The sequence below is a fragment of the Aegilops tauschii genome, chromosome 5 (assembly GCF_002575655.3).
Source record: "Aegilops tauschii subsp. strangulata cultivar AL8/78 chromosome 5, Aet v6.0, whole genome shotgun sequence".
NCBI classification, from domain to species: domain Eukaryota; kingdom Viridiplantae; phylum Streptophyta; class Magnoliopsida; order Poales; family Poaceae; genus Aegilops; species Aegilops tauschii.
The window spans coordinates 513,442,129-513,503,076 of record NC_053039.3 but is presented as its reverse complement, the minus strand read 5'-3'; the positions used below and the strand labels follow the sequence as shown (position 1 = coordinate 513,503,076).

Sequence of the window (60,948 nt, the reverse complement as noted above, 5' to 3'; positions counted from 1 at the left end):
CCGCGAGCGAGACTAGAGGGGGGACGCGGGATGCGGTACCTGTGCGCGCTTGTTGGAGATTCACGACGTTGTCGCGCCCGCTGTCCGACGAGATCGCCGGCGACGAGATAGCCGCCGCTGGAGATCTACTACGTGACTTATGGAGCTGCGTCAATGCTCGCGAGATTGATGGAGCTGCGTGAATGATTGGATTCGGCAGGTCTTACGTGGACGTGGGGTCGTGTGATGTTTTTTTTCGGACCAGGGTACTATACGTATATGGTCTGGGTTATACAGGGCTAGACAAGGCTTGGATCTGGGCTACGGCGGGCCAGGAAAAAAATAAACTCACGGGACAAAAATACCCCTCCGAAATTAGGTTAGGGGGAGCACCGGAGCAGGTCTCGATGAACACACCGTCGCCGCTGTCGCAGACGACGCGGGCGCAACCGATGGCCGTCGAGTCGCGCCACACCACCCGCGTGTAGTGCCCGCACGACTCACCCTCTGGCGCCGAGCAGGTGTTGCTGTCATGGTCGTAGTACTGCTTCTCCGACACCCACGAATTCACGGCGTCCGTCGCCGTCCACTCGGTCCCGCCGCCGCCGCCTCCGTAGAGGTTCTCCCCGTACGGCCGGCCATCAGGAGTATGGATCAGCTGGCAGTCGCCGTGGCGCTGATCCGCGTAGTCCTGCGCGAAGGCTGCCACCGTAGCGTCCCATGTCACCTCCCCAAGGCCCACGTCGGCGCGCGCCGCGTTGTGGGCGTCCATGAAGTCCTGCTCCGAGTTCTGGGCCGTGACCGCCATGGCAGACGCGAGAGCTACGAGCAGCACCACTGCACCACTAGCTTCGTCGAGTACTCCATCGCTGATTAAGCCTTATACAAAACTAATCAAGGAAGATGTATCTGTAACGATGAGATAGACTGCCACCATGCGTACGTTGTGTATTTATACTGCCTGCACAAGATCGATTGCTTCTCTGAGGTATAACAAGTGTAAGAGATGAAAAAAAATGAAAGGAACAAACTTTCATTAGTGGTTTCTATATGTGCTGATTTTTTCCATAGCAAGGCCACAAATACCATAATCAACATAATAGTAGAACTATATATTCATTCATAAACACTGCTTGTACTATAACACAACTTACTTGAATCATAGCAATACATATCCATTGCCGGTCTAAACTATACTAGCCGTGCGAAGCCGCGGCGGCCTGCCGCGCTTGTGAAATTGCCCATCGTCGGTTTAGCTGTGATTTGTCCGGCTGTTGTTTTGATGTGAGAGATCAAATCAATGTAGCATAGAAGTTTTCTTCTATTATAGAATATCAAAAGGAAGAGTATATTTGTTGCTGCAGTTCATTGAAAGTATATCTCTCAATTTTCTGTCAAGGGCCTCAAAATGGTGACGGTGTACCATTGGAGCACCACCCCAAAGTAGCGGACATGTTTCTTCAAGCGAAAATGCATGAACAAAGCCCCTAGTATCCTAAAATCCCATGCTACAATCTAGTCCCACGAGTGCCTTGCACTATTTGCTGTAAATTATATATATAAATTGGTTACTTTCATTATTTTGGAGAGAAGTGGTTACCTAACTCCCAGGCATCTATCTATCTATTATATTATTAAAACGATAGAAAACAAACGATGAAGATTTCAAATAATAAAGTGATGATAAATCAACGGCAGAGATTAGTTAACCTCTTCTCGCAAAAAGAAAAAAAAGATTAGTTGACCTCAACATGGCAACGCCAAGCGATAGGCAAACAAAGTACACACATACGTCTTTAGAGGCACATAAGCAAGAGGACTCCAGAGTCCATACGCTGCCCAACCTTCACCAGCGATAGGCAAACAGAGTCCACACGTACGTCTACGTAGGCAAGGCCGGCGTCTAAGCAAAAGGAATCCATATGTTTTTTGCGATGAAGCAAAACGAGTCCATATATGCGAGGAGTCCATAGCTCAACCTATTCCATGCAAGCACACGCGGATTCCAGTTGAAGTCCAATTAGTAGTTCCTTTTGTAGTACTTGATGATGATGATGTGTGTGTGTTTTTTTTTTTTTGCGATAGAGTACTTGAGGACGTGTTATTGTATGACCACAGCACTACAAAAATGCTTGGGTGTGGATTGGAACAAGAAACTCGGGCGGACTACATCGATGTAATAAGGAAGTTAAGAAAAGCTACAAAACTTCTTACAAATGTCATGATTGATACCCGCTCAAGGAAGTGTGGAAATATATTATATCATAAAAGCAAAACTAATCCATGTCAACCATTTTTTAAGGGGCGCGTCAACCATTTTTAAGCGTAAGATTTAGTTACATACGTTAGATAACTGAATGAACATCTTTTTAAAATGCAATACACAAGCATCGACATCTATAACAAGTGTAGACAGAGACTAGGGGTTATCCTTCTTTAAAAGAAAAATACTACAACAACTGTAGAGGGCCGAACGGGTTCAATGGACCAACATTATATACGTTAGATAACTGAATGGACCTCTTTTTAAAATGCAATACAGAAGCATCGACATCTACAACAAGTGTAGCCTGATACAGTGGCCGGGGGTTATCCTTCTTTAAAAAAACTACAACAAGTGTAGAGGGCTGAACGGGTTCAGTAGACCAAAAATTAAATGGATGTAAGAACCTCGTAGGTTCTACCAGGTTGATCCTTGTTGCACATTATTTGGCTCTACTGTTGATCGTCGCGATTATGATGAGCAATTGTGTATATGAATCAGATTTTTCTTAAATTATTATATATATCAAATTTGTTATTAGGTAGACATAAAATAAAATAATTTAAATATGAAATTTGATATCAGGATCTGCAAGGAAATTATCACTTTAATGTTTTATTAGGTGGACAAGTATTAGGCTATTTTATATATAAGAAATTCAAAATAAAAATAGAAGGAAGCTACATTGGCAAAAATTCTATACATTATTTTATCGGGATTGCTAAATCATAGTGGACTAAAACTTAACGAAGTCTCAGTCGATGCTATATTGCTTAGATATTACATGAATATCCGTGTAAAAAATAAATATTTTTCTTTCTTCCTTTTGTATGTTCTCCTACTTGATTGAGACTTCGTTAAATCTCAATCGACTGAGATCTAGCCATACCCTTATTTTAATGAAATGAAAAATAGGTAAGATTTAACGATAGAAAGGAATGGTTTGAATTAAAGAAACTGGAGATCTTCACGTTGCAGTTTAAACTTTCTGGCCAATCAAGTTGAAGAGCCTTGATAAGATTAGGAAGATAATGTTACCTAACAGCCGGATGTGACCAGGAACATGGCAAAACCGGTTGACCAGTCCAAAACCAAGACAAGGGTTGTGTTTTGAACCATGTGGTAAGTTTAGGGTACAATTCGGATGGTTTTGGAGTTGAGGGTTGTAAATCAAACCAATGGTTAATTGAAGGTTGAAATGTGGACTTTTTTCTTATTCATGCAATATATTGGCTGCTACATACATTGTAACGTCCGGATAATTAGGCTACAGTAAAACTTTCCTGATGATGCCATGTCATCGCTGTTACTGTTGCTAATCAAGTGTTAGTTCAAAACATCTCAAATTCAAAAAAAAAATGAATTAGTGACAAACACCCAAAGTTTTCAAAAGTCAAAACAAAAATGTTCAATGGGTGCCAAATATTGCACTGGTAATTATTGTGAAGAAAATATTTTTTTTAGAAAGTGCCTAAGTATTTTAAAGTGAAATAAAACAGAAAAGAAAAATAAAGAAACGAAATTAAAAAGGAAAGGCAGAGGGGAGAGAGAGAAAAGAGCCCCTCGCCTCCCATTTGGGCCTCGGCCCACTCCATCTGCCAGCCCACTCCCCCTCCCCGGTCGGTTCTCTGTGCCACCGACCCCGTCGCTACATGAGGCTGGTCGCCGCCGCACCACCTCGCCGGCGCCGTCCCGAGGGGATAAGGCCGCCAGCGCCCCGACGCCTCGGTCCTCTCCCCTACGCCCCACTCACTCCCCCCCGCTCTCCTCGGTCGCCCCACTCCCCTCTGGGCTCTCCCCAGATCCCCTTTCCTCCACCTGCACGACGCGCTCGTCACCGGCCACTTCGCCCCGCCATGGCCACCGCTGCCCCCGCACCTCGTCGACACGTCTACGAGGTCCACCGTCGCCTTATCCATCGACTGGTGCCGCCAGTTGGAGCTCCTCACCTCTGCATCGACCGCGGCGACCGCTTCTTCCTCCTCGGTCGCCGGGGATCGCCGTCGCCGTGCCATCTGCTACAGGCCTACCCCGAGCCTCCCTCGAGCCCGCTGCCACCCCCCTACGGTTTCACTGTGAGCCACCGCGCCTGAGGCACCCTTCCTCTCTCCCTCTAGTAGTTCCTAACACCAGTCCCGCCGAGCTCCCGCTCCGGCCGCCGTCTGACCTCGACGCACCGCTCGACTCTGGTCACCCCCGCACGCGTTGCTGCCGCCACTGGACGCGGCTCTCTGCCCGCGTCCGAATGCCGTTGCCCGCTTGCTTTCCCACGCCGCGCACCCCCAACTCCGTCTCCGTCTGGTGCCGGCCGCCGTCCGCGAGCTCGCCGCCGTCGCCACAATGCACCCCGACGGCCGTCACCAGCACCACTCGAAGTGGCTCGACGCCCGCAGCCCAACGCACACGTGCACGCGTCTTCCTGTGCCCCCTAAGGACCTAGCTCGACAAGCGCCCGAGAACGCCGCCACCTCGCTCGTCGCCAGCGCCGATTCTGGCCGATTCCGGCGAAACCACCACCACCACTGGACGCGGCACTCGCTGCTTGTTCGAACGCGCCCAAGCGCGCGCGAAACCACCCATCGTAGATGAGATCCGGTGCGTTCCGGCGACCCGCCGCCGCGTTTTGAGTCACCGGAGCAACTCCGGCGCCGGCCGCCAACGTGGCTAGACGGGCCCCACCCCTGGGTCACTGCCAGTGGGCCATGGGGGCCCTGTTGACTGGGTTGACCCAGTCAACGTGCTGACTGGGCTGCCCAGTGAGACCAACGTGCGGGTCCCACCTCCTAATCCTCTAATTAAAACATTTTAATAATTAAAACTAATTAGTTTAGTTAATTAGACACTGACAGGTGGGACCAGTAGTTTTACTAACTAAAATAGATTAGTTTGAACTCTGTTTTACCCACTGTCTATGACAGGTGGGTCCCCCGTGTCAGTTTTGACCTATCAACCGCACTATTGACTGCTGACATCACACATACATCATGCTGACGTCACCCCATACTGTTCTGGATAATGTTGGATTTAAATAAATAATTAAAATCAGAAAATGATTAAATCTTTAGAAAATCATATAAAATAATACGTAACTCGGATGAAAATACTTTCTACATGAAAGTTGCTCAGAACGACGAGACGAATCCGGATACGCAGCCCGTTCGTTCACCACACGTCCCTAGCATAGTGAACCTGTAACATTTCACCTCCGGTCCATCTGTCCGAAAACGCGAAACATCGGGAATACTTTCCCGGATGTCCCCCCCATTCGCCGGTATCACCTACTACCGCGTTAGGGCACACCTACCATCACGCTTTGTCATGTCATGCATCGTCATGCATCTGTTTGCATTATATTCATTGTTTCTTCCCGCTCTTCTCTCGGTAGACTACGAGACCGACGCCGCTGCTGGTGCCCCGACCGACTACGCTGTTGACGACCCCTCCTTCTTGCCAGAGCAATCAGGCAAGCCCCCCCCCCCTTGATCACCGGATATCGCCTATTCTTCTCTATACTGCTTGCATTAGAGTAGTGTAGCATGTTACTGCTTTCCGTTAATCCTATCCTGATGCATAGCCTATCCTTGCTACTACTGTTGTTACCTTTACCTGCAATCCTACATGCTTAGTATAGGATGCTAGTTTTCCATCAGTGGCCCTACATTCTTGTCCGTCTGCTGTGCTATACTATCGGGCCGTGATCACTTGGCAGTGATCACGGGTATATACTTATATACTCTATACATGACACCTGTGGTGACTAAAGTCGGGTCGGCTCGTAGGAGTACCCGCGAGTGGATCTTGTGGCGGAGCGACAGGGCAGGTTGAGACCACCTAGGCGAGAGGTGGGCCTGGCCCTGGACGGCGTCCGCGGTTACTTCAAAATAACACGCTTAACGAGTTCTTGGTATTTGATCTAAGTCTGGCCATTTGGTCTATACGCACTAACCAACTACGCGGGAACAGTTATGGGCAATCGACGTCGTGGTATCAGCCGAAGCCTTCATGACGTCAGCGACTGAGTGGCGCGCGCCGGATTGGACTGGAACGCCTACTTGCCTTTGAAGCGGCTTAAGAAGGCCTCGCGGCCCGGTGCACCATTGATGTCCTGGAGTAGGTCCGAGCGGTGTAGCTGTAGGCACGCGCTAATACCCGATGGCTCCTTGTGCATCTATTCCTTTGGGATTAAACCTCCGTCCATCCCTCCTCCTCGCCCGAAGAGGAAATGATGAGGGCGGAGGGCATGGCCATGATGGATTTTAGGCACTACTGCTCAATCCAGGGTGATGCGCCTAGATCCAAAGTATCACAGGCATGCGTGGCATGGGATGACTCTCCCTGCGGCAGGAATCGCGCCGTCGAGGCCAGATCTACTGCAGACACGAGCGGGGACGCAAGCGAGTCTGAAACCTGCGACGGACCGCTGGGCGAGAGTGAGCTTGCACGAGACCATGGACCGCGGCTGGAGCTGGATCTAGAGCGAAACCTAGGAGGGGATGGGCGAGCCATAATGCCAGAGTGGGTGGCCGTCGCGGTCGGAGTGGCCTATGGCGCGGAGGAGGGAGCGAGAGTCTTAGGAACGAGACCTAGCGTGCCCTCTCAAGATCTACTCCGTTTGTCTGTATGAGTTGGGATCCGGAAAAGAAAATACACAACATAGAGAATAAGTGTGAGATGACAAAATGGAAGAAAGACACTTTGATTAGTGGTTTCTATGTTTGCTGGGTTTTTTTCACAGCGAGGTACAAATACCATACTCGTATAATAGTAGAACCATATATTAATCCATAAACACTGCTTGTATAATAACACAACTTATTACCTGAATCATAATAGTATATATACAGCCGGTCTAAACAATATATGGCGTCAAATCCGGCCGGCTGTTTAATTATATATCACATCTGATCACACACACTTTGGTCATCCCAGCTTAATCATTTTATTTATGCAATACGCCGTACGTACATGCACGCCCGCATGCATGCGTGCATGCATGATGCATATAGCCTAGTACGGGCTCACCCCGGGGAAGTTGCCTGGCGGGTTGTAGCTGCAGATGATGAACACACCGTCGCCGCTGTCGCAGACGACGCGGGCGCAACCGATGGCCGTCGAGTCGCGCCACACCACCTGCGTGTAGTGCCCGCACGACTCGCCCTCTGGCGCCGAGCAGGTGTTGCTGTCGTGGTCGTAGTACTGCTTCTCCGACACCCACGAATTCACGGCGTCCGTCGCCGTCCACTCGGTCCCGCCGCCGCCGCCTCCGTAGAGGTTCTCCCCGTACGGCCGGCCATCAGGAGTATGGATCAGCTGGCAGTCGCCGCGGCGCTGATCCGCGTAGTCCTGCGCGAAGGCTGCCACCGTAGCGTCCCATGTCACCTCCCCAAGGCCCACGTCGGCGCGCGCCGCGTTGTGGGCGTCCACGAAGTCCTGCTCCGAGTTCTGGGCCGTGACCGCCATGGCGGACGCGAGAGCTACGAGCAGCACCACTAGCTTCGTCGAGTACTCCATCGCTGATTAAGCCTTATACAAAACTAATCAAGGAAGATGTATCTGTAACGATGAGATAGACTGCCACCATGCGTACGTTGTGTATTTATACTGCCTGCACAAGATCGATTGCTTCTCTGAGGTATAACTAAGCTTGGAAAGTTTCATAGAAAAAATATATCTCGACGAATTACACTGGTCAAATTCGAAGCACATGTGCGCGCGTTGAGGTAGTCATATATCATCGTGGGCGGCCTGTTATTTCTTCTGATCGAGATTACCTCTGCCGATGTGGAGGAACTTCGTCATTTGATCTCGTGGCACGAACCTACCTAATAACTCTACCATTTTCATTGGCCGAGAAGAGGTCAGGTCGTACTAGTTGGGACACACGTACCTAGTAGCTAGCCAACTAGGTGCTAGTGGTACCTAAACGTGTAAAATGATTAAGTTGAAGAATATTTCTTACGGGTTCAAGTTGTACAACTTGTTAAGTCAATTGGTACTCGCACATAAGAACCTTTTTTTGCTTGTAATTGAGTCGTTCTAATACTGTGTGCCGGTTGGTACATAGGATTTATTTTTCCGTTGGCGATAATATACGAGCAGCTAACATATCTTTTTTATTTTGCTTTGTCATGCCTCTGTCATTTTCATGTGGATTGCAACTTTGGTAACATCCCCCCTACCCCCCTCCCATGTACCATTTTTTATTATGTATTGTGGCTAGAAGCCAATTTGTGCTTCTCCCGGGAACAAGACAAAAGTCAATTAATTTTTTAAATTGGAATGTTGTTTGTGGTCCTTGTTGTTAGCCAAATGAGTGCTAATTTTCTTGTTCAACTTCACGCGAGATTGATTTAACCTTGGCCTTGGTCGCGGAAATCTTGTTTTGAACGTGTCACAACTTGCTTTATATATAAAGTGGGGCGCGAGCTTTTTCGATAACGTGGCACAACTCAATCAGCGGAAAGTTGTTCTTGGCTCTTCTTTTGTCTTTCTAGCTATACTGCAACATTATGATCATATTGATGTCCTAGTGCATGGTATTTGGAGATAAGAAAAACTCGGCAACTATACAATGTGTGCAAGTAGGAGTGATGCAAAGTGATATGCCTCGGCAAAGTGGTCGATCGATGATGCAACCGTGGTTGAGCAGAAAGAGGCACGAGACAAGTAAAGAGAGTGTCGAAGACGACATGAAACATGACTGAGATTGGCTGGAGTGGTGGAAGTTGTGCGCATGAACATATAGCTATAGAAGTGGGACCCAGGGCAATGATTTGCCGAAGTAGTGGGATACAGAGTGTGTGTGCATTATGACAGAGTGGTGCATCGTGTGATGTTGTCAGTAGAGCGAGAGAAAGAGCTGACCGGCAAGAAGAGGAAGGAAGGTCGGTAATATTATGCTGAGTGTTTCCAGTTTTCGCTCGGCAAATTGGGTTTTATGCTGAGCACCCCATGTAATAACACTCGACATACAACCGACCACTCAGCGTATGCAGTTTTCCTTGTGGTGAATGGCAACATGAATTTTGTCTGTACGAGTTGTATCCGAATAAAGAGAATGCACAACATAGAGAACAAGTGTTAGAGATGAAAAAAATGAAAGAAATAAACTTTCATTAGTGGTTTCTATATGTGCTGATTTTTTTCCATAGCAAGGCCACAAATCCCATAATCAACATAAGAGTAGAACTATATATACATCCATAAACACTGCTTGTACAATAACACAACTTACTTGAATCATAGCAATACATATCCATCGCCGGTCTAAACTATACTAGCCGTGCGAAGCCGCGGCGGCCTGCCGTGCTTGTGAAATTGCCCATCGTCGGTTTAGCTGTGATTTGTCCGACTGTTGTTTTGGTGTGAGAGATCAAATCAATGTAGCATAGAAGTTTTCTTCTATTGTAGAATATCAAAAGGGAGAGTATATTTGTTGCTGCCGTTCATTGAAAGTATATCTCTCAATTTTCTGTCAAGGGCCTCAAAATGGTGGCCGTGTACTATTGGAGCACCATCACAAACTTTCACTATTTTGGACAGAAGTGGTCACCTAACTCCCAGGCATCTATCTGTCTATCTATTATATTGTTATAACGATAGAAAACGAACGGTGAAGATTTTAAATAATAGAGTGATGACAAATCAACGGCAGAGATTAGTTAAGCTCTTCTCGCAAAAAGAAAAAAAAGATTAGTTGACCTCAACGTGGCAACGCCAAGCGATATGCAAACAGAGTACACACATACGTCTTTGGAGGCACATAAGCAAAAGGAGTCCAGAGTCCATACGCTGCCCAACCTTCGCCAGCGATAGGCAAACAGAGTCCACATATACGTCTATGTAGGCAAGGCCAGCGTCTAAGCAAAAGGAATCCATATGTTTTTTGCGATGAAGCAAAACGAGTCCATATATGCAAGGAGTCCATAGCTCAACCTATTCCATGAAAGCACATGCGGATTTCAGTTGAAGTCCAATTAGTAGTTCTTTTTTTAATACATGATGATGATGATGTGTGTGTGTGTGTGTGTGTGTGTGTGTGTGTGTGTGTGTGTGTGTGTGTGTGTTTGCGATAGAGTACTTGAGGACGTGTTATTGTATGACCACGACACTACAAAAATGCATGGGTGAACAAGAAACACGGCCGGACTACATCGATGTAATAAGAAAGTCAAGCAAAGCTAGAAAACCTCTTACAAATGTCATGATTGATACCCGCTCAAGGAAGTGTGGAAATATATTATATACTAAAAGCAAAACTAATCCATGTCAACCAATTTTTTTAAGGGGAGCGTCAACCATTTTTAAGCGTAAGATTTAGTTATATACGTTAGATAACTGAATGAACATCTTTTTAAAATGCAATACACAAGCATCGACATCTACAACAAGTGTAGACAGAGACCGGGAGTTATCCTTCTTTAAAAGAAAAAAACTACAACAAGTGTAGAGGGTCGAACGGGTTCAATGGACCAAAACTACATACGTTAGATAACTAAATGAACATCTTTTTAAAGTGCAATACACAAGCATCAACATCTACAACAAGTGTAGCCTGATACAGAGGCCGGGGGTTATCCTTCTTTAAAAAAAACTACAACAAGTGTAGAGGGATGAACGGGTTCAGTTTACCAAAAATTAAATGGATGTAAGAACCTCGGAGGTTCTACCAGGTTGATCCATGTTGGCAAATTATTTGGCTCTGCGGTTGATTGTCGCGATTATAATGTACAATTATGTATATGCATCGGATTTTTCTTAAATTATTATATATAGCAAATTTGTTATTAGGTAGACACACAATAAAATATTTTAAATATGAAATTTGATATCAGGATCTGCAAGGAAATTATCACTTTAATGTTTTATTAGGTGGACAAGTATTAGGCTATTTTATATATAAGAAATTCAAAATAAAAAGAGAAGGAAGCTACATGAAAAAATTCTATACATTATTTTATCGGGGTTGCTTAATCTACATCAACTAAAACGTAACAAAGTCTCAGTCGATGCTATATTGCTTAGATATTACTTGAATATCCGTGTAAAAAAATAAATATTTTTCTTTCTTCCTTTTGTATGTTCTCTCACTTGATTGAGACTTTGTTAAATCTCAATCGACTGAGATCTAGCCACACCCTTATTTTATTAAAATGGAAAATAGGTAAGATTTAACGATAGAAAAGAATGGTTTGAATTAAAAGAAAACCTGGAAATCTTCACGTTGTAGTTTAAAACTTTCTGGCCAATAGAGTTGAAGAGCCTTGATTAGATTAGGAAGATACTGTTACCTAACAGCCGGATGAGACAAGAAACATGGCAACATCCCTGGAAAAAAAACACAGCAACAAAGGGCAGCCTCGCGAGCATGTGCATCCCTCCACGTGTTGTTGGCAGCCTAGCGCGCCCTTGGCACGGGTAAAATCCAGCATAGTACCGCCAACAGGAGAGAGATTCAGCACGCCGCCACAACATGTGCCACAGCTAGAAGCCCCGCAAAAAGAAAAGCCCCATAGCTATTGTGCGAGCAAAAGAAACTAAAATCTGAAGAGGTGAGAACTCCATACTTCTATAGGTTGTGGCCTATTTGATTAGTGTGTACACCTCTACCCCACATAAGCCATTGCCAAGTTCGCACATGACAAATCAATCGGCTCTCAAAGAAAGAGTAAAGAAGGTGAGCGAGTTACCGGCACGAGCAATATAAGCTATCTAAAAACCTATCAAAAAGGCATGGTTAGCCGGTTGATAAAACCATCCTTGTGAAATAAATAATACTCTATGTTGTCCGTCCTTTTATAATTCATACCACACAACATCATTATATAAATAGGTTGGATATGGATGACAAAGAAAGGAAGAATTAACAGCGAGAAGACGTACATTTTACACACACTATCCCTTTTTTAGAGAGGAATTATATTCCTACTTTCAAAAGGGTTGTACGCATGCCAGTATTAAAATAGAAAAAACACCCGAATATTTTAAACAAAGCACTACCGCCTAGGTGTATTATTAAGTTGTTTTTCGAGGGAAGGTGTATTATTTAGTTCCTAGGTCAAATGGAACTATACGACCATAATTTCATGGTGAGCCTGTTTTAGAAATTTTTGATGAATACATATGAACTTTTATTTATATTTCACTTGGTTGGAAAGGTTTTCTATTGGGGATAGAAGAGCGATACCCAATTGAATAGATGAACATGAAAAGGGGAAATACAAAAGGAATCCAAACATAATCTATGTAGATTGGCATGACTCAGTGCTATGGTTTTTGTTGTCACATACAAAATATTTTACAAACAACTTAATATACACAATAAAACAACAGATATGTCTTTCCTCATGATATATGTATTGACTATAATATTTTTTATTTTGTATGATATACAAAATAAACAACAGCACATGTTAGTAGTTAAATTAAAAACATTTTCCATGTCTGCAGATGACTTTACTGAAAATAGAACGATGACAAATCATTTTCCATATTGTGTATTTGACTATAATTTTTTCCATAATTTTGCATGGCAAGCTCAACATCTCATGCAAATATAGGTATGAAAAACTCATAGGAAATCTAGCCGCGCAGATGCGTGGGTCACCTTGCTGGTTATACTTATAGCCTCTAAAATCAATTTAGTTGTTTAGACGGAACTTAATCATTGCCCTGATCAGTCCAAACGTGAGGGCATGTAATCTCTACTTGGATATATAAAACTGAATAATAATTAATATTGACCAAATAGAAAGAAACCTAAATTATATAGACCCAAAGTGTCAAGAATAACCGAACCATTAGCTGCATTTCTAATTGCCAGAGAGCAACCTGCATGACTTACCCATGGAGTATATGCAAAATATATTTTCTTTTCTAGTTCAGTTCAAACACTTGCCAATCTATACCAAGAGTATCTTTTCTACTGTTTAAAAGCTAGCGACAAAAACCAGACACAACATGTTTGAGAATTTTTTTTGTTATATGGTTTTAAAATTTACCAAATTGATAAGAATCATGCTGGCAATCTTCACAAATTCAGCCCCAAGTTTCCACATCACTATTGTGAAGTCGAGGTCTATTGTAGACTGCATTCTTCAAAGTAGACACAGCAGCCAAACAATCTGAATGATGGGATGGATTACAACTGTCGTCAGTGCTTTTAGTCCTTAAGTCAGGCAATAATTTCGGTTTCTTCAGCCTCGAGTCACAACATGTGAGAGAAGACACGGGCAATATGATAGACCCCTCCAGATTACAGTTGCTGCACCAGTGCTTCCTTGTCCAGTATTAGCATCATAACCTGCAACCAATGTGATTTATTTTCTGCACATATGCACCCGGAGTATCAAATAGCCATAAATCATTGTCGGCGGGTTAACTCGCAAGAATTGATTGAACTCTTTCGAAGATATTTTGAGATGTTATATTGAGCAACAATTGCACTAAACAACATTATTTATAAGATTGCAATTTATATCATACTAGAGACAAGCCGGCATTTCCAATACAAAAATTATGTACTTTATATTCTAAAAATATTCCACACTAAGTGTTATTGGCTTCCTACCATACACCTTCACAATCATTTGTAATTAACAACAACACTGGTAAGTTATCTTCTGAAACAAATAGTGAAGTTCATTCGCATTTTATCTCTTTTGGTGGATGAAGGGGTAATTGCCCGGCGGTTTGAACCTGATCTTGAACTGGCGCCCTGGTCGGTACCGGACATAGCCTCGCACGGGCAGCCCCTCATGGTCCGCCGTTTCATGGACTTTTAGGGTACCCTCTACCGAAATGCCCTGGCAGCTTGCAAATGACGCAGCCGAGAGGATCTCGGCCTTTGAGGCAGCTTAAGAAGGCCTCATGGCCCGGCGCACCATTGATGTCCCGGCGTCGGTCCGAGTGGTGTAGCTGTACATGCGCGCTAATTATTGATGGCTCCTTGCTTGTCCGTATGTTCCTTCAGGATTAGAGATTCGTCCATCCTCCATCCTCGTCTGAAGAGGAAATGTTGACAAGAGCGGAGGGGATGACCACGATGGATTTAGGTACCGCCGCTCAATCACAATGCCGAGATCCGGAGTATCACAGGCATGCATGGCGTGGGATGACTCTCCCCGCGGCAGGATTCGTGGCGTCGAGGTCAAATCTACTGCATTCACGGGCGGGGCCGAAAGGGAGTCTGGAACCTACGATGGACCACTGGTCGAGAGCGAGCTTGCACGGGACCGTGGCCGGAGCTGGATCCGGAGTGAAACCTGGGAGGGGATGGGTGAGCCATAATGGCAGAGTGGGTGACCGTCACGGCCAGAGTGGCCTGTGGCGCGGAGGAGGGAGCGAGAGTCTCAGGAACGAGACCTAGCATGCCTTCTCGAGATCTACTCCGTTTGTGTGTACGAGTTGGGATCAAAAAAGAAAATGAAGAATAAAGAGAACAAGTGCGAGATGATAAAATGGAAGAAAGACACTTTGATTAGTGGTTTCTATGTATGGTGGTTTTTTTTCCACAGCAAGGCACAAATACCATACTCAGTATAATAGTAGAACCATATATTCATCCATAAACACTGCTCGTACAATAACACAGCTTATTACCTGAATCATAACAGTACATATATACAGCCGGTCTAAACAATATATGGCGTCAAATCCGGCCGGCTGGTTAACTATACATCACATCTGATCACACTGTGGTTATCTCAGCTTAATCATTTTATTTATGCAATACGCTGCTACGTACGTACATGCACGCTCGCATGCGTGCATGCATGATGCATATAGCCTAGTACGGGCTCACCCCGGGGAAGTTGCCTGGCGGGTTGTAGCTGCAGATGATGAACACACCGTCGCCGCTGTCGCAGACGACGCGGGCGCAACCGATGGCCGTCGAGTCGTGCCACACCACCTGCGTGTAGTGCCCGCAAGACTCACCCTCCGGCGCCGAGCAGGTGTTGCTGTCGTGGTCGTAGTACTGCTTCTCCGACACCCACGAATTCACGGCGTCCGTCGCCGTCCACTCGGTCCCGCCGCCGCCGCCTCCGTAGAGGTTCTCCCCGTACGGCCGGCCATCAGGAGTATGGATCAGCTGGCAGTCGCCGCGGCGCTGATTCGCGTAGTCCTGCGCGAAGGCTGCCACCGTAGCGTCCCATGTCACCTCCCCAAGGCCCACATCGGCGCGCGCCGCGTTGTGGGCGTCCACGAAGTCCTGCTCCGAGTTCTGGGCCGTGACCGCCATGGCGGACGCGAGAGCTAAGAGCACCACTACTGCTAGCTTCGGCGAGTACTCCATCGCTGATTAAGCCTTACAAAACTAATCAAGGAAGATGTATCTGTAACGATGAGATAGACTGCCACCATGCGTACGTTGTGTATTTATACTGCCTGCACAAGATCGATTGCTTCTCTGAGGTATAACTAAGCTTGGAAAGTTTCATAGAGAAAATATATCTCCACGAATTACACTGGTCAAATTCGAAGCACATGTGCGCGCGTTGAGGTAGTCAGATATCATCGTGGGCGGCCTGTTGTTTCTTCTGATCGAGATTACCTATGCTGATGTGGAGGAACTTCGTCATTTGATCTCGTGGCAAGAACAACCTACCTAAAAACTCCATTATCTTCATTGTCCGAGAAGAGGTCAGGTCGTACTAATCGGGACACATGTACCTAGTAGCTAGCCAACTAGGTGCTAGTGGTACAAACGTGTAAAATGATTAAGTTCAAGAATATTTCTTTCGGGTTCAAGTTGTACAACTTGTTAAGGTAATTAGTACTCGCACGTAAGAACCTTTTTTGCTTGTAATTGAGTCGTTCTATTACTGTGTGCCGGTTGTGCATAGGATTTATTTATCCGTTGCAGATAATATATGAGCAGCTAACGTATCTCTTTTATTTTGCTTTGTCATGCCGCTGTCATTTTCATGTGGATTGCAACTTTTGTAACATCCCCCCGACCCTCCTCCCACGCACCATTTTTTTAATATATTGTGGCTAGAAGCCAATTTGTGCTTCTCCTGGGAACAAGACAAAAGTCAATATGTTCTTTAAATTGGAATGTTGTTTGTGGTCCTTGTTGTTAGCCAAATGAGTGCTAATTTTCTTGTTCAACTTCACGCGAGATTGATTTAACCTTGGCCTTGGTCGCGGAAATCTTGTTTTGAACGTGTCACAATTTGCTTTATATATAAAGTGGGGCGTGAGCTTTTTCGGTAACGTGGCACAACTCAATCAGCGGAAAGTTGTTTTTGGCTCTTCTTTTGTCTTTCTAGCTATACTGCAACATTATGATCATATTGATGTCCTAGTGCATGGTATTTGGAGATAAGAAAAACTCGGCAACTATACAATGTGTTCAAGTAAGAGTGATGCAAAGTGATATGCCTCGGCAAAGTGGTCGATCGATGATGCAACCGTGGTGGAGCAGAAAGAGGCACGAGACAAGTAAAGAGAGTGCCGAAGACGACAGGAAACATGACTGAGATTGGCTGGAGTGGTGGAAGTTGTGCGCATGAACATATAGCTATAGAAGTGGGACCGAGGGCAATGATTTGCCGAAGTACTGGGATACAGAGTGTGTGTGCATTATGACAGAGTGGTGCATCGTGTGATGTTGTCAGTAGAGCGAGAGAAAGAGCTGACCGGCAAGAAGAGGAAGGAAGGTCGGTAATATTATGCTGAGTGTTTCCAGTTTTCGCTCGGCAAATTGGGTTTTATGCTGAGCACCCCATGTAATAACACTCGACATACAACCGACCACTCAGCGTATGCAGTTTTCCTTGTGGTGAATGGCAACATGAATTTTGTCCCTACGAGTTGTATCCGAATAAAGAGAATGCACAACATAGAGAACAAGTGTTAGAGATGAAAAAAATGAAAGAAATAAACTTTCATTAGTGGTTTCTATATGTGCTGATTTTTTTCCATAGCAAGGCCACAAATCCCATAATCAACATAAGAGTAGAACTATATATTCATCCATAAACACTGCTTGTACAATAACACAACTTACTTGAATCATAGCAATAACCTTTTTTGCTTGTAATTGAGTCGTTCTATTACTGTGTGCCGGTTGTGCATAGGATTTATTTATCCGTTGGAGATAATATATGAGCAGCTAACGTATCTCTTTTATTTTGCTTTGTCATGCCGCTGTCATTTGTAACATCCCCCCGACCCTCCTCCCACGCACCATTTTTTTAATATATTGTAGCTAGAAGCCAATTTGTGCTTCTGCTGGGAACAAGACAAAAGTCAATATGTTCTTTAAATTGGAATGTTGTTTGTGGTCCTTGTTGTCAGTCAAATGAGTTAATTTTCTTGTTCAACTTCAGGCGAAATTGATTTAACCTTGGCCATGGTCGCGGAAATCTTATTTTGAACGTGACACAACTTGCTTTATGTATAAAGCGGGGCGTGAGCTTTTTCGGTAACGTGACAGAACTTAATCAGCAGAAAGTTTTTTGTGGCTCTTCTTTTGTCTTTCTAGCTATACTGTAACTTTATGATCATATTGATGTCCTGGTAGATGGTATTTGGAGATAAGAAAAACTCGGCAACTATACAATGTGTGCAAGTAGGAGTGATGCAAAGTGATATGCCTCGGCAAAGTGGTCGATCGATGATGCAACCGTGGGTGAGCAGAAAGAAGCACGGGACAAGTAAAGAGAGTGTCGAAGACGACGGGAAACATCACTGATATTGGCTGGAGTGGTGGGAGTTGTGCGCATGACCATGTAGCTATAGAAGTGGGACCCAAGGCAATGATTTGCCGAAGTAGTGGGATACAGAGTGTGTGTGCATTATTACAGACTGGTGCATCGTGTGATGTTGTCAGTAGAGCGAGAGAAGAGCTGACCGGCAAGAAGAGGAAGGAAGGTCGGTAATATTATGCTGAGTGTTTCCAGTTTTCGCTCGGCAAATTGGGTTTTATGCTGAGCACCCCATAAAATAACACTCGACATACAACCGACCACTCAGTGTTTGCAGTTTTTCTTGTGGTGAATGGCAACATGAATTCTGTCTGTACGAGTTGTATCCGAATAAAGAGAATGCACAACATAGGGAACAAGTGTAAGAGATGAAAAAAATGAAAGAAACAAACTTTCATTAGTGGTTTCTATATGTGCTGATTTTTTTCCATAGCAAGGCCACGAATACCATAATCAACATAACAGTAGAACTATATATTCATCCATAAACACTGCTTGTACTATAACACAACTTACTTGAATCATAGCAATACATATCCATTGCCGGTCTAAACGATACTAGCCGTGCGAAGCCGCGGCGGCCTGCCGCGCTTGTGAAATGGCCCATCGTCGGTTTAGCCGTGATTTGTCCGGCTGTTGTTTTGGTGTGAGAGATCAAATCAATGTAGCATAGAAGTTTTCTTCTATTATAGAATATCAAAAGGAAGAGTATATTTGTTGCTGCCGTTCATTGAAAGTATATCTCTCAATTTTCTGTCAAGGGCCTCAAAATGGTGACGGTGTACCATTGGAGCACCACCCCAAAGTAGCAGACATGTTTCTTCAAGCGAAAATGCATGAACAAAGCCCCTAGTATCCTAAAATCCCATGCTACAATCTAGTCCCACGAGTGCCTTGCACTATTTGCTGTAAATTATATATATAAATTGGTTACTTTCACTATTTTGGAGAGAAGTGTTTACCTAACTCCCAGGCATCTATCTATCTATTATATTATTAAAACGATAGAAAACAAACGGTGAAGATTTCAAATAATAAAGTGATGATAAATCAACGGCAGAGATTAGTTAACCTCTTCTCGCAAAAAGAAAAAAAGATTAGTTGACCTCAACATGGCAACGCCAAGCGATAGGCAAACAAAGTACACACATACGTCTTTGGAGGCACATAAGCAAGAGGACTCCAGAGTCCATACGCTGCCCAACCTTCACCAGCGATAGGCAAACAGAGTCCACACGTACGTCTACGTAGGCAAGGCCGGCGTCTAAGCAAAAGGAATCCATATGTTTTTTGCGATGAAGCAAAACGAGTCCATATATGCGAGGAGTCCATAGCTCAACCTATTCCATGCAAGCACACGCGGATTCCAGTTGAAGTCCAATTAGTAGTTCTTTTTTTAGTACTTGATGATGATGATGTGTGTGTGTTTCTTTTTTTTTGCGATAGAGTACTTGAGGACGTGTTATTGTATGACCACAGCACTACAAAAATGCATGGGTGTGGATTGAAACAAGAAACTCGGGCGGACTACATCGATGTAATAAGAAAGTCAAGAAAAGCTACAAAACTTCTTACAAATGTCTTGATTGATACCCGCTCAAGGAAGTGTGGAAATATATTATATCATAAAAGCAAAACTAATCGATGTCAACCATTTTTTAAGGGGCGCGTCAACCATTTTTAAGCGTAAGATTTAGTTATATACGTTAGATAACTGAATGAACATCTTTTTAAAATGCAATACACAAGCATCGACATCTACAACAAGTGTAGACAGAGACTGGGGGTTATCCTTCTTTAAAAGAAAAATACTACAACAACTGTAGAGGGCCGAACGGGTTCAATGGACCAACATTATATACGTTAGATAACTGAATGAACCTCTTTTTAAAATGCAATACAGAAGCATCGACATCTACAACAAGTGTAGCCTGATAGAGAGGCCGGGGGTTATCCTTCTTTAAAAAAAACTACAACAAGTGTAGAGGGCTGAACGGGTTCAGTAGACCAAAAATTAAATGGATGTAAGAACCTCGGAGGTTCTACCAGGTTGATCCATGTTGCACATTATTTGGCTCTACTGTTGATCGTCGCGATTATGATGAGCAATTGTGTATATGAATCAGATTTTTCTTAAATTATTATATATATATCAAATTTGTTATTAGGTCGACATAAAATAAAATAATTTAAATATGAAATTTGATATCAGGATCTGCAAGGAAATTATCACTTTAATGTTTTATTAGGTGGACAAGTATTAGGCTATTTTATATATAAGAAATTCAAAATAAAAATAGAAGGAAGCTACATTGGCAAAAATTCTATACATTATTTTATCGGGATTGCTAAATCATAGTGGACTAAAACTTAACGAAGTCTCAGTCGATGCTATATTGCTTAGATATTACATGAATATCCGTGTAAAAAATAAATATTTTTCTTTCTTCCTTTTGTATGTTCTCCCACTTGATTGAGACTTCGTTAAATCTCAATCGACTGAGATCTAGCCATACCCTTACTTTAATGAAATGAAAAATAGGTAAGATTTAACGATAGAAAGGAATGGTTTGAATTAAAGAAACTGGAGATCTTCACGTTGCAGTTTTAAACTTTCTGGCCAATCAAGTTGAAGAGCCTTGATAATATTAGGAAGATAATGTTACCTAACAGCCGGATGAGACCAGGAACATGGCAAAACCGGTTGACCAGTCCAAAACCAAGACAAGGGTTGTGTTTTGAACCATGTGGTAAGTTTAGGGTACAATTCGGATGGTTTTAGAGTTGAGGGTTGTAAATCAAACCGAATGGTTAGTTGAGGGTTGAAATGTGGACTTTTTTCTTATTCATGCAATATATTGGCTGCTACGTACATGCACGAATGCATGCATAGCCTAGTACGGGCTCACCCCCGGGGAGGTGAACCCTATCTTGAACCCCCCCTGGTTGGCGCCGGACATATCCTGACCTCGCACAAGCAGCCTCTCTTGGATCGCTGTTTCGTGGATTTTGAGGGCACTCTGCCGAAATGCCTTGGCAGCATGCAAATGATGCAACACAGAGGATCTCCGCTGCCCTTTCTCCAGTAGTGTTTGCTAAGGCATCGGCAACACTTGCCTTTGAAGCGGCTTAAGAAGGCCTCGCGGCCCGGTGCACCATTGATGTCCTGGAGTAGGTCCGAGCGGTGTAGCTGTAGGCACGCGCTAATACCCGATGGCTCCTTGTGCATCTATTCCTTTGGGATTAAACCTCCGTCCATCCCTCCTCCTCGCCCGAAGAGGAAATGATGAGGGCGGAGGGCATGGCCATGATGGATTTTAGGCACTACTGCTCAATCTAGGGTGGGGCGCCCAGATCCAAAGTATCACAGGCATGCGTGGCATGGGATGACTCTCCCTGCGGCAGGAATCGCGCCGTCGAGGCCAGATCTACTACAGACACGAGCGGGGACGCAAGCGAGTCTGAAACCTGCGACGGACCGCTGGGCGAGAGTGAGCTTGCACGAGACCATGGACCGCGGCTGGAGCTGGATCCAGAGCGAAACCTAGGAGGGGATGGGCGAGCCATAATGCCAGAGTGGGTGGCCGTCGCGGTCGGAGTGGCCTATGGCGCGGTGGAGGGAGCGGGAGTCTTAGGAACGAGACCTAGCGTGCCCTCTCAAGATCTACTCCGTTTGTCTGTACGAGTTGGGATCCGAAAAAGAAAATACACAACATAGAGAATAAGTGTGAGATGACAAAATGGAAGAAAGACACTTTGATTAGTGGTTTCTATGTATGCTGGGTTTTTTTCACAGCGAGGTACAAATACCATACTCGTATAATAGTAGAACCATATATTAATCCATAAACACTGCTTGTATAATAACACAACTTATTACCTGAATCATAATAGTATATATACAGCCGGTCTAAACAATATATGGCGTCAAATCCGGCCGGCTGTTTAATTATATATCACATCTGATCACACACACTTTGGTCATCCCAGCTTAATCATTTTATTTATGCAATACGCCGTACGTACATGCACGCCCGCATGCATGCGTGCATGCATGATGCATATAGCCTAGTACGGGCTCACCCCGGGGAAGTTGCCTGGCGGGTTGTAGCTGCAGATGATGAACACACCGTCGCCGCTGTCGCAGACGACGCGGGCGCAACCGATGGCCGTCGAGTCGCGCCACACCACCTGCGTGTAGTGCCCGCACGACTCGCCCTCTGGCGCCGAGCAGGTGTTGCTGTCGTGGTCGTAGTACTGCTTCTCCGACACCCACGAATTCACGGCGTCCGTCGCCGTCCACTCGGTCCCGCCGCCGCCGCCTCCGTAGAGGTTCTCCCCGTACGGCCGGCCATCAGGAGTATGGATCAGCTGGCAGTCGCCGCGGCGCTGATCCGCGTAGTCCTGCGCGAAGGCTGCCACCGTAGCGTCCCATGTCACCTCCCCAAGGCCCACGTCGGCGCGCGCCGCGTTGTGGGCGTCCACGAAGTCCTGCTCCGAGTTCTGGGCCGTGACCGCCATGGCGGACGCGAGAGCTACGAGCAGCACCACTAGCTTCGTCGAGTACTCCATCGCTGATTAAGCCTTATACAAAACTAATCAAGGAAGATGTATCTGTAACGATGAGATAGACTGCCACCATGCGTACGTTGTGTATTTATACTGCCTGCACAAGATCGATTGCTTCTCTGAGGTATAACTAAGCTTGGAAAGTTTCATAGAAAAAATATATCTCGACGAATTACACTGGTCAAATTCGAAGCACATGTGCGCGCGTTGAGGTAGTCATATATCATCGTGGGCGGCCTGTTATTTCTTCTGATCGAGATTACCTCTGCCGATGTGGAGGAACTTCGTCATTTGATCTCGTGGCACGAACCTACCTAATAACTCTACCATTTTCATTGGCCGAGAAGAGGTCAGGTCGTACTAGTTGGGACACACGTACCTAGTAGCTAGCCAACTAGGTGCTAGTGGTACCTAAACGTGTAAAATGATTAAGTTGAAGAATATTTCTTACGGGTTCAAGTTGTACAACTTGTTAAGTCAATTGGTACTCGCACATAAGAACCTTTTTTTGCTTGTAATTGAGTCGTTCTAATACTGTGTGCCGGTTGGTACATAGGATTTATTTTTCCGTTGGCGATAATATACGAGCAGCTAACATATCTTTTTTATTTTGCTTTGTCATGCCTCTGTCATTTTCATGTGGATTGCAACTTTGGTAACATCCCCCCTACCCCCCTCCCATGTACCATTTTTTATTATGTATTGTGGCTAGAAGCCAATTTGTGCTTCTCCCGGGAACAAGACAAAAGTCAATTAATTTTTTAAATTGGAATGTTGTTTGTGGTCCTTGTTGTTAGCCAAATGAGTGCTAATTTTCTTGTTCAACTTCACGCGAGATTGATTTAACCTTGGCCTTGGTCGCGGAAATCTTGTTTTGAACGTGTCACAACTTGCTTTATATATAAAGTGGGGCGCGAGCTTTTTCGATAACGTGGCACAACTCAATCAGCGGAAAGTTGTTCTTGGCTCTTCTTTTGTCTTTCTAGCTATACTGCAACATTATGATCATATTGATGTCCTAGTGCATGGTATTTGGAGATAAGAAAAACTCGGCAACTATACAATGTGTGCAAGTAGGAGTGATGCAAAGTGATATGCCTCGGCAAAGTGGTCGATCGATGATGCAACCGTGGTTGAGCAGAAAGAGGCACGAGACAAGTAAAGAGAGTGTCGAAGACGACAGGAAACATGACTGAGATTGGCTGGAGTGGTGGAAGTTGTGCGCATGAACATATAGCTATAGAAGTGGGACCCAGGGCAATGATTTGCCGAAGTAGTGGGATACAGAGTGTGTGTGCATTATGACAGAGTGGTGCATCGTGTGATGTTGTCAGTAGAGCGAGAGAAAGAGCTGACCGGCAAGAAGAGGAAGGAAGGTCGGTAATATTATGCTGAGTGTTTCCAGTTTTCGCTCGGCAAATTGGATTTTATGCTGAGCACCCCATGTAATAACACTCGACATACAACCGACCACTCAGCGTATGCAGTTTTCCTTGTGGTGAATGGCAACATGAATTTTGTCTGTACGAGTTGTATCCGAATAAAGAGAATGCACAACATAGAGAACAAGTGTTAGAGATGAAAAAAAATGAAAGAAATAAACTTTCATTAGTGGTTTCTATATGTGCTGATTTTTTTCCATAGCAAGGCCACAAATCCCATAATCAACATAAGAGTAGAACTATATATTCATCCATAAACACTGCTTGTACAATAACACAACTTACTTGAATCATAGCAATACATATCCATCGCCGGTCTAAACTATACTAGCCGTGCGAAGCCGCGGCGGCCTGCCGTGCTTGTGAAATTGCCCATCGTCGGTTTAGCTGTGATTTGTCTGACTGTTGTTTTGGTGTGAGAGATCAAATCAATGTAGCATAGAAGTTTTCTTCTATTGTAGAATATCAAAAGGGAGAGTATATTTGTTGCTGCCGTTCATTGAAAGTATATCTCTCAATTTTCTGTCAAGGGCCTAAAAATGGTGGCGGTGTACCATTGGAGCACCATCCCAAAGTAGCAGACATGTTTCTTCAAGCAAAAATGCATGAACAAAGCCCCTAGTATCCTAAAATCCCATGCTACAATCTAGTCCCACGAGTGCCTTGCACTACTTGCTTTAAATTATATATATATATAAATTGGTTACTTTCACTATTTTGGAGAGAAGTGGTCACCTAACTCCCAGGCATCTATCTACCAATCTATTATATTATTATAACGATAGAAAACGAACGGTGAAGATTTGAAATAATAGAGTGATGACAAATCAACGGCAGAGATTAGTTAAGCTCTTCTCGCAAAAAGAAAAAAAAGATTAGTTGACCTCAACGTGGCAACGCCAAGCGATATGCAAACAGAGTACGCACATACATCTTTGGAGGCACATAAGCAAAAGGAGTCCATAGTCCATACGCTGCCCAACCTTCGCCAGCGATAGGCAAACAGAGTCCACGCATACGTCTACATAGGCAAGGCCAGCGTCTAAGCAAAAGGAATCCATATGATTTTTGCGATGAAGCAAAACGAGTCCATATATGCAAGGAGTCCATAGCTCAACCTATTCCATGAAAGCACATGCGGAGTCCAGTTGAAGTCCAATTAGTAGTTCTTTTTTTAATACATGATGATGATGATGATGTGTGTGTGTGTGTGTGTGTGTTTTGCGATAGAGTACTTGAGGACGTGTTATTGTATGACCACGACACTACAAAAATGCCTGGGTGAACAAGAAACACGGCCGGACTACATCGATGTAATAAGAAAGTCAAGCAAAGCTAGAAAACCTCTTACAAATGTCATGATTGATACCCGCTCAAGGAAGTGTGGAAATATATTATATAATAAAAGCAAAACTAATCCGTGTCAACCAATTTTTTTAAGGGGAGCGCCAACCATTTTTAAGCGTAAGATTTAGTTATATACGTTAGATAACCTCTACCCCACATAAGCCATTGCCAAGTTCGCACATGACAAATCAATCGGCTCTCAAAGAAAGAGTAAACAAGGTGAGCGAGTTACCGGCACGAGCAATATAAGCTATCTAAAAACCTATCAAAAAGGCATGGTTAGCCGGTTGATAAAACCATCCTTGTGAAATAAATAATACTCTATGTTGTCCGTCCTTTTATAATTCATACCACACAACATCATTATATAAATAGGTTGGATATGGATGACAAAGAAAGGAAGAATTAACAGCGAGAAGACGTACATTTTACACACACTATCCCTTTTTTAGAGAGGAATTATATTCCTACTTTCAAAAGGGTTGTACACGTGCCAGTATTAAAATAGAAAAAAACACCCGAATATTTTAAAGAAAGCACTACTGCCTAGGTGTATTATTCAGTTGTTTTTCGAGGTAACGTGTATTATTTAGTTCCTAGGTCAAATGGAACTATACGACCATAATTTCATGGTGAGCCTGTTTTAGAAATTTTTGATGAATACATATGAACTTTTATTTATATTTCACTTGGTTGGAAAGGTTTTCTATTGGGGATAGAAGAGCGACACCCAATTGAATAGATGAACATGAAAAGGGGAAATACAAAAGGAATCCAAACATAATCTATGTAGATTGGCATGACTCAGTGCTATGGTTTTTGTTGTCACATACAAAATCTTTTACAAACAACTTAATATACACAATAAAACAACAGATATGTCTTTCCTCATGATATATGTATTGACTATAGTATTTTTTATTTTGTATGATATACAAAATAAACAACAGCACATGTTAGTAGTTAAATTAAAAACATTTTCCATGTCTGCAGATGACTTTACTGAAAATAGAACGATGACAAATCATTTTCCATATTGTGTATTTGACTATAATTTTTTCCATAATTTTGCATGGCAAGCTCAACATCTCATGCAAATATAGGTATGAAAAACTCATAGGAAATCTAGCCGCGCAGATGCGCGGGTCACCTTGCTGGTTATACTTATAGCCTCTAAAATCAATTTAGTTGTTTAGACGGAACTTAATCATTGCCCTGATCAGTCCAAACGTGAGGGCATGTAATCTCTACTTGGATATATAAAATTGTATAATAATTAATATTGACCAAATAGAAAGAAACCTAAATTATATAGACCCAAAGTGTCAAGAATAACCGAACCATTAGCTGCATTTTTAATTGCCAGAGAGCAACCTGCATGACTTACCCATGGAGTATATGCAAAATATATTTTCTTTTCTAGTTTAGTTCAAACACTTGCCAATCTATACCAAGAGTATCTTTTCTACTGTTTAAAAGCTAGCGACAAAAACCAGACACAACATGTTTGAGAATTTTTTTTGTTATATGGTTTTAAAATTTACCAAATTGATAAGAATCATGCTGGCAATCTTCACAAATTCAGCCCCAAGTTTCCACATCACTATTGTGAAGTCGAGGTCTATTGTAGACTGCATTCTTCAAAGTAGAAACAGCAGCCAAACAATCTGAATGATGGGATGGATTACAACTGTCGTCAGTGCTTTTAGTCCTTAAGTCAGGCAATAATTTCGGTTTCTTCAGCCTCGAGTCACAACATGTGAGAGAAGACACGGGCAATATGATAGACCCCTCCAGATTACAGTTGCTGCACCAGTGCTTCCTTGTCCAGTATTAGCATCATAACCTGCAACCAATATGATTTATTTTCTGCACATATGCACCCGGAGTATCAAATAGCCATAAATCATTGTCGGCGGGTTAACTCGCAAGAATTGATTGAACTCTTTCGAAGATATTTTGAGATGTTCTATTGAGCAACAATTGCACTAAACAACATTATTTATAAGATTGCAATTTATATCATACTAGAGACAAGCCGGCATCTCCAATACAAAAATTATGTACTTCATATTCTAAAAATATTCCATACTAAATGTTATTGGCTTCCTACCATACACCTTCACAATCATTTGTAATTAACAACAACACTGGTAAGTTATCTTCTGAAACAAATAGTGAAGTTCATTCGCATTTTATCTCTTTTGGTGGATGAAGGGGTAATTGCCCGGCGGTTTGAACCTGATCTTGAACTGGCGCCCTGGTCGGTACCGGACATAGCCTCGCACGGGCAGCCCCTCATGGTCCGCCGTTGCATGGACTTTTAGGGTACCCTCTACCGAAATGCCCTGGCAGCTTGCAAATGACGCAGCCGAGAGGATCTCGGCCTTTGAGGCAGCTTAAGAAGGCCTCATGGCCCGGCGCACCACTGATGTCCCGGCGTCGGTCCGAGTGGTGTAGCTGTACGTGCGCGCTAATTATTGATGGCTCCTTACTTGTCCGTATGTTCCTTCAGGATAAGAGATTCGTCCATCCTCCATCCTCGTCTGAAGAGGAAATGTTGACAAGAGCGGAGGGGATGACCACGATGGATTTAGGTACCGCCGCTCAATCACAATGCCCAGATCCGGAGTATTACAGGCATGCATGGCGTGGGATGACTCTCCCCGCGGCAGGATTCGTGGCGCTGAGGTCAAATCTACTGCATTCACGGGCGGGGCCGAAAGGGAGTCCGGAACCTATGATGGACCACTGGTCGAGAGCGAGCTTGCACGGGACCGTGGCCGGAGCTGGATCCGGAGTGAAACCTGGGAGGGGATGGGTGAGCCATAATGGCAGAGTGGGTGACCGTCACGGCCAGAGTGGCCTATGGCGCGGAGGAGGGAGCGAGAGTCTCAGGAACGAGACCTAGCGTGCCCTCTCGAGATCTACTCCGTTTGTGTGTACGAGTTGGGATCAAAAAAGAAAATAAAGAACATAGAGAACAAGTGCGAGATGATAAAATGGAAGAAAGACACTTTGATTAGTGGTTTCTATGTATGCTGGGTTTTTTTTTTCCACAGCGAGGCACAAATACCATACTTAGTATAATAGTAGAACCATATATTCATCCATAAACACTGAAAATATATTCATCCATAACATCCCCCCGACCCTCCTCCCACGCACCATTTTTTTTTAATATATTGTGGCTAGAAGCCAATTTGTGCTTCTCCTGGAAACAAGACAAAACAAAAAAATGAAAGAAATAAACTTTCATTAGTGGTTTCTATATGTGCTGATTTTTTTCCATAGCAAGGCCACAAATCCCATAATCAACATAAGAGTAGAACTATATATTCATCCATAAACACTGCTTGTACAATAACACAACTTACTTGAATCATAGCAATACATATCCATCGCCGGTCTAAACTATACTAGCCGTGTGAAGCCGCGGCGGCCTGCCGTGCTTGTGAAATTGCCCATCGTCGGTTTAGCTGTGATTTGTCCGACTGTTGTTTTGGTGTGAGAGATCAAATCAATGTAGCATAGAAGTTTTCTTCTATTGTAGAATATCAAAAGGGAGAGTATATTTGTTGCTGCCGTTCATTGAAAGTATATCTCTCAATTTTCTGTCAAGGGCCTCAAAATGGTGGCGGTGTACCATTGGAGCACCATCCCAAAGTAGCAGACATGTTTCTTCAAGCAAAAATGCATGAACAAAGCCCCTAGTATCCTAAAATCCCATGCTACAATCTAGTCCCACGAGTGCCTTGCACTATTTGCTTTAAATTATATATATATAAATTGGTTACTTTCACTATTTTGGAGAGAAGTGGTCACCTAACTCCCAGGCATCTATCTACCAATCTATTATATTATTATAACGATAGAAAACGAACGGTGAAGATTTGAAATAATAGAGTGATGACAAATCAACGGCAGAGATTAGTTAAGCTCTTCTCGCAAATAGAAAAAAAAAAGATTAGTTGACCTCAACGTGGCAACGCCAAGCGATATGCAATGATGATGATGTGTGTGTGTGTGTGTGTGTGTGTGTGTGTGTGTGTTTTGCGATAGAGTACTTGAGGACGTGTTATTGTATGACCACGACACTACAAAAATGCATGGGTGAACAAGAAACACGGCCGGAATACATCGATGTAATAAGAAAGTCAAGCAAAGCTAGAAAACCTCTTACAAATGTCATGATTGATACCCGCTCAAGGAAGTGTGGAAATATATTATATAATAAAAGCAAAACTAATCCATGTCAACCAATTTTTTTAAGGGGAGCGCCAACCATTTTTAAGCGTAAGATTTAGTTATATACGTTAGATAACCTCTACCCCATGTAAGCCATTGCCAAGTTCGCACATGACAAATCAATCGGCTCTCAAAGAAAGAGTAAACAAGGTGAGCGAGTTACCGGCACGAGCAATATAAGCTATCTAAAAACCTATCAAAAAGGCATGGTTAGCCGGTTGATAAAACCATCCTTGTGAAATAAATAATACTCTATGTTGTCCGTCCTTTTATAATTCATACCACACAACATCATTATATAAATAGGTTGGATATGGATGACAAAGAAAGGAAGAATTAACAGCGAGAAGACGTACATTTTACACACACTATCCCTTTTTTAGAGAGGAATTATATTCCTACTTTCAAAAGGGTTGTACACGTGCCAGTATTAAAATAGAAAAAAAACACCCGAATATTTTAAACAAAGCACTACCGCCTAGGTGTATTATTCAGTTGTTTTTCGAGGGAAGGTGTATTATTTAGTTCCTAGGTCAAATGGAACTATACGACCATAATTTCATGGTGAGCCTGTTTTAGAAATTTTTGATGAATACATATGAACTTTTATTTATATTTCACTTCGTTGGAAAGGTTTTCTATTGGGGATAGAAGAGCGATACCCAATTGAATAGATGAACATGAAAAGGGGAAATACAAAAGGAATCCAAACATAATCTATGTAGATTGGCATGACTCAGTGCTATGGTTTTTGTTGTCACATACAAAATCTTTTACAAACAACTTAATATACACAATAAAACAACAGATATGTCTTTCCTCATGATATATGTATTGACTATAATATTTTTTATTTTGTATGATATACAAAATAAACAACAGCACATGTTAGTAGTTAAATTAAAAACATTTTCCATGTCTGCAGATGACTTTACTGAAAATAGAACGATGACAAATCATTTTCCATATTGTGTATTTGACTATAATTTTTTCCATAATTTTGCATGGCAAGCTCAACATCTCATGCAAATATAGGTATGAAAAACTCATAGGAAATCTAGCCGCGCAGATGCGCGGGTCACCTTGCTGGTTATACTTATAGCCTCTAAAATCAATTTAGTTGTTTAGACGGACTTAATCATTGCCCTGATCAGTCCAAACGTGAGGGCATGTAATCTCTACTTGGATATATAAAACTGAATAATAATTAATATTGACCAAATAGAAAGAAACCTAAATTATATAGACCCAAAGTGTCAAGAATAACCGAACCATTAGCTGCATTTCTAATTGCCAGAGAGCAACCTGCATGACTTACCCATGGAGTATATGCAAAATATATTTTCTTTTCTAGTTCAGTTCAAACACTTGCCAATCTATACCAAGAGTATCTTTTCTACTGTTTAAAAGCTAGCGACAAAAACCAGACACAACATGTTTGAGAATTTTTTTTGTTATATGGTTTTAAAATTTACCAAATTGATAAGAATCATGCTGGCAATCTTCACAAATTCAGCCCCAAGTTTCCACATCACTATTGTGAAGTCGAGGTCTATTGTAGACTGCATTCTTCAAAGTAGACACAGCAGCCAAACAATCTGAATGATGGGATGGATTACAACTGTCGTCAGTGCTTTTAGTCCTTAAGTCAGGCAATAATTTCGGTTTCTTCAGCCTCGAGTCACAACATGTGAGAGAAGACACGGGCAATATGATAGACCCCTCCAGATTACAGTTGCTGCACCAGTGCTTCCTTGTCCAGTATTAGCATCATAACCTGCAACCAATATGATTTATTTTCTGCACATATGCACCCGGAGTATCAAATAGCCATAAATCATTGTCGGCGGGTTAACTCGCAAGAATTGATTGAACTCTTTCGAAGATATTTGGAGATGTTCTATTGAGCAACAATTGCACTAAACAACATTATTTATAAGATTGCAATTTATATCATACTAGAGACAAGCCGGCATCTCCAATACAAAAATTATGTACTTTATATTCTAAAAATATTCCATACTAAGTGTTATTGGCTTCCTACCATACACCTTCACAATCATTTGTAATTAACAACAACACTGGTAAGTTATCTTCTGAAACAAATAGTGAAGTTCATTCGCATTTTATCTCTTTTGGTGGATGAAGGGGTAATTGCCCGGCGGTTTGAACCTGATCTTGAACTGGCGCCCTGGTCGGTACCGGACATAGCCTCGCACGGGCAGCCCCTCATGGTCCGCCGTTTCATGGACTTTAAGGGTACCCTCTACCGAAATGCCCTGGCAGCTTGCAAATGACGCAGCCGAGAGGATCTCGGCCTTTGAGGCAGCTTAAGAAGGCCTCATGGCCCAGCGCACCATTGATGTCCCGGCGTCGGTCCGAGTGGTGTAGCTGTACGTGCGCGCTAATTATTGATGGCTCCTTGCTTGTCCGTATGTTCCTTCAGGATTAGAGATTCGTCCATCCTCCATCCTCGTCTGAAGAGGAAATGTTGACAAGAGCGGAGGGGATGACCACGATGGATTTAGGTACCGCCGCTCAATCACAATGCCCAGATCCGGAGTATCACAGGCATGCATGGCGTGGGATGACTCTCCCCGCGGCAGGATTCGTGGCGCTGAGGTCAAATCTACTGCATTCACGGGCGGGGCCGAAAGGGAGTCCGGAACCTACGATGGACCACTGGTCGAGAGCGAGCTTGCACGGGACCGTGGCCGGAGCTGGATCCGGAGTGAAACCTGGGAGGGGATGGGTGAGCCATAATGGCAGAGTGGGTGACCGTCACGGCCAGAGTGGCCTATGGCGCGGAGGAGGGAGCGAGAGTCTCAGGAACGAGACCTAGCGTGCCCTCTCGAGATCTACTCCGTTTGTTTGTACGAGTTGGGATCAAAAAAGAAAACAAAGAACATAGAGAACAAGTGCGAGATGATAAAATGGAAGAAAGACACTTTGATTAGTGGTTTCTATGTATGCTGGGTTTTTTTCCACAGCGAGGCACAAATACCATACTCAGTATAATAGTAGAACCATATATTCATCCATAAACACTGCTCGTACAATAACACAACTTATTACCTGAATCATAACAGTACATATATACAGCCGGTCTAAACAATATATGGCGTCAAATCCGGCCGGCTGGTTAACTATACATCACATCTGATCACACTGTGGTTATCTCAGCTTAGTCATTTTATTTATGCAATACGCTGCTACGTACGTACATGCACGCTCGCATGCGTGCATGCATGATGCATATAGCCTAGTACGGGCTCACCCCGGGGAAGTTGCCTGGCGGGTTGTAGCTGCAGATGATGAACACACCGTCGCCGCTGTCGCAGACGACGCGGGCGCAACCGATGGCCGTCGAGTCGTGCCACACCACCTGCGTGTAGTGCCCGCAAGACTCACCCTCCGGCGCCGAGCAGGTGTTGCTGTCGTGGTCGTAGTACTGCTTCTCCGACACCCACGAATTCACGGCGTCCGTCGCCGTCCACTCGGTCCCGCCGCCGCCGCCTCCGTAGAGGTTCTCCCCGTACGGCCGGCCATCAGGAGTATGGATCAGCTGGCAGTCGCCGCGGCGCTGATTCGCGTAGTCCTGCGCGAAGGCTGCCACCGTAGCGTGCCATGTCACCTCCCCAAGGCCCACGTCGGCGCGCGCCGCGTTGTGGGCGTCCACGAAGTCCTGCTCCGAGTTCTGGGCCGTGACCGCCATGGCGGACGCGAGAGCTAAGAGCACCACTACTGCTAGCTTCGGCGAGTACTCCATCGCTGATTAAGCCTTACAAAACTAATCAAGGAAGATGTATCTGTAACGATGAGATAGACTGCCACCATGCGTACGTTGTGTATTTATACTGCCTGCACAAGATCGATTGCTTCTCTGAGGTATAACTAAGCTTGGAAAGTTTCATAGAGAAAATATATCTCCACGAATTACACTGGTCAAATTCGAAGCACATGTGCGCGCGTTGAGGTAGTCAGATATCATCGTGGGCGGCCTGTTGTTTCTTCTGATCGAGATTACCTATGCTGATGTGGAGGAACTTCGTCATTTGATCTCGTGGCAAGAACAACCTACCTAAAAACTCCATTATCTTCATTGTCCGAGAAGAGGTCAGCTCGTACTAATCGGGACACATGTACCTAGTAGCTAGCCAACTAGGTGCTAGTGGTACAAACGTGTAAAATGATTAAGTTCAAGAATATTTCTTTCGGGTTCAAGTTGTACAACTTGTTAAGGCAATTGGTACTCGCACGTAAGAAACTTTTTTGCTTGTAATTGAGTCGTTCTAATACTGTGTGCCGGTTGTGCATAGGATTTATTTATCCGTTGGAGATAATATATGAGCAGCTAACATATCTCTTTTATTTTGCTTTGTCATGCCGCTGTCATTTTCATGTGGATTGCAACTTTTGTAACATCCCCCCGACCCTCCTCCCACGCACCATTTTTTTAAATATATTGTGGCTAGAAGCCAATTTGTGCTTCTCCTGGGAACAAGACAAAAGTCAATATGTTCTTTAAATTGGAATGTTATTTGTGGTCCTTGTTGTCAGTCAAATGAGTTAATTTTCTTGTTCAACTTCAGGCGAAATTGATTTAACCTTGGCCATGGTCGCGGAAATCTTATTTTGAACGTGACACAACTTGCTTTATGTATAAAGCGGGGCGTGAGCTTTTTCGGTAACGTGACAGAACTTAATCAGCAGAAAGTTTTTTGTGGCTCTTCTTTTGTCTTTCTAGCTATACTGTAACTTTATGATCATATTGATGTCCTGGTAGATGGTATTTGGAGATAAGAAAAACTCGGCAACTATACAATGTGTGCAAGTAGGAGTGATGCAAAGTGATATGCCTCGGCAAAGTGGTCGATCGATGATGCAACCGTGGGTGAGCAGAAAGAAGCACGGGACAAGTAAAGAGAGTGTCGAAGACGACGGGAAACATCACTGATATTGGCTGGAGTGGTGGGAGTTGTGCGCATGACCATGTAGCTATAGAAGTGGGACCCAAGGCAATGATTTGCCGAAGTAGTGGGATACAGAGTGTGTGTGCATTATGACAGAGTGGTGCATCGTGTGATGTTGTCAGTAGAGCGAGAGAAGAGCTGACCGGCAAGAAGAGGAAGGAAGGTCGGTAATATTATGCTGAGTGTTTCCAGTTTTCGCTCGGCAAATTGGGTTTTATGCTGAGCACCCCATAAAATAACACTCGACATACAACCGGCCACTCAGTGTTTGCAGTTTTTCTTGTGGTGAATGGCAACATGAATTCTGTCTGTACGAGTTGTATCCGAATAAAGAGAATGCACAACATAGGGAACAAGTGTAAGAGATGAAAAAAATGAAAGAAACAAACTTTCATTAGTGGTTTCTATATGTGCTGATTTTTTTTCCATAGCAAGGCCACAAATACCATAATCAACATAATAGTAGAACTATATATTCATCCATAAACACTGCGTGTACTATAACACAACTTACTTGAATCATGGCAATACGTATCCATTGCCAGTCTAAACGATACTAGCCGTGCGAAGCCGCGGCGGCCTGCCGCGCTTGTGAAATTGCCCATCGTTGGTTTAGCTGTGATTTGTCCGGCTGTTGTTTTGGTGTGAGAGATCAAATCAATGTAGCATAGAAGTTTTCTTCTATTATAGAATATCAAAAGGAAGAGTATATTTGTTGCTGCAGTTCATTGAAAGTATATCTCTCAATTTTCTGCCAAGGGCCTCAAAATGGTGACGGTGTACCATTGGAGCACCACCCCAAAGTAGCAGACATGTTTCTTCAAGCGAAAATGCATGAACAAAGCCCCTAGTATCCTAAAATCCCATGCTACAATCTAGTCCCACGAGTGCCTTGCACTATTTGCTGTAAATTATATATATAAATTGGTTACTTTCACTATTTTGGAGAGAAGTGTTTACCTAACTCCCAGGCATCTATCTATCTATTATATTATTAAAACGATAGAAAACAAACGGTGAAGATTTCAAATAATAAAGTGATGATAAATCAACGGCAGAGATTAGTTAACCTCTTCTCGCAAAAAGAAAAAAAGATTAGTTGACCTCAACATGGCAACGCCAAGCGATAGGCAAACAAAGTACACACATACGTCTTTGGAGGCACATAAGCAAGAGGACTCCAGAGTCCATACGCTGCCCAACCTTCACCAGCGATAGGCAAACAGAGTCCACACGTACGTCTACATAGGCAAGGCCGGCGTCTAAGCAAAAGGAATCCATATGTTTTTTGCGATGAAGCAAAACGAGTCCATATATGCGAGGAGTCCATAGCTCAACCTATTCAATGCAAGCACACGCGGATTCCATTTGAAGTCCAATTAGTAGTTCTTTTTTTAGTACTTGATGATGATGATGTGTGTGTGTTTTTTTTTGCGATAGAGTACTTGAGGACGTGTTATTGTATGACCACAGCACTACAAAAATGCATGGGTGTGGATTGGAACAAGAAACTCGGGCGGACTACATCGATGTAATAAGAAAGTCAAGAAAAGCTACAAAACTTCTTACAAATGTCTTGATTGATACCCGCTCAAGGAAGTGTGGAAATATATTATATCATAAAAGCAAAACTAATCGATGTCAACCATTTTTTAAGGGGCGCGTCAACCATTTTTAAGCGTAAGATTTAGTTATATACGTTTGATAACTGAATGAACTTCTTTTTAAAATGCAATACACAAGCATCGACATCTACAACAAGTGTAGACAGAGACTGGGGGTTATCCTTCTTTAAAAAAAAAATACTACAACAAGTGTAGAGGGCCGAACGGGTTCAATGGACCAACATTATATACGTTAGATAACTGAATGGACCTCTTTTTAAAATGCAATACAGTAGCATCGACATCTACAACATGTGTAGCCTGATACAGAGGCCGGGGGGTATCCTTCTTTAAAAAAAACTACAACAAGTGTAGAGGGCTGAACGGGTTCAGTAGACCAAAAATTAAATGGATGTAAGAACCTCGGAGGTTCTACCAGGTTGATCCACGTTGCACATTATTTGGCTCTACTGTTGATCGTCGCGATTATGATGAGCAATTGTGTATATGAATCAGATTTTTCTTAAATTATTATATATATCAAATTTGTTATTAGGTCGACATAAAATAAAATAATTTAAATATGAAATTTGATATCAGGATCTGCAAGGAAATTATCACTTTAATGTTTTATTAGGTGGACAAGTATTAGGCTATTTTATATATAAGAAATTCAAAATAAAAATAGAAGGAAGCTACATTGGCAAAAATTCTATACATTATTTTATCGGGATTGCTAAATCATAGTGGACTAAAACTTAACGAAGTCTCAGTCGATGCTATATTGCTTAGATATTACATGAATATCCGTGTAAAAAATAAATATTTTTCTTTCTTCCTTTTGTATGTTCTCCCACTTGATTGAGACTTCGTTAAATCTCAATCGACTAAGATCTAGCCATACCCTTATTTTAATGAAATGAAAAATAGGTAAGATTTAACGATAGAAAGGAATGGTTTGAATTAAAGAAACTGGAGATCTTCACGTTGCAGTTTTAAACTTTCTGGCCAATCAAGTTGAAGAGCCTTGATAATATTAGGAAGATAATGTTACCTAACAGCCGGATGAGACCAGGAACATGGCAAAACCGGTTGACCAGTCCAAAACCAAGACAAGGGTTGTGTTTTGAACCATGTGGTAAGTTTAGGGTACAATTCGGATGGTTTTAGAGTTGAGGGTTGTAAATCAAACCGAATGGTTAGTTGAGGGTTGAAATGTGGACTTTTTTCTTATTCATGCAATATATTGGCTGCTACGTACATGCACGAATGCATGCATAGCCTAGTACGGGCTCACCCCCGGGGAGGTGAACCCTATCTTGAACCCCCCCTGGTTGGCGCCGGACATATCCTGACCTCGCACAAGCAGCCTCTCTTGGATCGCTGTTTCGTGGATTTTGAGGGCACTCTGCCGAAATGCCTTGGCAGCATGCAAATGATGCAACACAGAGGATCTCCGCTGCCCTTTCTCCAGTAGTGTTTGCTAAGGCATCGGCAACACTTGCCTTTGAAGCGGCTTAAGAAGGCCTCGCGGCCCGGTGCACCATTGATGTCCTGGAGTAGGTCCGAGCGGTGTAGCTGTAGGCACGCGCTAATACCCGATGGCTCCTTGTGCATCTATTCCTTTGGGATTAAACCTCCGTCCATCCCTCCTCCTCGCCCGAAGAGGAAATGATGAGGGCGGAGGGCATGGCCATGATGGATTTTAGGCACTACTGCTCAATCTAGGGTGGGGCGCCCAGATCCAAAGTATCACAGGCATGCGTGGCATGGGATGACTCTCCCTGCGGCAGGAATCGCGCCGTCGAGGCCAGATCTACTACAGACACGAGCGGGGACGCAAGCGAGTCTGAAACCTGCGACGGACCGCTGGGCGAGAGTGAGCTTGCACGAGACCATGGACCGCGGCTGGAGCTGGATCCAGAGCGAAACCTAGGAGGGGATGGGCGAGCCATAATGCCAGAGTGGGTGGCCGTCGCGGTCGGAGTGGCCTATGGCGCGGTGGAGGGAGCGGGAGTCTTAGGAACGAGACCTAGCGTGCCCTCTCAAGATCTACTCCGTTTGTCTGTACGAGTTGGGATCCGAAAAAGAAAATACACAACATAGAGAATAAGTGTGAGATGACAAAATGGAAGAAAGACACTTTGATTAGTGGTTTCTATGTATGCTGGGTTTTTTTCACAGCGAGGTACAAATACCATACTCGTATAATAGTAGAACCATATATTAATCCATAAACACTGCTTGTATAATAACACAACTTATTACCTGAATCATAATAGTATATATACAGCCGGTCTAAACAATATATGGCGTCAAATCCGGCCGGCTGTTTAATTATATATCACATCTGATCACACACACTTTGGTCATCCCAGCTTAATCATTTTATTTATGCAATACGCCGTACGTACATGCACGCCCGCATGCATGCGTGCATGCATGATGCATATAGCCTAGTACGGGCTCACCCCGGGGAAGTTGCCTGGCGGGTTGTAGCTGCAGATGATGAACACACCGTCGCCGCTGTCGCAGACGACGCGGGCGCAACCGATGGCCGTCGAGTCGCGCCACACCACCTGCGTGTAGTGCCCGCACGACTCGCCCTCTGGCGCCGAGCAGGTGTTGCTGTCGTGGTCGTAGTACTGCTTCTCCGACACCCACGAATTCACGGCGTCCGTCGCCGTCCACTCGGTCCCGCCGCCGCCGCCTCCGTAGAGGTTCTCCCCGTACGGCCGGCCATCAGGAGTATGGATCAGCTGGCAGTCGCCGCGGCGCTGATCCGCGTAGTCCTGCGCGAAGGCTGCCACCGTAGCGTCCCATGTCACCTCCCCAAGGCCCACGTCGGCGCGCGCCGCGTTGTGGGCGTCCACGAAGTCCTGCTCCGAGTTCTGGGCCGTGACCGCCATGGCGGACGCGAGAGCTACGAGCAGCACCACTAGCTTCGTCGAGTACTCCATCGCTGATTAAGCCTTATACAAAACTAATCAAGGAAGATGTATCTGTAACGATGAGATAGACTGCCACCATGCGTACGTTGTGTATTTATACTGCCTGCACAAGATCGATTGCTTCTCTGAGGTATAACTAAGCTTGGAAAGTTTCATAGAAAAAATATATCTCGACGAATTACACTGGTCAAATTCGAAGCACATGTGCGCGCGTTGAGGTAGTCATATATCATCGTGGGCGGCCTGTTATTTCTTCTGATCGAGATTACCTCTGCCGATGTGGAGGAACTTCGTCATTTGATCTCGTGGCACGAACCTACCTAATAACTCTACCATTTTCATTGGCCGAGAAGAGGTCAGGTCGTACTAGTTGGGACACACGTACCTAGTAGCTAGCCAACTAGGTGCTAGTGGTACCTAAACGTGTAAAATGATTAAGTTGAAGAATATTTCTTACGGGTTCAAGTTGTACAACTTGTTAAGTCAATTGGTACTCGCACATAAGAACCTTTTTTTGCTTGTAATTGAGTCGTTCTAATACTGTGTGCCGGTTGGTACATAGGATTTATTTTTCCGTTGGCGATAATATACGAGCAGCTAACATATCTTTTTTATTTTGCTTTGTCATGCCTCTGTCATTTTCATGTGGATTGCAACTTTGGTAACATCCCCCCTACCCCCCTCCCATGTACCATTTTTTATTATGTATTGTGGCTAGAAGCCAATTTGTGCTTCTCCCGGGAACAAGACAAAAGTCAATTAATTTTTTAAATTGGAATGTTGTTTGTGGTCCTTGTTGTTAGCCAAATGAGTGCTAATTTTCTTGTTCAACTTCACGCGAGATTGATTTAACCTTGGCCTTGGTCGCGGAAATCTTGTTTTGAACGTGTCACAACTTGCTTTATATATAAAGTGGGGCGCGAGCTTTTTCGATAACGTGGCACAACTCAATCAGCGGAAAGTTGTTCTTGGCTCTTCTTTTGTCTTTCTAGCTATACTGCAACATTATGATCATATTGATGTCCTAGTGCATGGTATTTGGAGATAAGAAAAACTCGACAACTATACAATGTGTGCAAGTAGGAGTGATGCAAAGTGATATGCCTCGGCAAAGTGGTCGATCGATGATGCAACCGTGGTTGAGCAGAAAGAGGCACGAGACAAGTAAAGAGAGTGTCGAAGACGACAGGAAACATGATTGAGATTGGCTGGAGTGGTGGAAGTTGTGCGCATGACCATATAGCTATAGAAGTGGGACCCAGGGCAATGATTTGCCAAAGTAATGGGATACAGAGAGTGTGTGCATTATGACAGAGTGGTGCATCGTGTGATGTTGTCAGTAGAGCGAGAGAAATAGCTGGCCAGCAAGAAGAGGAAGGAAGGTCGGTAATATTATGCTGAGTGTTTCCAGTTTTTGTTCGGCAAATTGGGTTTTATACTGAGCACCCCATGAAATAACACTCGACATACAACCGACCACTCATCATATGCAGTTTTTCTTGTAGTGAATGGCAACATGAATTCTGTCTATACGAGTTGTATCCGAACAAAGAGAATGCGCAACATAGAGAACAAGTGTAAGAGATGAAAAAATGAAAGAAATAAACTTTATTTCATTAGTGGTTTCTATATGTGATGATTTTTTTGCCATAGCAAGGCCACAAATACCATAATCAACATAATAGTAGAACTATATATTCATCCATAAACACTGTTTGTACAATAACACAACTTACTTGAATCATGGCAATACATAACTATTGCCGGTCTAAACTATACTAGCCGTGCGAAGCCGCGGCGGCCTGCCGTGCTCGTGAAATTGCCCATTGTCGGTTTAGCTGTGATTTGTCCGGCTGTTGTTTTTGTGTGAGAGATCAAATCAATGTAGCATAGAAGTTTTCTTCTATTGTAGAATATCAAAAGGAAGAGTATATTTGTTGCTGCCGTTCATTGAAAGTATATCTCTCTGTTTTCTGTCAAGGGCCTCAAAATGGTGGCGGTGTACCATTGGAGCACCATCCCAAAGTAGCAGACATGTTTCTTCAAGCAAAAATGCATGAACAAAGCCCCTAGTAACCTAAAATCCCATGCTACAATCCAGTCCCACGAGTGCCTTGCACTATTTGCTGTAAATTATATATATAAATTGGTTACTTTCACTATTTTGTAGAGAAGTGGTTACCTAACTCCCAGGCATCTATCTATCTATTATATTATTAAAATGATAGAAAACAAACGGTGAAGATTTCAAATAATAAAGTGATGAAAGATCAACGGCAGAGATTAGTTAACCTCTTCTCGCAAAAAGAAAAAAAAGATTAGTTGACCTCAACATGGCAACGCCAAGCGATAGGCAAACAAAGTACACACATACGTCTTTGGAGGCACATAAGCAAGAGGACTCCAGAGTCCATACGCTCCCCAACCTTCACCAGCGATAGGCAAACAGAGTCCACACGTACGTCTACGTAGGCAAGGCCGGCGTCTAAGCAAAAGGAATCCATATGTTTTTTGCGATGAAGCAAAACGAGTCCATATATGCGAGGAGTCCATAGCTCAACCTATTCCATGCAAGCACACGCGGATTCCAGTTGAAGTCCAACTAGTAGTTCCTTTTTTAGTACTTGATGATGATGATGTGTGTGTGTTTCTTTTTTTTTGCGATAGAGTACTTGAGGACGTGTTATTGTATGACCACAGCACTACAAAAATGCATGGGTGTGGATTGGAACAAGAAACTCCGCCGGACTACATCGATGTAATAAGAAAGTCAAGCAAAGCTAGAAAACTTCTTTCAAATGTCATGATTGATACCCGCTCAAGGAAGTGTGGAAATATATTATATCATAAAAGCAAAACTAATCCATGTCAACCATTTTTTAAGGGGCGCGTCAACCATTTTTAAGCGTAAGATTTAGTTATATACGTTAGATAACTGAATGAACATCTTTTTAAAATGCAATACACAAGCATCGACATCTACAACAAGTGTAGACAGAGACTGGGGGTTATCCTTCTTTAAAAGAAAAATACTACAACAAGTGTAGAGGGCTGAACGGGTTCAATGGACCAACATTATATACGTTAGATAACTGAATGAACTTCTTTTTAAAATGCAATACAGAAGCATCGACATCTACAACAAGTGTAGCCTGATACAGAGGCCGGGGGTTATCCTTCTTTAAAAAAAGAAAAAAAGTCAATTTTACTACCCTGAATAAAGTGGGTGGTTCACTTTACCCCCTGATCTATTTTTCGGCTTCTTTTACCCCCCAAACAAACCCAAACCGGACAAAACACCCTTTGGCTGGTTTTTCTCCACCCTCTGCTGATGTGGCACTAGTCAACGGCGGTTTTGAGCTGGGTGGGGCCCTCTTGTCAGGTCTGTCTCTCTCTCTCTCTCTCTCTCTCTCTCTCTCTCTCTCTCTCTCTCTCTCTCTCTCTCCAGGTACACCTGTCGGTGAGCAGAGTAGGGCCAGGTGGGGTCAGCAGGAGGTGGTGGCGCACGGGGCTGAGGCGGTGGTGGCAACCACCAGCGGTGGGTACTTGGGGCGGGCTCGCGCGGCGGCGGGATGGCGTGGCCGACGAGGTCGACAGGAGGCGCTGGCGCGCCGGCGAGCGGAGCAGGGCCAGGCGGGGTTGGCAGGAGATGGTGGCGCACGAGGTGGAGGCGGTGGTGGCAACCACCGGCGGTGGATACTCGGGGCGGGCTAGGGTGGCGGCGTGATGGCATGGCCGGCGGTGTCGGCGAGGCAACGGCGGCGCGGGGGCGGGGCAATCTGCGGCGGCGCGGGACGAGGCTCCTCTGGCAGGACGCTGGCGCGATGGAGGGGAGAGGGCGGCGGCTCCTGGGCGACGTGGTGAGGGAGGTGGGGCGCGGGTGGCTCGGGCCCGGGGCGAGCTCCTTCGGCGGCGGCGGTTCTGGCCTAGAGAAAGAGAGAGAGAGAAACCTGACAAGGGGGCCCCACCCAGGTCAAAACCGCCGTTGACTAGTGCCATATCAGCAGAGGGTGGAAAAAAACCCAGCCAGGGGGTGTTTTGTCTGGTTTAGGTTTGTTTGGGGGTCAAGAAGCCGAAAAATAGATCGGGGGTAAAGTGAACCACCGACTTTATTCAGGGTAGTAAAATGGACTTTTTTCAAAAAAAAACTACAACAAGTGTAGAGGGTTGAACGGCTTCAGTGGACCAAAAATTAAATGGATGTAAGAACCTCGGAGGTTCTACCAGGTTGATCCATGTTGGCACATTGTTTGGCTCTATTGTTGATTGTTGCGATTATAATGTACAATTGTGTATATAAATCGGATTTTTCTTAAATTATTATATATAGCAAATTTGTTATTAGGTAGACATAAAATAAAATAATTTAAATATGAAATTTGATATCAGGATCTGCAAGGAAATTATCACTTTAATGTTTTATTAGGTGGACAAGTATTAGGCTATTTTATATATAAGAAATTCAAAATAAAAAGGGAAGGAAGATACATTGGCAAAAATTCTATACATTATTTTATCGGGATTGCTAAATCATAGTGGACTAAAACTTAACGAAGTCTCAGTCGATGCTATATTGCTTAGATATTACATGAATATCCGTGTAAAAAATAAATATTTTTCTTTCTTCCTTTTGTATGTTCTCTCACTTGAGTGAGACTTTGTTAAATCTCAATCTATTGAGATCTAGCCACACCCTTATTTTATTGAAATGAAAAATAGGTAAGATTTAACGATAGAAAAGAATGGTCTGAATTAAAAGAAACTGGATATCTTCACGTTGCAGTTTTAAACTTTCTGGTCAATCAAGTTGAAGAGCCTTGATAAGATTAGGAAGATACTGTTACCTAACAGCCAGATGAGACCATGAACATGGCAACATCCCTAAAAAAACACAACAACACCGGGCAGCCTCGCGAGCATGTGCATCCCTCCACGTGTTGTTGGCAGCCTAGCGCGCCCTTCGCACGGGTAAAATCCACCATAGGACCACCAACAGGAGAAAGATTCAGCACGCCGTCTCAGCATGTGCAGCAGCCACAAGCCCCGCAAAAGGAAAAGCCCCATAGCTATTGTGCGAGCAAAAGAAACAAAAATCTGAAGAGGTGAGAACTCGATACTTCTATAGGTTGTGGCCTATTTGCTTAGTGTGTATACCTTTACCCCACATAAGCCATTGCCAAGTTCGCATGTGACAAATCAATCGGCTCTCAAAGAAAGAGTAAACAAGGTTAGCGAGTTAGGGGACGCAGCGAAAACACTTCGCAGACTGGTTCAAGAAATATGCTTGTGAAATGAAGGATAGTCACGCCTCAGCCTCTCTCCGCGCCTAGGATAGCCACGCCTCCCCCTCTCCGTGCCGCGCGCCGCTCTGGCCGCGGCGGCCACCACCATGCTGCCGCCCAGCATGGGCTCGCCGCCCCCCTCTCATCGGTGCAGGCTCCGGACCGCTGGACAGTCCCGTGCCCGCCTCCCCTAGCCCGTCCGAGGTACCCGACTCCCTGGATCTCGGGGCCCCGCCATCCCTAGATCTGGTTTCCACGCCGCGCCTGCTGCTGCGCGGTGAATGCTTTGCGGCAGCCACTCCCATCGATCCGGTAGGTACAAGCTCGCCCCCTGCTCGACGCCTGCAGTCCATCATCGTCATCCCTTCCCCTGCGGATAAGCTTGCCATTTCTGGCGTGGACGGTGGCTGGACCGAGGTCCACTCGCGGAAAAACCGCAAGCTCTCCCAAGATCCGGCGGCTCCTTGCTTGCCGCGCGCACCACTCCGCTCGGACCGGCGGCCGACTTTCAATGCGGTGGGTGGCCGTGAGGCCTTCTTAAGCAGGTTCAGGGGCCGCTGGTTCCGCTGCATCAGCAAGCACCACCGCCGGAAAGATTGTAGAGATCCCCTCCGTTGTGTCATCTGCAAGCTCCAAGGCCACTTTACCCAAGAGTGCCCTCAAAATCCTCGCAATGGCCACGGTGGACCTGCTTCCAGTAGGCTAGGCCCTCTCCCTGCTCGCGCTCCTATCCACGGCCGCATTCGTTTCCCCACCCCGCCTCCCCCGCCCACCCCGCGCACAGCCGCCGCGACGACCATGGCCGAGCTGAGCCTGGTCAACCCCACCCGTCGCCCTCGCGCCAGCCAAAAAGTAGGTGTGTCCACCCCCGCCATCGAGCAGAGCATCTTCTTCCTTCGCCGCCATGCCATCACGCTGCGCGCCACTGACGGCGTCTGCGCTACCTCGCCAATGGTAGTTGGTCGTGCCCTGGAGGCGCAACTCTGCGTCCCGCCGCACCATCTGTGTGTGATGGCGCACAACCCGGAGGACTTCTTCGTCATCTTCACGCAGCCGGCCCACCACGACAACGCGGTTCGCCGCGGCTCCCTGCGCGTCGACGGCGCCAACTTCGCCATTGCGCCGTGGGGAGAGAACGACCACGCCGGCCATGGCACCTTCAACCTCCACGTGCGCTGCGTCATCGAGCACCTGCCCCAGTAGTACTGGACGCTGGAGGGCGTCCAAGAGGTCTTCGGTGACGACAAGGTGCTCATCGATCGGCCCGACAGCCGTACCCTGGAGCGCGACCACACCAAGACTTTCGCCTGCTGAGTGTGGGTCTGGGACATGGCGTTCATCCTGACCCGACACACCTACTGGAAGCTGCCCTAGGGCGCCGGCCGGGTGGAGGAGATGGACGGCTACTCACCGTCGGACCACAGAGTTGCCCTCCCGCCCGGCGCGGAGCGTTACGACTTGCTCACCCACGTCGACAGGGTCGAGGACTGGTCCCCCTGCTCCCTGAAGTCGTCGCACTCCGCTCAAAGTGGCCTGCCCTCCTCCGACTCCGACCACGACGATGACCTGCCCCGCACCCTCCCCGGCACCTGGATCATGCATGTCGAGGACGGTCAGCCCATGGAGCACCACCGCCGTCAGTAACGCGCGCCTGTGGTGGACACGGGCTGCCGCGAGCTCCCCAGGGGCGGCCCCCGCCGCGACCATGACGGCCAGGGCGGGGGTGGCGGCGGCGGCCGTTCCTGGAAGGACACGCTGTTGGGCCGGGGCCGCGGTCAAACCGCCCAGGTCGATCGTGGCCAGGCCACGAGCAAGGAGCGACAGCGCAGCCGTTCCCCCCCAGCTCGTCGGTCAAAGAACACAAGAGGCCACGGGCGGCACGGCAGCCGCTCACCCTCTCAGGCGTACCCAAGCAAGAAGCAGCAGGGGAAAGCAAAGCTCGCTAGCCAAATCCACGTCCCTTCCCTTGCCGCGGCTCTGATTGGCTCCAGCACCACGCAAGATGACGTCGCAGAGTTCTTCGCCTCTGCTGAGAAGGCGCTCGCTGCACCCACCTTGGGCGACGCTGTTGCCGCGCTCCTGGACGAGGAGATCGCCACCACCATCGAGACGCCTCTGGAGTTCCATGACCGCGCCAAGCCGGAGGCGAGCAAGTCTGCGCCTAGGGTGCCGGACGTGTTCGGCCCTACGCTCTCGGGGCCACGCCACGCCCCAGAACACTTCAGCTGCCAGACTCCATAGCGCGCCGACACGGTCGCCCTCCAGCTGGGTGCGGTGACCCAGCAGGTCCAGCTCCTAGAGATCGACGGGCCTAGGGATGCTCCACGACGTGTCTTCAACGACAAGCCTGCCTCCCTGCTCGGTCCGGCGCCGGCCAAGCGCAACTCTGCCCCGCCAAAGTCTAGGGCGACCTCTGTCCCTCCCCCACGGCAGAGCGCACGCCAAGCTGCCCAAAACTGCAAGGTGCCTGTGGCGCAGCGCGGATCGCTCAGGTTGGTGCAAGGCCTTGGACTGCTGGGCCCAAAGGAGCGGATGATGAAGAAGGCGGCAGAAGCTCTCATCCGCAAGTTCGACGAGCCCCTCTCTGATGACGACATCGCCATCATCTCCAAGCTCACCAACAAGGACAAGGGCGCTCTCCGCACCGCGGCCGGGCTCAACGGTCCTGACGAAGTCGCCGAGGAGGCCGCGGTGTGATCATGTTAGTGCGACCAGCGTTCTTCAGTGTTAGTTTTAGTGGTAGTTTCCGGGGACGGCCAGCCCTAGGCCGGCTAGAGTTAGGTTATGTTTCCCTCTGTTGTACCAGTTTTAGTTTGTGGCTCGAGTCGCGCCGTCGTAGTTTGGGGCCTATTGGTGGTCGACGACGTCCCCCGGACCGACGGTGGGTGTACCAGTGCATTGCTTATCTTAGTATCTGTAGTCGCCGGAGATCTCTTGTGTGTCCCCATGAATGACGACCACTCCACACCCTCCCCCGATCATGAGCTGGAACGTGTGCGGGTTGAACTCCCCGGCGAAGAGGGAGGCAGTGCGAGAAGTGGTCGCGGCTCACCACGCCGCCATCCTCTGCCTCCAAGAGACTAAATTAGATGTTTGGACGCCGGAGTTCGTTCGCGACATCGGTGGTGGCACCCTGCAAGGTTGTGCTGTGCTGCCGGCCATCGGCACGTGCAGCGGAGCTGCCATCCTGTGGAACAAAGACATACTCTTCGTAAACACCCATGCCATTGGGCGGTTTGCGATCACGGCAAAGATCACCCTCGCCTGCAACCTCACGACATTCTGGCTCACCACGGTCTACGGACCGGCCGACGACGCGAGCAAAGATGACTTCCTCGCCGAGCTAGCTAGAACTGTGATACGTCTCCAACGTATCTATAATTTTTGATTGCTCCATGCTATATTATCTTCTGTTTTGGACATTATTGGGCTTTATTATTCACTTTTATATTACTTTTGGGAATAACCTATTAACCGGAGGCCCAGCCCAGAATTGTTGTTTTTTGCCTATTTCAGAGTTTCGCAGAAAAAGAATATCAAACGGAGTCCAAACGGAATGAAACCTTCGGGAACGTGATTTTCGAAACGAACATGATCCAGGAGACTTGGACCCTATGTCAAAGAAGCTTCCAGGAAGCCACGAGGTAGGGGGCGCGCCTACCCCCCCCCTCCCCCAGGCGCGCCCTCCACCCTCATGGGCCCCACGTTGCTCCACCGACGTACTCCTTCCTCCTATATATACCTATGTACCCACAAACGATCAGATACGGAGCCAAAAACCTAGTTCCACCGCCGCAACCTTCTGTACCCATGAGATCCCATCTTGGGGCCTGTTCCGGAGCTCCGTCGGAGGGGGCATCGATCACGGAGGGCTTCTACATCAACACCATAGCCTCTCCGATGATGTGTGAGTAGTTTACCTCAGACCTTCGGGTCCATAGTTATTAGCTAGATGGCTTCCTCTCTCTTTTTGGATCTCAATACAATGTTCTCCCCCTCTCTCGTGGAGATCTATTTGATGTAATCTACTTTTGCGGTGTGTTTGTTGAGACCGATGAATTGTGGGTTTATGATCAAGTTTATCTATGAACAATATTTGAATCTTCTGAATTCTTTTATGTATGATTGGTTATCTTTGCAAGTCTCTTCGAATTATTAGTTTGGTTTGGCCTACTAGATTGATCTTTATTGCAATGGGAGAAGTGCTTAGTTTTGGGTTCAATCTTGCAGTGTCCTTTCCCAGTGACAGTAGGGGCAGCAAGGCACGTATTGTATTGTTGCCATCAAGGATAACAAGATGGGGTTTTTATCATATTGCATGAATTTATCCCTCTACATCATGTCATCTTGCTTAAGGCGTTGCTCTGTTCTTATGAACTTAATACTCTAGATGCATGCTGGATAGCGGTCGACGTGTGGAGTAATAGTAGTAGATGCAGGCAGGAGTCGGTCTACTTGTCTCGGACGTGATGCCTATATACATGATCATACCTAGATATTCTCATAACTATGCTCAATTCTGTCAATTGCTCAACAGTAATTTGTTGACCCACCGTGAAATACTTATGCTCTTGAGAGAGGCCACTAGATAAACCTATGGCCCCCGGGTCTATTTTCCATCATATTAACCTTCCAACACTTAGTTATTTCCGTTGCTTTGATTTTACTTTGCATCTTTATCACAAAAATACCAAAAATATTATCTTATCATATCTATCAGATCTCACTCTCGTAAGTGACCGTGTAGGGATTGACAACCCCTTATCGCGTTGGTTGCGAGGATTTATTTGTTTTGTGTAGGTGCGAGGGACTCGCGCGTAGCCTCCTACTGGATTGATACCTTGGTTCTCAAAAACAGAGGGAAATACTTACGCTACTTTGCTGCATCACCCTTTCCTCTTCAAGGGAAATCCAACGCAGTGCTCAAGAGGTAGCAAGAAGGATTTCTGGCGCCATTGTCGGGGAGGCTTACGCAAGATCAAGTCAAGATTTGGACTCCCGGCAACGAGCCATTTCTGGCGCCATTGCCGGGGAGGTCTACGCAAAAGTCAACATACCAAGTACCCATCACAAACCCTTATCTCCCGCACTACATTATTTGCCTTTTGCCTCTCGTTTTCCTCTCCCCCGCTTCACCCTTGCCGTTTTATTCGCCCCCTCTTTTCCGGTTGCCTCTTTTCGTTCACTTTTTCTTTGCCATGTCGGAACCAAAAAGAGTTTGGGTTTCTCTCCCGAGTTTTAGCACTTTAGACAATCCTGCTATCTTATCTAAACTCATAAATAAAAATACTATGGAAAAGCCTGCCGGAGTTATCAATGAAAACCTTAGTAATTTTGATGAAGATGATTCTGGAATTTTTCGTTATTTACTCGATGAATCTTTGAAAGATGCTTGGGATAGGCTATTAAGGATCCGTGCCAGCTATGTACCTCAATACCAAATTGAGGTTTACTTAAAGAGCTTTTATGTTGGGTTGCCCGCTTCGTTCAAACAAGTTTTAGATTCTATTTTTGAAGAGGGTTTTCTCGAAGGGTACCCCCTAGATACCTATGAAAAGATGAAAACTATATTTGGGCACCCCATTAATGAGAAAGTTGAAATCACATCTCTTTTGCTTTCTTACCAAAACGAATCTATCAAAGAGATAAAAGCTAGCCTAGATGCCAATTTCCGCAACATACTTAATCTTTCTTCTACCATTAATGGCCATGTACTTTGTCAAAATAGAAAGATTAATTCCATAGATAACAAGTTTGCTCTCTTTTTCCCTAAAACCAAAGATGGCAATACCTAGATCTATCCTTGCTTTTATGCCTAGCTAGGGGCGTTAAACGATAGCGCTTGTTGGGAGGCAACCCAATTTTATTTTTAGTTTTTTGCTTTTTGCTTCTGTTTAGGAATAAATTTTTGATCTAGCCTCTGCTTAGATGTGTTTTTATGTTTTAATTAGTGTTTGTGCCAAGTTTAACCTATAGGATCTTCTTGGATGATAGTTATTTGATCTTGCAGAAATTTCCAGAAACTTTCTGTTCACGAAAATAATTGTTAAAAATCACCAGAACATAATAAATTATTGATTCCAATTGATGCTGATCAATAAAAAAATTGTCTAGGTCGTCCTGTTTTGGCTGATTTTTAGGAGTTCCAGAAGTTTGCGTTAGTTACAGATTACTACAGACTGTTCTGTTTTTGACAGATTCTGTTTTTCGTGTGTTGTTTGCTTATTTTGATGAATCTATGGCTAATAAAATAGTTTATAAACCATAGAGAAGTTGGAATACAGTGGGTTTAACACCAATATAAATAAAGAATGAGTTCATTACAGTACCTTGAAGTGGTCTTTTGTTTTCTTTCGCTAACGGAGCTCACGAGATTTTCTGTTAAGTTTTGTGTTGTGAAGTTTTCAAGTTTTGGGTAAAAGATTTGATGGATTATGGAACAAGGAGTGGCAAGATCCTAAGCTTGGGGATGCCCATGGCACCCCCAAGATAATCTAAGGACACCAAAAATCCAAAGCTTGGGGATGCCCCGGAAGGCGTCCCCTCTTTCGTCTACTTCCATCGGTAACTTTACTTGGAGCTATATTTTTATTCACCGCATGATATGTTTTTTGCTTGTAGCGTCTTGTATGATTTGAGTCTTTTCCTTTTAGTTTACCACAATCATATTTGCTGTACTCACCTTTTTAGAGAGACACACATGATTCGGAAATTATTAGCATACTCTATGTGCTTCACTTATATCTTTTGAGTTATATAGTTTTGCTCTAGTACTTCACTTATATCTTTAAGAGCACGGTGGTGGATTTGTTTTATAGAAACTATTGATCTCTCATGCTTCACTTAGATTATTTTGAGAGTCTTAAACAGCATGGTAATTTTATTAAATAAACCTAATATGCTAGGTATTCAAGATTAGTAAAAAACTTTATTATGAGTGTGTTGAATACTAAGAGAAGTTTGATGCTTGATGATTGTTTTGAGACATTGAGGTAGTGATATTAAAGTTGTGCTAGTTGAGTAGTTGTGAATTTGAGAAATACTTGTGTTGAAGTTTGCAAGTCCCGTAGCACGCACGTATGGTAAACGTTATGTAACAAATTTGAAACATGAGGTGTTCTTTGATTGTCCTCCTTATGAGTGGCGGTCGGGGACGAGCAATGGTCTTTTCCTACCAATCTATCCCCCTAGGAGCATGTGCGTAGTGCTTGGTTTTTGATGACTTGTAGATTTTTGCAATAAGTATGTGAGTTCTTTATGACTAATGTTGAGTCCATGGATTATACGCACTCTCACCTTTCCATCATTGCTAGCCTCTTCGGTACCGTGCATTGCCCTTTCTCACATTGAGAGTTGGTGCAAACCTCGCCGGTGCATCCAAACCCCGTGATATGATACGCTCTTCCACACATAAACCTCCTTATATCTTCCTCAAAACAGCGACCATACCTACCTATTATGGCATTTCCATAGCCATTCCGAGATATATTGCCATGCAACTTTCCACCATTCCGTTTATTATGACACGCTTCATCATAGTCATATTGCTTTGCATGATCATGTAGTTGACATCGTATTTGTGGCAAAGCCACCGTTCATAATTCTTTCATACATGTCACTCATAGTTCATTGCATATCCCGGAACACCGCCGGAGGCATTCATATAGAGTCATACTTTGTTCTAGGATCGAGTTGTAATCATTGAGTTGTAAATAAATAGAAGTGTGATGATCATCATTTTCTAGAGCATTGTCCCAAGTGAGGAATAAAAAAAGAGAGAGAAAGGCCATAAAAAATAGAAGGCCCAAAAAAAGAGAGAAAAGAGAGAAGGGACAATGTTACTATCCTTTACCACACTTGTGCTTCAAAGTAGCACCATAATCTTCATGATAGAGAGTCTCTCGTTTTGTCACTTTCATATACTAGTGGGAATTTTTCATTATAGAACTTGGCTTGTATATTCCAACAATGGGCCTCCTCAAGTGCCCTAGGTCTTCGTGAGCAAGCAAGTTGGATGCACACCCAATTAGTTTCTTTTGTTGAGCTTTCATACATTTATAGCTCTAGTGCATCCGTTGCATGGCAATCCCTACTCCTTGCATTAACATCAATCGATGGGCATCTCCATATATAGCTCATTGATTAGCCTCGTTGATGTGAGACTTTCTCCTTTTTTGTCTTCTCCACATAACCCCCATCATTATATTCTATTCCACCCATAGTGCTATATCCATGGCTCACGCTCATGTATTGCGTGAAGGTTTATAAAGTTTGACATTACTAAAGTATGAAACAATTGCTTGGCATGTCATTGGGGTTGTGCATGATGAGAGCATTCTTGTGTGACGAAAATGGAGCATGACTAAACTATATGATTTTGTAGGGATGAACTTTCTTTGGCCATGTTATTTTGAGAGGACATAATTGCTTAGTTAGTATGCTTGAATTATTATTATTTCTATGTCAATATTGAACTTTTATCTTGAATCTTTCGGATCTGAATATTCATACCACAATTAAGAAGAATTACATTGAAATTATGCCAAGTAGCATTCCACATCAAAAATTCTGTTTTTATCATTTACCTACTCGAGGACGAGCAGGAATTAAGCTTGGGGATGCTTGATACGTCTCCAACGTATCTATAATTTTTGATTGCTCCATGCCATATTATCTTCTGTTTTGGACATTATAGGGCTTTATTATTCACTTTTATATTATTTTTGGGACTAACCTATTGACCGGAGGCCCAGCCCATAATTGTTGTTTTTTTTTCCTATTTCAGAGTTTCGCAGAAAAAGAATATCAAACGGAGTCCAAACGGAATGAAACCTTCGGGAACGTGATTTTCGGAACGAACATGATCCAGGAGACTTGGACCCTACGTCAAAGAAGCTTCCAGGAAGCCACGAGGTAGGGGGCGCGCCTACTCCCCCCCAGGCGCGCCCTCCACCCTCATGGGCCCCATGTTGCTCAACCGACGTACTCCTTCCTCCTATATATACCTACGTACCCCCAAACGATCAGATACGGAGCCAAAAACCTAATTCCACCACCGCAACCTTCTGTACCCACGAGATCCCATCTTGGGGCCTGTTCCGGAGCTCCACCGGAGGAGGCATCGATCATGGAGGGCTTCTACATCAACACCATAGCCTCTCTAATGATTTGTGAGTAGTTTACCTCAGACCTTCGGGTCAATAGGTATTAGCTAGACGGCTTCCTCTCTCTTTTTGGATCTCAATACAATGTTCTCCCCCTCTCTCGTGGAGATCTATTCGATGTAATCTTCTTTTGCGGTGTGTTTGTTGAGACCGATGAATTGTGGGTTTATGATCAAGTTTATCTATGAACAATATTTGAATCTTCTGAATTCTTTTATGTATGATTGGTTATCTTTGCAAGTCTCTTTGAATTATCAGTTTGGTTTGGCCTACTAGATTGATCTTTCTTGCAATGGGAGAAGTGCTTAGCTTTGGGTTCAATCTTGCGGTGTCCTTTCCCAGTGAAAGTAGGGGCAGCAAGGCACGTATTGTATTGTTGCCATCAAGGATAACAAGATGGGTTTTTTTAAATCATATTGCATGAATTTATCCCTCTACATCATGTCATCTTGCTTAAGGCGTTACTCTGTTCTTATGAACTTAATACTCTAGATGCATGTTGGATAGCGGTCGACGTGTGGAGTAATAGTAGTAGATGCAGGCAGGAGTCAGTCTACTTGTCTCGGACGTGATGCCTATATACATGATCATACCTACATATTCTCATAACTATGCTCAATTCTGTCAATTGCTCAACAGTAATTTGTTCACCCACCGTGAAATACTTATGCTCTTGAGAGAAGCCACTAGTGAAACGTATGGCCCCCGGGTCTATTTTCCATCATATTAACCTTCCAACACTTAGTTATTTCCGTTGATTTTATTTTACTTTGCATCTTTATCACAAAAATACCAAAAATATTATCTTATCATATCTATCAGATCTCACTCTCGTAAGTGACCGTGTAGGGATTGACAACCCCTTATCGCGTTGGTTGCGAGGATTTATTTGTTTTGTGTAGGTGCGAGGGACTCGCGCGTAGCCTCCTACTGGATTGATACCTTGGTTCTCAAAAACTGAGGGAAATACTTACGCTACTTTGCAGCATCACCCTTTCCTCTTCAAGGGAAAAGCAACGCAGTGCTCAAGAGGTAGCAAACTGCACCACCAGCCGCCGAGCCCTGGCTCATTAATGGCGATTTCAACCTAATCAACGAGGCAAGAGAGAAAAACAACGACAATCTAAACCAGAGGCTCATGGGCCGTTTTAGAGCGGCGATCGACGGAGCAGGGCTACGCCAGATCAAGTGTAACAACCGCAAATTCACTTGGAGTAGCGAGAGGGAAACCCGACACTTGTTAGCATTGATAAGTTCTTCTGCGACTCGCCTTGGGAGGCTCTGTTCCCACGAGTGCTCCTAATGGTGGCTTCCACCGCGTGCTCAGACCACTGCCCGCTGCTGCTTGTGGATGCGTCTGCGCCCCGTTGGTGGGGAGGGTTCAAATTTGAATCTTTCTGGCCGCGGTTCCCGCGCTTCCTTGACACAGTCACCGCTGCGTGGTCTCGCCCGACGGCCTTCACCTGTGTTTTCTCCCGCCTTTGCATCAAGATGAGCCGACCTGCCAAGGATCTTTGAATTTGGAGCAAAAACCTGATCGTTGACACGAAGCTCCAATTCCACATTGTTTGTGAAGTCATCCTGCGCCTTGATGTTTCCCAGGAGCGATGGCGACTCACGTTGGCCGAGGCTGAAATCAAGAAAGGTCTGAAGATCAAGTTTCTGGGTCTCGCAGCGATCGAGCGTTGCAGGAAAAGGCAAGCCTCCCGCCTTACCTGGCTGCGCGCGGGTGATGCCCCCACCAAGTTTTTCATGGCCAAGATCAGCTCAAGAAGGCGCAAGAACTTCATCCATGCCCTGAAGGTTGGGGATAATGTTGTGACATCACACACAGAGAAAGAGAAAGCAATCCACGACCACTTCAGCAACATCTTGGCCACCCCCCAACACCGACCCACGTCGATCAACTGGGACCAGCTTCATATGCCATCTGTGCAAGGAAGTGGCCTGGATAACCCATTCACAGAAGAGGAAGTATGGGCGGCGATTAAGGAGTCACTAGCGGAAAAAACACCAAGGCCGGATGGTTTCAGTGGTGTGTTCTTCCGATCTTGTTGGAGCATTATAAAAGAGGATATCATGCAAGCATTCCAAAAATTCTACCACCTGGCCGGGCAAAATTTTGGGGCCCTAAACTCTGCGATCATCGCGCTCATCCCCAAGAAAGGCGGATCTGACTGCATTAGTGACTACAGACCGATCAGCCTGATCCAGTCAATTGCGAAGCTGATTGATAACCCACAAGTATAGGGGATCGCAACAGCTTTCGAGGGTAGAGTATTCAACCCAAATTTATTGATTCGACACAAGGGGAGCCAAAGAATATTCTCAAGTATTAGCAGTTGAGTTGTCAATTCAACCACACCTGGATAACATAGTATCTGCAGCAAAGTATTTAATAGCAAAGTAGTATGGAAGTAACGGTAACGGTAGCAAAAGTAATATTTTTGCGTTTTGTAGTGATTGTAACAGTAGCAACGGAAAAGTAAATAAGCGGAGAACAATATGTGAAAAGCTCGTAGGCATTGGATCGGTGATGGAGAATTATGCCGGATGCGGTTCATCATGTAACAGTCATAACATAGGGTGACACAGAACTAGCTCCAATTCATCAATATAATGTAGGCATGTATTCCGAGTATAGTCATAGGTGCTTATGGAAAAGAACTTGCATGACATCTTTTGTCCTAAGGGATATTAAGGCCTCCTTTTAATAGAGTACCGGACCAAAGCATTAACACATAGTGAATACATGAACTCCTCAAACTATGGTCATCACCGGGAGTGGTCCCGATTATTGTCACTTCGGGGTTGCCGGATCATAACACATAGTAGCTGACTATAGACTTGCAAGATAGGATCAAGAACTCATATATATTCATGAAAACATAATAGGTTCAGATCTGAAATCATGGCAGTCGGGCCCTAGTGACAAGCATTAAGCATGGCAAAGTCATAGCAACATCAATCTCAGAACATCGTGGATACTAGGGATCAAACCCTAACAAAACTAACTCGATTACATGATAAATCTCATCCAACCCATCACCGTCCAGCAAGCCTATGATGGAATTACTCACGCATGGCAGTCAGCATCATGGAATTGGTGATGAAGGATGGTTGATGATGACGACGGTGACGGATTCCCCTCTCCGGAGCCCCGAACGGACTCGAGATCAGCCCTCCCGAGAGGTTGTAGGGCTTGGCGGCGGCTCCGTATCGTAAAACGCGATGAATCTTTCTCCCTGATTTTTTTCTCCCCGAACACGAATATATGGAGTTGGAGTTGAGGTCGGTGGAGCTCCAGGGGGCCCACGAGGTAGGGGGCGCGCCCAGGGGGGCAGGCGCGCCCCCCACCCTCGTGGACAGGTGGTGGGCCCCCTGGCCTTGATTCTTTCGGCAATATTTTTAATATTTTCCAAAAATAAGTTCCGTGGAGTTTCAGGTCATTCTGAGAACTTTTGTTTCTGCACATAAATAATACCATCGAAAGTCTGCTGAAAACAGCGTCAGTCCGGGTTAGTTCCATTCAAATCATGCAAGTTAGAGTCCAAAACAAGGGCAAAAGTGTTTGGAAAAGTAGATACGACGGAGACGTATCTACTCCCCCAAGCTTAAACCTTCGCTTGTCCTCAAGCAATTCAGTTGATAAACTGAAAGTGATCAAGAAAAACTTTTACAAACTCTGTTTGCTCTTGTTGTTGTAAATATGTAAAGCCAACATTCAAGTTTTCAGCAAATATTATGACTAACCATATTCACAATAACACTTAGGTCTCATGTTTACTCATATTAATGGTATAATCAACTAGCGAGCAATAATAATAAATCTCGGATGACAACACTTTCTCAAAACAATCATAATATGATATAACAAGATGTTATCTCGCTAGCCCTTTCTGAGACCGCAAAACATAAATGCAGAGCACCTTTAAAGATCAAGGACTGACTAGACATTGTAATTCATGGTAAAAGAGATCCAGTCATAGTCATACCCAATATAAATTAACAGTAATGGATGCAAATGACAGCGGTGCTTTCCAGCTGGTGCTTTTTAATAAGAGGGTGATGACTCAACATGAAGGTAAATAGATAGGCACTTCGCAGAGGGAAGCAGGGATTTGTAGAGGTGCCAGAGCTCGGTTTTGAAATAGAGATAAATAATATTTTGAGTGGCATACTTTCATTGTCAACATAACAACCAAGAGATGGCGATATCTTCCATGCTACACACATTATAGGCGGTTCCCAAACAGAATGGTAAAGTTTATACTGCCCTCCACCAACAAGCATCAATCCATGGCTTGCTCGAAACAATGAGTGCCTCCAACTAACAACAGTCCCAGGGGGAGTTTTGTTTGCAATTATTTTGATTTTATTTGCATAAAGCATGGGACTAGGCATCCCGGTGACCAGCCATTTTCTCGTGAGTGAGGAGCGGAGTCCACTCCTCTTGAGAATAACCCGCCTAGCATGGAAGATATGGACATCCCTAGTTGATACATGAGCTATCCGAGCATACAAAAAAGAATTTCATTTGAAGGTTTAGAGTTTGGCACATACAAATTACTTGGAACGGTAGGTAGGTACCGCATATATAGGAAGGTATAGTGGACTCATATGGAATAACTTTGGGGTTTAAGGGATTGGATGCACAAGCAATATTCCCGCTTAGTACAAGTGAAGGCTAGCAAAAGACTGGGAAGCGACCAACTACAGAGCGACAACAGTCATGAACATGCATTAAAATTAATAAACATTGAGTGCAAGCATGAGTAGGATATAATCCACCATTAACATAAATATCGTGAAGGCTATGTTGATTTGTTTCAACTACATGTGTGAACATGTGCCAAGTCAAGTCACTTGAATCATTCAAAGGAGGATACCACCCCATCATACCACATCACAACCATTTTAATAGCATGTTGGCACGCAAGGTAAACCATTATAAACTCCAAGCTAATTAAGCATGGCATAAGCAACTATAATCTCTAATTGTCATTGCAAACATGTTTATTCATAATAGGCTGAATCAGGAACGATGAACTAATCATATTTACAAAAACAAGAGAGGTCGAGTTCATACCAGCTTCTCTCATCTCAATCAGTCCATCATATATCGTCATAATTGCCTTTCACTTGCACGACCGAACGATGTGAATAATAATAGTGCATGTGCATTGGACTAAGCTGGAATCTGCAAGCATTCAATAAACATGAGAAGACAAGGCAATATGGGCTCTTGGTTAAATCAACAATAATGCATATAAGAGCCACTTCAACAATTTAATCATGGTCCTCTCCTATCGACCCCCAAAGAAAAGAAAAGAAATAAAACTATTTACACGGGAAAGCTCCCAACAAGCAAAAGAAGAACGGGAAATCTTTTTGGGTTTTCTTTTTAATTATTACGACTACAGCATGAAAATAAACTAGCTAAAAGCTACAACTAATTTTTTTTGGTTTTTCTTAAGGTTTATCAAACACACAAGAAGAAAGCAAGAAAAAGAAAATAAACTAGCATGGATAGTACAATGAAAGAGTATGAGCACCGACATCTAGCAATGAGTGTGTGAACATAAATGTAATGTCGGTGAGAGATACGTACTCCCCCAAGCTTAGGCTTTTGGCCTAAGTTGGTCTATTGCCACGGATGGCCTGGTGGATATCCAAAGTTATAACTGGGGTAGTACTGAGATGCATGCAGCGGCTATTGCCTCCTAAGCTGCAGCATGGCGGCGAGCTGCCTCCGCCCTCCTCTCGTACTCATCTGCCTCCTCTCTGGTAATAACATGTCTTCCTTTTGCCTGATAATCAAAGAAGGCAGGAGTAGGGAGAGTAATATGGACAGCGCGACGTGTGTCAAAGATTAAGCGATACTGGAGGGACTGCTCGTTCCTCTCAAGAAAACGATGATGAACCATGGCATTATAATCTAAATGAACATTAGGCAGCTCAACATCATACTCACGTATAGGTACCTCAAGAAAATTAGCTAGACGGGTTGCATAAATTCCTCCAAAGAAATATCCATTAATTTTATTATTATGCAACCTACGTGCGACAATGGCTCCTAAATTATAATGTTTGTCTCCTAACACAGCACTCCTGAGAACACTGAGGTCAGGAACACACATGTGACATGCTTATTCCTTACCATTTATGCACCTACCTATGAAGAGAGCAAAATAATGTATAGCACGAAAATGAATACTCCCTATGGTAGCTTGTGTTATGTCTCTAGATTCACCCACAGTTATACTAGCAAGAAAATCTCTAAATTCAGATTTGCGAGGTTCACTAGGACTACCCCATTGTGGAAGTTTGCAAGCAGTGGTAAAATCCTCTAAGTCCATAGTATAAGAATTTTCATAAAGATCAAACAGGACAGTTTGAGAATTGCGTGAAGATGAAAATTCAAACCTCCTCACAAAGGAACTAGTGAGATAGTGGTACTGGCGGCACTTTTCTGCCTCGAAGCTCACAAGATCAGCGTTACGCAAATATGCGTTAAATTCGTCCTTAATTTCTGCTCGATCCATGAAGTCCTCTGAAGGCCATTCACAAGGCCGCACTGGAGCGTCCCTTGGTGGCTCATCATCAGCATCACGCATTGCAAGCCTGGGTCCTTGTTCCCTTGAAGGACCACCTTGGTACATTTTCCTAAACATATTTCTTCCTCTGCAAAATTTCTGAAATTTTTAGTAACTTCAAGTAAAAGTAAACCAAACTCAACAAAATTGATAGCAACTACTCCTACAAGTGCCTAGAGCCTATATCATGCATTAGAACTACTTGGAACCATATAAATTTAACATGCAAGCTCAAGAACATGGTCACCTAGGCAGCACAAATTTGCAATGAATAAAGCACTAGAACAAAAACTAATTGGACCATTGGAGGAGTCACATACCAAGGAACAATCCCCCCAAGCAGTTTTGTGAGAGGTGCTTTGAGCAAGGAGATCGAAAATCGCAGCAAAATGAGCTAGAACTCGTGCTTGAGCTGGATGGTGATTTTTTTGGGAGGAAGAAGAAGTGTGTGGGTGCAGTAATAAGTGGGGGGGAGCCACCGTGGGCCCGCGAGGCAGGGGGCGCGCCCTGTAGGGGTGGGCGCGCCCTGGACCCTCGTGGCCAGGTGCTTGCTCCCCCTGCTGTGTTCTCAGTGCGAGATATTCTCAAATATTCCAGAAGAAATCATATTAAATTGGCAGGGCATTTGGAGAACTTTTATTTTTGGGGTATTTTTATATTGCAAGGATAATTCAGAAAACAGATAGGAAAATACTATTTTACTTTATTTCAACTAAATAACAGAAAGTAGAAGGAGGGTACAGAAGGTTGTGCTTTCTAACTTCATCCATCTCATGCTCATCAAAAGGAATCCACTAACAAGGTTGATCAGGTCTTG

General features: G+C 44.5%; 5 protein-coding genes and 1 pseudogene across 5 annotated transcripts; all 6 read right to left on the bottom strand.

The window, feature by feature from the left end:
* Positions 1-228: 228 nt before the first annotated feature.
* LOC120965358 (pathogenesis-related protein PRB1-3-like) lies at positions 229-846 on the bottom strand (annotated as a pseudogene).
* Positions 847-6,972: 6,126 nt separating this feature from the next.
* Positions 6,973-7,790, bottom strand: LOC141022173 (pathogenesis-related protein PRB1-3-like). Its single transcript, XM_073498325.1, has one exon. It carries the CDS (start codon positions 7,751-7,753, stop codon positions 7,250-7,252), a length of 504 nt encoding a protein of 167 aa, XP_073354426.1. The 5' UTR covers positions 7,754-7,790; the 3' UTR covers positions 6,973-7,249.
* Positions 7,791-14,776: 6,986 nt separating this feature from the next.
* On the bottom strand, positions 14,777-15,575 carry LOC109772549 (pathogenesis-related protein 1-like). Its single transcript, XM_020331225.4, has one exon. The coding sequence runs from the start codon at positions 15,534-15,536 to the stop codon at positions 15,030-15,032; it is 507 nt and encodes a 168-aa protein (XP_020186814.1). The 5' UTR covers positions 15,537-15,575; the 3' UTR covers positions 14,777-15,029.
* Positions 15,576-21,745: 6,170 nt separating this feature from the next.
* Positions 21,746-22,564, bottom strand: LOC109772548 (pathogenesis-related protein PRB1-3-like). Its single transcript, XM_020331224.4, has one exon. It carries the CDS (start codon positions 22,525-22,527, stop codon positions 22,024-22,026), a length of 504 nt encoding a protein of 167 aa, XP_020186813.1. The 5' UTR covers positions 22,528-22,564; the 3' UTR covers positions 21,746-22,023.
* A 10,006-nt stretch (positions 22,565-32,570) lies between these two features.
* Positions 32,571-33,369, bottom strand: LOC109772547 (pathogenesis-related protein 1-like). Its single transcript, XM_020331223.3, has one exon. It carries the CDS (start codon positions 33,328-33,330, stop codon positions 32,824-32,826), a length of 507 nt encoding a protein of 168 aa, XP_020186812.1. The 5' UTR covers positions 33,331-33,369; the 3' UTR covers positions 32,571-32,823.
* Positions 33,370-38,317: 4,948 nt separating this feature from the next.
* Positions 38,318-39,135, bottom strand: LOC123493904 (pathogenesis-related protein PRB1-3-like). Its single transcript, XM_073498324.1, has one exon. It carries the CDS (start codon positions 39,096-39,098, stop codon positions 38,595-38,597), a length of 504 nt encoding a protein of 167 aa, XP_073354425.1. The 5' UTR covers positions 39,099-39,135; the 3' UTR covers positions 38,318-38,594.
* Positions 39,136-60,948: the final 21,813 nt, after the last annotated feature.

What these genes read in the sequence shown, in the direction of transcription:
- LOC141022173 (XM_073498325.1), bottom strand. Translation starts at nt 7,753, where the DNA reads ATGGAGTACTCGACGAAGCTAGTGGTGCTGCTCGTAGCTCTCGCGTCC.
- LOC109772549 (XM_020331225.4), bottom strand. Translation starts at nt 15,536, where the DNA reads ATGGAGTACTCGCCGAAGCTAGCAGTAGTGGTGCTCTTAGCTCTCGCG.
- LOC109772548 (XM_020331224.4), bottom strand. Translation starts at nt 22,527, where the DNA reads ATGGAGTACTCGACGAAGCTAGTGGTGCTGCTCGTAGCTCTCGCGTCC.
- LOC109772547 (XM_020331223.3), bottom strand. Translation starts at nt 33,330, where the DNA reads ATGGAGTACTCGCCGAAGCTAGCAGTAGTGGTGCTCTTAGCTCTCGCG.
- LOC123493904 (XM_073498324.1), bottom strand. Translation starts at nt 39,098, where the DNA reads ATGGAGTACTCGACGAAGCTAGTGGTGCTGCTCGTAGCTCTCGCGTCC.